General features: G+C 37.2%; 6 protein-coding genes, 1 long non-coding RNA gene and 1 pseudogene across 8 annotated transcripts; 4 read left to right on the top strand and 4 right to left on the bottom strand.

Moving 5' to 3' along the window:
• Positions 1-19,483: 19,483 nt before the first annotated feature.
• LOC125201529 (11S globulin seed storage protein Jug r 4-like) lies at positions 19,484-21,424 on the bottom strand. The gene is made up of 4 exons (XM_048099682.2): positions 21,095-21,424; positions 20,645-20,907; positions 20,101-20,547; positions 19,484-20,005 (listed from the first exon to the last, which is right to left on the bottom strand). The coding sequence occupies exons 1-4, from the start codon at positions 21,375-21,377 to the stop codon at positions 19,625-19,627; spliced, it is 1,374 nt and encodes a 457-aa protein (XP_047955639.1). The 5' UTR covers positions 21,378-21,424; the 3' UTR covers positions 19,484-19,624.
• A 3,420-nt stretch (positions 21,425-24,844) lies between these two features.
• LOC125201925 (11S globulin seed storage protein Jug r 4-like) lies at positions 24,845-26,775 on the top strand (annotated as a pseudogene). The gene is made up of 4 exons (XR_016135410.1): positions 24,845-25,137; positions 25,362-25,625; positions 25,723-26,169; positions 26,258-26,775. The product of XR_016135410.1 is annotated as an 11S globulin seed storage protein Jug r 4-like (transcript).
• A 3,728-nt stretch (positions 26,776-30,503) lies between these two features.
• LOC125202169 (patellin-4-like) lies at positions 30,504-33,039 on the bottom strand. Its single transcript, XM_048100529.2, has 4 exons — positions 32,259-33,039; positions 31,862-31,986; positions 31,632-31,770; positions 30,504-31,121 (listed from the first exon to the last, which is right to left on the bottom strand). Exons 1-4 carry the CDS (start codon positions 32,934-32,936, stop codon positions 30,864-30,866), a joined length of 1,200 nt encoding a protein of 399 aa, XP_047956486.1. The 5' UTR covers positions 32,937-33,039; the 3' UTR covers positions 30,504-30,863.
• Positions 33,040-36,328: 3,289 nt separating this feature from the next.
• LOC125202335 (uncharacterized) lies at positions 36,329-37,620 on the top strand. The gene is made up of 2 exons (XR_016136039.1): positions 36,329-36,441; positions 37,149-37,620. It is a non-coding gene; the product is annotated as an uncharacterized LOC125202335 (long non-coding RNA).
• A 3,146-nt stretch (positions 37,621-40,766) lies between these two features.
• On the top strand, positions 40,767-45,720 carry LOC125200765 (mitochondrial ATP-independent inner membrane protease subunit 2-like). The gene is made up of 5 exons (XM_048098526.2): positions 40,767-40,926; positions 43,308-43,480; positions 44,112-44,295; positions 45,174-45,280; positions 45,373-45,720. Exons 1-5 carry the CDS (start codon positions 40,855-40,857, stop codon positions 45,452-45,454), a joined length of 618 nt encoding a protein of 205 aa, XP_047954483.1. The 5' UTR covers positions 40,767-40,854; the 3' UTR covers positions 45,455-45,720.
• A 1,123-nt stretch (positions 45,721-46,843) lies between these two features.
• LOC125200764 (rho-N domain-containing protein 1, chloroplastic-like) lies at positions 46,844-49,691 on the top strand. Its single transcript, XM_048098524.2, has 2 exons — positions 46,844-47,018; positions 48,344-49,691. The coding sequence occupies exons 1-2, from the start codon at positions 46,979-46,981 to the stop codon at positions 49,426-49,428; spliced, it is 1,125 nt and encodes a 374-aa protein (XP_047954481.1). The 5' UTR covers positions 46,844-46,978; the 3' UTR covers positions 49,429-49,691.
• A 795-nt stretch (positions 49,692-50,486) lies between these two features.
• On the bottom strand, positions 50,487-55,518 carry LOC125200829 (uncharacterized). Its single transcript, XM_048098615.2, has 3 exons — positions 52,856-55,518; positions 51,288-51,463; positions 50,487-51,208 (listed from the first exon to the last, which is right to left on the bottom strand). Exons 1-3 carry the CDS (start codon positions 55,254-55,256, stop codon positions 50,708-50,710), a joined length of 3,078 nt encoding a protein of 1,025 aa, XP_047954572.1. The 5' UTR covers positions 55,257-55,518; the 3' UTR covers positions 50,487-50,707.
• Positions 55,519-57,190: 1,672 nt separating this feature from the next.
• LOC148932640 (uncharacterized) lies at positions 57,191-62,494 on the bottom strand. Its single transcript, XM_089065191.1, has 5 exons — positions 62,436-62,494; positions 58,754-60,347; positions 57,728-58,657; positions 57,412-57,639; positions 57,191-57,322 (listed from the first exon to the last, which is right to left on the bottom strand). Exons 1-5 carry the CDS (start codon positions 62,492-62,494, stop codon positions 57,191-57,193), a joined length of 2,943 nt encoding a protein of 980 aa, XP_088921317.1.
• Positions 62,495-71,035: the final 8,541 nt, after the last annotated feature.

Below are 71,035 nucleotides of genomic sequence, written 5' to 3'. Positions count from 1 at the left end.
GCCCCCTCACCCCCATTCACTCTCTCAATTTTCTTCCACTTTATTCCATAAATCCTTCATCTTTTAAGAAGAAATCGAAGTTTAATCCGAGGATATTGAAGAACCAAGTCTCTACTTTATTTCTACCGATTGATTTTCTCTAAAAAGGTATTTTTGCTTAAGAGTTATGTTGTTCTTCTTCTACCCCTTCTTTTCTTTTTCTTCCAACCGATTTAATCGGTGTTCTTGAACCTTCATGCATATTAATTGAGTGAAAAAGGGATAAGAAGGGATATGGGAACATGTGTGTGTGTGTGTGCCGAGAGTGTGAGGTGTGTGCCGTGTGTGTGTGTTGTGCGTGTGGGTGTGTGTGTTGAAGTGTGTGTTGTGTAGTGTGTGCTTGATGGCTAAATACTTTTGTATGACATATGATGATAGATCTAGGGTTGAGATGCTAAGAAATATATGTATGCTAAGCGTGACTTGAAATTAGTAAATTATGATGAGTGTGACTTGAAATTTATAAGTTATGAAGATTAAGGTGAATCGATGGGAAAGAGGGAAGTAACGAGACATGCATAAGTTAAGAGTTATAGTTGAACCTAATTTGTGAATATGTGCCTATGTGAATTTAAAGGTGAAACCTCGGTTGCGAAGCCAGATAACGGAAAAGCGAAACTACTTGAAAACTAAGCAGTCGAGGTGGGCTTTACTCTTAAAAACTCTCTTTTATTTTGTAAAAAATGTTGATTGGTGTTATAAGGGTGGTTTAAATGTTATGCCATGCCTATGTTTGTTTTATTGTGAGATTGTGTGCCTGATGCCTAGTTTGTGAGTTCGCTCCATTGGACTATAGGGCTATGGATATGATATACGAATTCGGGTCTGAGTATGGGCCGCAAACCCTACCAGGCTGTGTACACGAGGGGATCGGGAGCCGTCCTAGCTAGTCGGCCGGTCTCGTGGGCGAAAAGCGTGGCCACGCTTTCGTCGCACCATGGAAAGATTGTGATATGTGATTGTGGAATTTGATGAGAAAATGGGGAGTTATTTTGACTGGCCAGTCTATGGAAATTATTTTGTGATACTCGTGATATTTCTCTTAACTGCTTAAAACTCGAGTTCACTTGGTAAGGGTGGCATAACTTTTGAATAAAATGTTTTGGCAACGAGCTCACTGAGTATTTCAAAATACTCAGCCCTGCATGTGTTTTTCCTATGTGCAGGTTGAATGATGACGAGCGGTGGCGGGTGTTGAGCAGCTCAATTAATTAATGGATATGTTGAACTCTAAGTGTAGTTGTGTCTCCATACATAGCTATGCTTTTTCTCTTGGTCGTTTTCCGCTAAGTTCTAATACTCTGATATTGATTTGGTTGATTGGCACTCTTCTTCGTTTTTGAGGCCTTATACATTTCTCGTGACGTTATCTTGAAACCTATGTCATTCTCTTAAGTTTTGATCGTCATTTATAAAACTCCCTTTCGTTTACCTATTTAAGTTTCTAGGTTAAGTTGTTGCATTAAATACTCCGATATTTCCTTCGTTTCCTTTGGTTGGTACTCTTTGAATGAAACCCTAGCCTATGTATTGATTGCTTGGAGTCGGTTTTGGGTAACAGCCGCCGCATTTATTGTACCCTAGGAGGGCGGGCTGTTACACAGTTAGTACAACGAGTATGAAGCATGACTACATTTTTTCCAGGTCTAGGAATCCGTTCTATTTTAGAAGTCAGTTTTTTTTAGGATTTTGTGTTTAGTATAAACTGGTAAAAAAATAATAGCAAGATTCCCATAGTAAGAGCGATCGAAGAAAAGATGCATGTCAATTTTGAGACCACTTTCCTTAGTAAATCGAAATCAGTTTGGACGAAGTAAGGAAGATAGAAAAGGCCTTAGTTTAAACTATTTGTGAAGCCCTCCAAAAAGGTGGGTTAAAAGCCTAAAGTAGAACACTTTCTTTTGCCACTCGATGCTTAGGGAAAATGACATAAGGAGTAAGGACTAAAGGAAGTAGGCGAAACCAGTTGAGCTTAAATTCTTTCGAATCTAATACACCCGCCTCATTGTAAGGGCACTGATAAGGCTAATTTCATGCATTGGTTATGGGAAAAATTCTGTGATTTCCTGGGTCTAACAAAGTTTTATAAGCCAGGTGTATAGAGAAAATGCCAACCCGAGGAAGAAAGAAAGGATTACCTGGAGAAAGAAGCTGGCTGGAAAAGCGAGCAGAAAAAGGGAGCAGAAAAAGGGAAGAGTATACTAGACGAAGGAGCATCCGCAAGGAGGGAAAAATGGTAAACACCAGGAAGAGTCTAGAAGCTCCGCCCCTTATAAATAAGAGCACGCATTCAACATGAAAAGAGACCTTCTGCATCATCAGCTCTTAGCGTAGCTTTTCCAATATCTCTTCACACACTTTTAAGGGAATCATCTTTGGGGTTCACGTTTCAGTTCCTTCGTTGTGCAACACCGTCTCGACGAAGATACAATCCTTTATTTGTTTTTGTTTGTGTTTCGGATTTCCCGAGTCTTCGCTGTTCGAAGCTCGGTCATGTTTTGCTACTTTCTCGTTGGATATTGCGTATTTTGCTATGGAATTTTCTACCTTGGTTTCGGTTATGTTATTGTTGCATTATCTGTTTGTTTTTGGTGGATATTGTTGATTAATCTGAGGTGGAGTTTGAATTGCATGGAGATTTGTAGTTGATCGGCTGAATCTGGTTGAATCTGCGAAGATCGGAGATGGAAATTGTGTTGGATTGTTGTGGATGGCTTGGATCCGGAGTGGATGAAGCATCCAGCGTATAGATCTGTTCATGTTTGCATGGTTGTGACATTTAAATTCTGTTTACTTGTTTACCTCGTTTAGTGATCGTACATCTGTTTTAGTTTCAGTAGTTAATTGTGTTAATCGGTTTAATTTTGTTTTCCCTGCTTCCGATCCTTGTTTTGCTCTGTTTTTCATCTGTTATTTCGTGATAAAAGTCAGAGAAGATGATGTCGCTGTTAGTTAGTCCTTTGGTTGGTTAATCTGCAGCTTTTTCCGTCGTACTATGCCGTTTAGGGAAATGGTCCCCACATGCTGAGTTTTCTTGTGTCTAGGTTAGTTTAGGAAGTCGTTTACCACGTCCTGTAGTAATTTCAAGCTCATTCGATCACCATGCATGTTCTGATATCTCTGCCTAGATCTAGCTGTTAGGATAGGACGTCTCATTTCCAGAGTCTAAGAATTAAATCTCAACCCCGAGAAAATTGCGTGGCAGCAGCCAAAAATAGTTTCCAAGTCTTTCAGCATGTTTACTTACGCATCTGTCTACGTGGATTCGATCCCTGCTTCCCTGTACTAATCATTTTAGCATAACGGGTTGAGGGTTTTGAAAGGAGAAGGAAGTGATTATGTGCCCAACGACAGGTAACCCGAGATTCTCTGAGTTTCTAGACCCAGTGTCTAGTGGATTCTCTGGATCGGGGAAGTTCCATTTTACACAGTAACACACAACACTCACACTTCGCAACCTTTCAAATGGCGTCGTTGCCCGGTCTAAGTGTGAGAAGTTTGTTTATTTTTATTTTTTTGTTTTTTTTAAGTATGTTGTTTTCTGTGTTTTATTTTGATTGTGCGCACCAACTCCCTTATTTCCCCTCTTCACTAGGATAGCTTGGAGACAAGCTGGAGTGAAGTAGGAGGAGGCAGGAGAGTTAGTGCAGTTTGTGCTCAGCATGTGTAAGAGTTAGCAGGTCTAGGAGTTAGTTTTTTTAGGATTTATGTGTTTAGCATGAACTGGTGATAATAGTAAGGCAAGATTCCCTTAGTAAGAGTAATTGAGAATAAGATGCACTACAACTTTGAGCCCTCTTTCTTTTAAAAGCTAAAATCGGTTTGGAAGAAGCAATAACGATAGAAGGTGCCTTAGCTAACCTAGCTGTGAAGCCCCACTACATAAGTGAGTTATAAGCCTTAACATTGAGTGCTAACATGTTTAAAAGGGGCTGCCACCTGATGCTTATGGAGAAGAATTTAGAAAGGAGAAATAAAATTTAAAAACAAAAATATCAAACATCTGGAGTTATAAGTTGGACGAAGTCCAGAGGAAGGAAATAAAAAGAGAAGAAAAAAAATATTCGGGAGGTATAAGTGATGCACTTTTTATTAGCACTAAAAATACCTGCAAGTATACAGGGTAGATCTAGTATAACTAAAGGTCAGTACCGGGATATCGAACACGGGGAATATAATTGCAACTGGCTATCATGTACTAAGCGTCAAATACTATCTAGAGAAACAAAAGTTTTGGGTTTTAAACTAAACAAAATTAAATAAAGTAAAACGATAAGGGCAAAGAAGATAGAATTAGGCAAATAGAGGAATTTCAAGGATAATGATTTCATTGACTCTTTTAGTTATTCTAATTAGTTTTACGTTCATCCGACTCAAGATTTACCACGATCTCTCCCTATCATGCATCAATACTCATGTCACAATTATTGTATGAACATATCAGATAAACCAATCAAAGCTATCACTGATCAAAGATTGACAATAATCAAGGTAACGGCCAATTAGTCAAACAAAAGTTCAAGAAAAATCAAGTGGAAACGAGTTCTGAACATTAAACATAAAAAGAACTACATAAAAGTCAATTACTATCAAACCACAAAATTCTATTGTTTAGTAATCCATAGAGAGATGAACTAAAACAATAATTAAAGAACGAGACATGAAATAAACAAACAAAACCCAAGGATGAATCTTGAAGTCTTTATGCTCCTCTTGCCTTGCTTCAATCTCCAAGAATGATGGAAGAATTAGGTTATGGAGTAGAGAAGGAGGATGGAGGGGGAGCCATGAAGGCTACCCTTTTGTGGGCTAGGAAGGGTTGAATTCTTTGAATGAGGTTATGGGGTATATATAGGCTTTAGAAGGATTTAAATTTGGTAATAGTGTCCTCCAAGCATTAGGAAATATGTAATTTTCGTTCCCCGTAGTAGAAGGAAAAGATTTGGCTTCACAAGGTAAGATCTTCTTTCCTTCAATTTTCCGCCTATACTGCAGCTGACAGCTTTGCGCGACTTTGGTATAACGGCCATAACACTCTCCACAGAACTCCGATTGAGTTGATTCTTGAACCATATTGAAGCTCCTTTCAAGATGAAGAGAATGGTGTGTAGAACTCACCGATCGGACTTCAGGATCGCCGGAAAATTGAGTTGTAAGACAGCTGTCGTGCGCCGCGTTTTTGTGGCGAGCCGCCGCACCTTGGCCGGCGATCGCCGCGCGCAGTCCAGTAGCTTCTAACTCCTTGTGGCGGTCGCCACGCACTACCCGGCGGTCGTCGGGCGTGTCTTTGTCTCCACTAAGCACCGGCGGTCGCCGGACGCCACTTGAAGCTCTACAGATTTCCTACTTCGCGTTTTAACTCTCTTTTTTGGCTCAAATATGCACATTTCTCACAAAACATGTCAAAATACCAAAATAGATAAAATATGCAAATAATGGACATGTGATGCAACTTTGATATTAAAAAGGGACCACAAAATGGCCTTAAAATAGTGCAAAATGCAAGCGTATCATACCCCCAAACTTGAATATTTGTTTGTGCTCAAACAAAACAAGAAAGAAACATAAAATAGACGCACGGAATGCACAAGGACTAGACATCATAATTTCCTCAAAAGATGAAAGAATATATTAAGCATGTATTAACGCAATCAAATCAAACAAGGCTTATTAGTGCACTTTCATTACTAACTCGTGGAACCCCTTGAAATCAAGCACTCACATGTGGCAAACTTCCAAAGATGGGAAGTGTTCTCTCACTCTCAAAGTGTATAAGGGTAATGTGTATATAAGCACTCAAATCATGCATCATGCAAAGTTTACCATAGGCTTGCTCAAAGTCTAATCCCTCCTCTACTAGATGTGATTAAGAATCAAAAGTCCGAAAGGTCTTTATCTTTGGTTGTAATGTAGGCTCTTTGGTAGGTGAGGAATATTTGACTAAAAAGTAACTAAACCCAATAATAGCAAAAGTGATCAATTTCTACCACATCAAACTTAGCACCCAACCAACAATTCAAATCTCAGTAAAGTTAGACTTTGTCTATATTTCTTCTCAATTCCCAAATTCCTTTGATTTTTCTTTCTTCTCACAACCTTTCTTTTTTCTTTTTCTTTTATTTTTCTTTTTCTTTTCTTTTCTTTTCTTTTCATAAGCATCCTTTCTAAGATCAAGCACATATTTAGAATTTTCACTATTTCACAACTTGTACTTTTCTACATTTAAGCACACTACTTTTTATACTTTTCCTCCTTATCTCTCCAATTCCTTTACAAGATAAGATAGCAAAAACTAACTAACCCAAGGAATTGTTCCCCATTATGTTGGCTTCTAAAGAATAGGCTTAAAGGCTCAAAATTGGCTCCAAAGGGAAAAAATTTAAAATTTGAGAGGGTCGAAAATTTGGATAAATGTAGGCTAAAGAAAAGATGGTCAATCATCCTTCTAAATCAACTTAAACACTATGTAAACTTAGGCAAGACTAGGAGGAAGTTCTAGAAACATATACATGAATGCAGATAAATCACACAAGAATGAAATAAAGGATCAAATCCTCACAAGGTATAAAGCATGATTCAAGGCGAACTAGCAATTCACTAATATGCACCTTTTCACCAAGCCATCAAATCAAAATGTTAAGCCACACTTAAACATAGATGGAATGTATTACCATTGGCAACTCAATCTAAAGTGTGTCCTTAAGCATGCGTGTTTCTAAGTTCTTCATGTTAAGTTCACGACATGGATTCAAGAAAACATTTTTAGAACACAAGATTCTCCTACGGGATTTTTGAAAAACAACATCAAAAACAAGCTAAAAACCTAAAACAAAAACCTAAACTCACGGTCCACCACTTCATCCCCCCAAACTTATTTACAACAGAAGTGTAAAATAAGTTTGTAGAGTCGGTAGGGACGTGAGTGAACTACTAAAAAGAAAACATACCTTGAAAAATCTTGCGTAGAGGCTTGACGAGGCGAAAATCCGAAAAAATTTCAAAAAAATCACGCTGGAAAGTGTTCCCAGGTGGCGGGCTGCCGCGGCCTGTCCGGCGGTCGCCGCACGATCTCAGATTGTTCCAGCGAGCAGGTGGCAGACCGCCGCAACACATGTGGCGGTCGCCACAGAAGGGTCAGAACCTGCGAAAATTTTTCAAAAATACGAAAACTAAACAAAAACCAAAAAGTACTAAAAAAACTGGAAATAAATGGTTGGGCAAGCGCTTATTTTTCGTCTTTAGCTTGACGTTCTTTGAAACTCATGAAATCCCCCATCTTAGGACTTCCTTTGGGATGCCTTTGTACCTACAAATTCGCAATGTGAATATAGAATGAAGAAAATTGTAGTACGATACAACACATAGTATTTGGAAATCCCCCAAACTTGAACCAAATCAAGGTGTAAACATAATCACATGCAAGACCAAGTAATCCACCTTGATTCAAAAATTATCCCCCATCAAGATCTCTATCCCCCACTATTTTGCAAGAATTTTCAACAATAGACCAAGAACATGCAAAACAATATAAGCTCAAGAATATACACAAGTCATGCAAGATAAAATAGCTTCACAATGCTATGAACATGAACTATGCATATCAACAATCAAATCAACGGGGAATTCAAATTTCATCCACAAGAAGAAGCTAATACAAGTACACCCAACAATGATCAATTCCAATAAATACAACTCACAAATTCACCAACAAAGTATCAAAAGTATATCATCCCCCATCAAACTCCATGGTAAACTACCAAAATATATATACCAACAACAAAGTCATCCAATGAAAGTATTCAAGATCAAAGTTGACGTACATTGCGTTGGTTGACAATTGAGCACAAGAACATGGTAGGATCCAAAAGAATTTAATTGAGTGATGTGAATTTGGAGTGTGGATGTGTGAATAATGTGGAGAAATAGAATGTAAAGAGAGGGGAGAAAGTGGAGGTTAGAAAGAAAAATAATGAAAGAAGGAAGGAAGAAACATACCTTATGTGAAAATCTCGCGTCAAACACGCTGTGGCGGTCGCTGACTGCAGTTCAGCGGACCGCCGTGGATGGTCTGTCCTTACTGTTCTTCTTTCGGCGGGCCGCCTGCTCCAGATTATTTTTTTTTTTTTTCTTTTTTAAAAAAAAACTACTAGCTTTAGTTCCACGGAGGAAAACTTCAGCTCTACGGAAGAAAAAAAATAAAAACATACTAAACTAGAAAATTAGCAAAAACAAGAAAGCAATCAACATGGAACTTTATATCTCACCCACGCTCTACGGAGCTTATCAAGTGTTGCAGCAGAAGATTTTGCAAACACAGAATTTGACAAAGGATACATACACAGATTGTACCTCTGATGATTTCTCGATTTGGGTTTTTTAGCATTGCTTCCACTTTCCCTCCATGCATGACTTAATTGTGGATCTTCATCGAAATTAATTTCGTCAGCAATACAAGGAATTAAAATCAAAGAGAGAGAAGGTTTGAAAGATTTCACCAATTTGTCGAGCATATGAGAACTTAATTCAAGTATGGAATCATGCTTCTTCTCCCACTTTTCCCATGTTTCCATTGAAGTTGTCAAAGCTTCCATAGCAGTGTCTAATTTGTGTTTGCTTTCAGACACCTCCTCTACACGTTTCTTACTTCTTTCTAAAAGTCCACTCATCAAGTCTTCAAAGCTCTCGTACTCCCATGACTCTGCCCATATCAGAAGTATACTAAAACTGGTCAAAGCCATTGATGCGCTCCTTGCTTTTCCTCAAGTACCTAAAAAAATCAAAAGAAAAATAAAATTAAATAATATTATACTCTAAATTAGTATAATCAACCTTTCAACAATATCAGCTTAAAGCAAAAATATTCTCCGGCAACGGCGCCAAAAACTTGATGCACTTTTTATTAGCACTAAAAATACCTACAAGTATGATACGCCCGGATTTTGCACTGTTTTAAGGCCATTATTTGGTCCGTTTTTGTTATCAAAAATCACTCTACATGTCCATTATTTGCATATTCTATACATTTTGGTATTTTGACGTGTTTTGTGAGAAATGTGCATATTTGAGCCGAAAAGGGGAGTAAAAACGCATAGTCTGGAAATCTGGAGTCAGACGACGACCAGCGACCGCCGCGAAGTTGTACGGCGACCGCCGGCGCCCGGCGGTCAGAGCTATGTGGCGGCCCGCCTCGGAAATTTACGCTAGGAGAAGAGTCTCGCCCGGCGACCGCCGGAGGACATGTGGCGGTCCGCCACCGAAGGGTCAGAGTCTCTGGACTCCAACGCGGCGACCGCCGGCCAAGGTGCGGCGGCCCGCCGGAGAAAGGCGGCGAATCCGACCAGCCCTAGATTTGCTCCAAGATTTACCAAACTTTGAAGATCTTTTCCTTCTATGATGAGGAATAATCTTCCCCTATAAATAGGACCTCAAGCTTCATCAAAAAGAGTTTTTTTGACACACAACAAGAACACATTCATAGAGATCAAAAGCTAGAGTACTTCAATTGTGCAAGGAGTTGGAGAAGGATTTCAAGAACATCAAGAACGACAAGGATTCAACCTACGGGTTTTATTTGCTTTAGTTTTATGTTCAAATTGCTTTCCCTTCAATCTATGTTTTTAGTTTATTCAGTCATGTGTAACTAAACTCATAGGATTCTAGGGATGTGTTAGTAGCAACTTTGGTTATACAATTTCGTTTTCTATTTAATATCCGTTTTGTTTTTACTTTGTTTCTTCCCTAAGTTAATCATGATTCTTCATAATTGAGTGACACAATTATATATGATTCAATACAACTTGCTTCATAACTGTGACAGAGTTCTAGCGAGTTAGATCCACTTAGTAGACACTACAGTTAGCTTCCTTTAAAACGGCACTGTTAATTGAGAGTGAGGACTTTTCAAGGGTCTTAGGAGCTTTTTGGAGTTACGTGTTAGGATTGACAACCCTAATGTTAGTAATCAACGTTTGTATCGCATGAGCATAAGCTAGGTGACTCGTCCTTTCAAAGTATTAACTGTGCTAGGGTATTGTAGTTTGGAATTTGTATAACCATAAAAGCGAAAGCACATCCCTGGAATTCCCCTTATCTCTATACTTTTCTCTCCGTGATTTGCTTGCATTTAGTTGTTTACTGTTTTTAATATTTACTGTTTTCAAAAGTTTCCAAAAAATTCTTGTTTCTCCAGATAGTAATTGAGTTCTAGTAGAAGATAGACACTTTGTGTACATCTTCCCCGTGTTCGATACCCGGTACTAACCTTTTGCTATACTATACCTACTCTGTATACTTGCAGGTATTTATAGTGCAAATAAAAAGTGCATCAAAGTATACTGGGTAGATCTAGTATAGCTAAAGGTCAGTACCGGGATATCGAACATGGGGAATATAATTGCAACTGGCTATCATGTACTAAGCGTCAAATACTATCTAGAGAAACAAAAGTTTTGGGTTTTAAACTAAACAAAATTAAATAAAGTAAAATGATAAGGGCAAAGAAGATAGAATTAGGCAAATAGAGGAATTTCAAGGATAATGATTTCATTGACTCTTTTAGTTATTCTAATTAGTTTTACATTCATCCGACTCAAGTTTTACCACGATCTCTCCCTATCATGCATCAATACTCATGTCACAATTATTGTATGAACATATAAGATAAACCAATCAAAGCTATCACCGATCAAAGATTGACAATAATCAAGGTAACGGCCAATTAGTCGAACAAAAGTTCAAGAAAAATCAAGTGGAAACGAGTTCTGAACATTAAACATAAAAAGAACTACATAAAAGTCAATTACTATCGAACCACAAAATTCTATTGTTTAGCAATCCATAGACAGATGAACTAAAACAATAATTAGAGAACGAGACATGGAATAAACAAATAAAACCCAAGGATGAATCTTGAAGTCTTCATGCTCCTCTTGCCTTGCTTCAATCTCCAAGAATGACGGAAGAATTAGGTTATGGAGTAGAGAAGGAGGATGGAGGGGGAGCCATGAAGGCTCCCCTTTTGTGGGCTATGGAAGGGTTGAATTCTATGAATGAGGTTATGGGGTATATATAGGCTTTAGAAGGATTTAAATTTAGTAATAAGTGTCCTCCAAACATTAGGAAATATGTAATTTTCATTCCCCATAGTAGAAGGAAAAGATTTGGCTTCACAAGGTAAGATCTTCTTTCCTTCTTCAATTTTCGCCTAAACTGCAGCTGGCAGCTTTGCGCGGCTTTGATAGAACGGCCATAACTCTCTCCACAAAACTCTGATTGAGTTTATTCTTGAACCATATTGAATCTCTTTTCAAGACGAACAGAATGGTGTGTAGAACACTCCGATCGGACTTCAGGATCGCCGGAAAATTGAGTTTAGAGACAGCTGTCGTGCGCCGCGTTTTTGTGGCGGGCCGCCGCCCGCAGTCCAGTAGCTTCTAACTCCTTGTGGCGGTCGCCGGGTGTGTCTTTGTCTCCGCTAAGCGCCGGCGGTCGCCGGAAGTGTTGCGGCGGTCGCCGGACGCCACCTGAAGCTCTCCAGATTTCCTACTTCGCGTTTTAACTCTCTTTTTTAGCTCAAATATGCACATTTCTCACAAAACATGTCAAAATACCAAAATAGATAAAATATGAAAATAATGAACATGTAATGCAACTTTGATATTAAAAACGGACCACAAAATGGCCTTAAAATAGTGCAAAATGCGAGCGTATCAATAAGTTGGACGAAGTCCAGGAAAATAAGGAGGTATAAGCTGGACGAAGTACAGGAAAAATGAGGAGGTATAAGCTGGACGAAGTCAAGGGGAAAAAGAAAGAAAAAAATATGAAATGAGGATAGAAGGAGAAATTTTCATAACCTGGGGCATTAGTGGCAAGAAATAACTAAGAGTGATCGATCCTAACATCCCGGGTGAGGAATGAGTGATCGAGCGAATCCAACAGTTAGTAAGCTGTAGGCTATCTGGACGAGCTGACAAACCGACTAGGTAGATGAAGGGAAGGGGAGGATTTGGAGTGTGTAGACTATTTGATTGACCTTTAACTTGTGGGGACGACTGCTTAAAAGTTTGAACTAGTTTGAAGAGTGTACTAGACGAAGGAGCATCCGCAAGGACGGCAAAATGGGAAACACCAGGAAGAGTCTAGAAGCTCCGCCCGTTATAAATAAGAGCACGCATTCAACATGAAAAGGGACCTTCTGCATCATCAGCTCTTAGATTAGCTTTTCCAATTTCTCTTCACACACACTTTTACGGGAATCATCTTTGGGGTTCACGTTTCAGTTCCGTCGTTGTGTAACACCGTCTCCACGGGAGGCGAAGATACAATCCTTTATTTGTTTTTTTTTTGTGTTTCAGATTTCCCGAGTCTTCGTTGTTCGAAGCTCGGTCGTGTTTTGCTACTTTCTCGTTGGATATTGCGTATTTTTCTATGGAATTTGCTACCTTGGTTTCGGTTATGTTATTGTTGCATTATCTGTTTTTTTTTTTGGATATTGTTGATTAATCTGAGGTGGAGTTTGAATTGCATGGAGATTTGTAGTTGATCGGCTGAATCTGGTTGAATCTGCGAAGATCGGAGATGGAAATTGTGTTGGATTGTTGTGGATGGCTTGGATCCGGAGTGGACGAAGCATCCAACGTATAGATCTGTTCATGTTTGCATGGTTGTGACATTTAAATTCTGTTTACTTGTTTACCTCGTTTAGTGATCGTACATCTATTTTAGTTTCACTGGTTAATTGTGTTAATCGGTTTAATTTTGTTTTCCCTGCTTCCGATCCTTGGTTTGCTCAGTTTTTCATCTGTTATTTCGTGATAAAAGTTAGAGAAGATGATGTCGCTGTTAGTTAGTCCTTCAGTTGGTTAATCTGCAGCTTTTTCCACCGTACTATGCCGTTTAGGGAAATGGTCACCACATGCTGAGTTTTCATGTGTCTAGGTTAGTTTAGGAAGCCGTTTATCACGTCTAGTAGCAATTTCAAGCTCATTCGATCACCATTATGCATGTTCTGATATCTCTGCCTAGATCTAGCTGTTAGGATAGGACGTCTCATTTCCAGAGTCTAGGAATTAAATCTCTACCCCGAGAAAATTGCGTGGCAGCAGCCAAAAATAGTTTCCAAGTCTTTCAGCATGTTTACTTACGCATCTGTTTATGTGGATTCGATCCCTGCTTCCCTGTACTAATCATTTTAGCATAGCGGGTTGAGGGTTTTGAAAGGAGAAGGAAGTGATTGTGTGCCCAACGACAGGTAACCCGAGATTCTCTTAGTTCCTAGACCCAGTGTCTAGTGGATTCTCTGGATCGGGGAAGTTCCATTTTACACAGTAACACACAACACTCACACTTCGCAACCTTTCAAGCACCCAGTAGTTGACCAACTTGAGCCTAAGGCAAGTTGACCCTTCTGTTGATACCTCATCCTTCATTTCATGTGAAGAAGAGGGCGGAGTGGGGGTAACTCACCAAATGGGGTAGGAAGATAGGTTGAGAAACAAGGGAAAAGATAGTTAGAAAACGGGTAGGAAATTCTGTAACCTAACCCGGTAAAAAATAAAGAGAAAAAGATGGTTAGAAAATGAGCAGGAAAATCTGTAACCTGGCCCAAGAAAAAAATTGAGAAAGCAAAGGGCAGAAAAATATTATAACCTGACCTAGGAAAATTATAAAAAAAAGAGAGAGAGAAGAAAAAGTTAGAAAAAAATATGAAGAAAAAAAAAGTCTCCTAACCCAGCAAACGACAGTTAGAAAATAAGGCCAAAATGGCCAAGGAACAGCTTCAATTTTGGGAATACAACATTGTAAATGGGAAGGTTGTTTCAACTTTTGTCCCTAAATTCACATGTCCTTCGCATATTTGTCTTGCATATATATACTTTTGAACTTAGGCCCTGTAGGATTCTCACCTATGCACATTACAATCCCCTAGCCCCGTTACAACCCTATGAAAGAGCTTAAGGAGCTTTTCTATGTCAGAAGAACAGAAGGCATTAGTGGTATGGCAAAAGTCCTAACGTTTCTGGTGAGGAGCGAGTGACTGAGCGAATCCAACAACTTAGTGAAAATAGAGGTCATCTAGAAAAACTGACAATCTAGGTAGACGGAGGGGGGGAGGGGGGGGGGGGAATCTGAGACTGTAGACAACTGGAGAGACCTTAAGCTTGTGGGGACGACTACTTAAAAAATAAACCAATTTATACATATGTATTCTTCTGTGTTTTTCTCTTTTATGTGTCTGTGTGTTAAGTCTTTTTGTGTCTAGGTCTAGAACTTTATTGTTTTTCTTAAGTCTAGTAAAATAATAACCATGCTCGAAAATTGTCTTATTTCTTTATTTTGTCTTTCTTACTTGAGGACAAGTATGGTTTAAGTGTGAGGAGTTTGATAAGGCGAATTTCATGCATCGGTTATGGGGGTAAATTCAGTTATTTCCAGGGTCTAACACATGTTTTAAGTCAGGTTGTGTAGAGAAACCGTCGGGCCTAAGGAAAATAAGGAGAATGTTTGCCAGGCGGAGGAAAGAAACGTAAGACAGATTGTGGGAAGTAATATGCGTATAAGATAAAAATGATTGTGGGAAGTAATATGCGTATAAGATAAAAATGAGCGTGAAAAAATAATAATTGGCTAATTGAATAAATTGAGTGACTATATGGAATTACATATTTTGTAAGTACGTAAATGTAGAATTGTGGTGCAATGTGATAGTATTGATATGAGAAATTATTTGAGAAATATGGTATAAATATTTGTTTTGATGATGAAAGACGTGTATGCCATGTATATGTGTTTGTAGCTGGATAAGAATGGCATATGTGTTCTATCATGATTGAGGTTAAGAGACATAATGTAAAATGATTCAATGAGATAAAAATAAGTAATTAAAATATTTGTTAGTAAACCATTGACTTTTCTAAAAAGATTGAATTCTGTAGAGTGGGTATTGCTACTGATCTGTCAAGCTCACCCCTCCCTCTTCTTCCACCCTACAGGTTAAGTAATATAGTTTGTATTAGAGAAGTGTAGCGGCTGCATCCTAGACGAATCATTAGTCTATTGTGGAAGTTTAGAAAATGGTGGCATGTTCTGTTTAAAGTTTTTGATAGTCTTTTTCCGCTGCAAAGTTTGATACTTATTTCTTTTCCGTGTAACGTAATTTATTTATATATGAAAACAAAAGCATGAGTGACGGCGATACCAGATAGTGACATTACTTATTCGGTGGATTTACCGATCGAGTAAGGGGTGTTACAATAGAGTTTTTAGTCAAATAGTTATATCCTCGATTAATTAATCGAGCTGTTGATTTTGTTGAACAATTTTTTCTTCCCATTCATTGTCTTCAAGGAGATTATAAGTATCAGAATTAGAACTTGATGACATTTTTTTGGGAGAGCTGGCAATAATTGTGAGGATTTGTCTATACTTTTCGTGAAGAATCTAGGTAAATATATAGTACTATAGAAGTTATTTGTTGAGCATAGGATTCCACCACTGTCATTTGTGAGCACATGGAAATGACATAGGATTCCACCACCACTTGTGATAAAAAAAAAAAGAATGACTTTTTATTTGTTTTTCTTTGATTTTGGTGATCACATGGGATGTAACATCCCGGAATTTAGAACCCTAATTTAAAGCCCTAGAATTTATTATTTGATGACGTGGAGTCGTGAATGCATTTATTTCATGGGATGCCTTGGCCAAGTCGAGCCTAGGGTTTTTGTTGAAAGTTTGAAAAGTCAAACTATTTGATTTAATGATGTGGCATGTGATATATATTAAGTTATGAGATTATGTGGCAATTTAATTGTTTATGGGTGAGTGAGAATATTAGAGGAAAATTTCCATAAATACTTGTCACCCTAATTCTTGTAATTTTCGAACCCTAGCCCCTTGGAGAAGGAATTTCTATTTTTCCGGAATTTATCTAATCCTTGGGATATTTATCCAAATTAATTCCAAGAGCCAATTATTTCCTTGTTTAGAGATGGAAAAATCGAGCCCCCTTATCTTTCTAGTGATTTTCGAAAATCACTATTTTTGGGAAGGAAGGAATTATTTTATTTTATTTGACTCCCTACTTGATTTCCTTCCATACCTAGAATTTAAATATTCTACCAAATCTTTCCATACTTCAAGAGATCTTGCCTTACCTTATTTTAGTCAATATTCAAAAATCCATGCCTTATTTAAATGGGCAGAGGGGACGCCTATTTCTACTCCAAATTGGGAGAATTCTTATTTTTATTTTGCTCCATGATATTTTATTCTATATGGAAAAATACCAAAACAAAGTCTTGGCTATTTTGAGATCCTAATTTTCGAAAACTAGAGGGATTTGCCCTAGGATCTATTTTTGTTAATTCTTCTTCCCTACTTCACAATATTATTTTATTTTTATTTAATTGGGAGAATGAGATCTTACCAAATATTCTATTCTAATTACCTAAAGATCTTGTTGAGCACTATAAATAAGAGAAACATCAACCCTAGCCCCCAAAATTTTCGGCCCCCACCCTCCCACACACTCTCTCAATTTTTCTTCTACATTACTCCATTAATCCTTCATCCTTTGAGAAGAAATTGAAGTTTAATCCAAGAACTCTGAAGAATCAAGGCTAATACTTGTTTTCTACCGATTGTTTTTCGCTAAAAAGGTATTTTGTTTAAGAGTTATGTTTGTTCTTCTTCTACCTCTTCTTTTTCTTCTTCTAACTGATTAATCGGTCTTCTTGAACCCTCATGCATCTTGGTTGAGTGAAAGAGGGATAAAAAGGGATGTGGGGACATGTGTATGTGTGTGTGCCGTGTGTGTGTGTGTGGCGTGTGTGTGTGTGTGCCGTATGTGTGTGTGTGTTGATGTGTTGTGTAGTGTGTGTTTGATGGTTAAGTCTTCGTGTGCGATAAACATGATTTTGATTAATTAGTAATGATAAGATAAATAGTTGGGAAGAGGGAAAAGTAATGAGACATGCATGAGTAAGAGTAGTATTGAACCTAATTTGTGATATGTGCCTATGTGATTAAAAGGTGAAACTTTGGTTGCGAAGCCGGATAACGGAAAAGCGAATCTACTTGAAAATTAAGCAGTCGAGGTGGGCTTTACTCTAAAAACTCTCTTTTATTTTATCAAAATGTTGTTCGGGGTTATAAGGGTGGTTTAACTGTTATGTCATGCCTATGTTTGTTTAAATGTGATTGTTGGATATGCTTATACGAATTCGGGTCTGAGTATGGGCCGCAAGCCCTACCAGGCTGTGTACACAATGGGATCGAGAGCCGTCCTTGCTAGTCGGCCGGTCTCATGGGCGAAAAGTGTGGCCACACTTTCGTCGCACCATGGAATGATTGTTAATTGATGAGAAAATGGGAGGTTATTTTGACTGGCCAGTCTATGAAAATATATTTTGTGATACTCGTGATATCCCTTTTATAACTGCTTAAAACTCGAGTTCACTTGGTAAGGGTGGCATAACTTATAAAATGTTTTGGCAACGAGCTCACTGAGTATTTCAAAATACTCAGCCCTGCATGTGTTTTCCTTATGTGCAGGTTGAATGACGACGAGTGGTGGCGGGTGTTGAGCAGATTAATGAATTAAAAAGGATATGTTGAACTTCAAGCGTAGTTGTGTCTTCATACATAGCTATACTTTCTCTTGGTCGTTTTCCGCTGAATTTTTTGATACACTCTAGAATTTCTTTTTTTTGGAATATTTGCATCTTGCCTTCGGTTTGAAGCCTTAGTCTTTCCTTGTGATTTTGACTTGGAGATGATGTCGTACTCTCGAGATTTTTGATCGTGATTTATGATACTTTTCTTTCCTCTAATCATCTAGGTTAAGTTGTTGCATTTAATACTCTAATATCTCTTTCAATTCTTTTGGTCAATACTCTTTAAATGAAACCCTAGTCTATGTTTACTTCTTTAGAGTTGGTTTTGGGTAGCAGTCGCCGCATTTATTGTACCCTAGGAGGGCGAGCTGTTACATGGGATGTCACTGGATTCCACCACCACATATGATAAAGAATGACTTGCCATTTAGTCATTTTTTTTTCGCAATCACTAGTGATGTCATTGGATTCCACCACCACTTGTGATAAAGAATGACTTGTCATCTAGTCATTCTTTGATTTTCGTAATTACATGAGATGTCATTGGATTCCTCCACCACTACTGGTGATAAAGAATGACCTATCATCTAGTCATTTTTTATTTTCGTGATAAATAAGTTGATTTTTGTGATTACATGGGATGGGATGACATCAGTAATATATTATAGTTAATTAAGTTTCCTTTGTTAAATGATTTTTAATTAAATTTAAAATACTAATTTAATTATATTAAAAAATAATTTTATAAACTAAAAAGGAAGTGGAGCGAGGAAAAGTATAAAATTTAATCAGGAAAAGTATAAAATTTTATAAACTTTGATAACTTGAAAATTCTGAATCTCTTATTCGTGTCAAACATTGGCCGTAGGGCAAAAGCCGATAAACATTAGCATTATTGCTCTTTTACTAATAATTTCGAAATAAGAATTTCAAATAAAAAGTAAAGAAATTTTTCTCTGGCACTTAATTTACATTTATTCATGGAGACACACCTAATTTTATCAAGGGATATTGGCACCTAATATTATGGAAGTTTCAAAAAGTCTGATTTTTTCCACGAACTTTGAAATTGACAAATAATATCACGAACTTTACTCTGAGTTTGTTATTCCCAACAATGAAAAAATTCTGGCTATATTAATAGATTGAAGAACAATTTTGGAGGGTGTGCTTCAAGAAAAACTATCTTCAAAGATTGAAAAACTTGAAGCTCTAGAAGTTGTCGTCGAGAAATTACAAAAAAAAATCATAAAATGAAATTATTTGCCTTAATTTTTTCATTGGTGAAAAATAACAAACTCAGAGTAAAGTTCATGATATTATTTGTCAATTTCAAAGTTTTATAGGAAAAATCTAACTTTTTGAAAGTTTCATGATATTAGATGCCAATATCCATTTTATCAATCATGCGTGTATTTCAGCCACTGGTACATAGTTGATTGCATAAATTTTAAAAAGAAATTCAACAGTTTCATTTTTAGGCAACAAAGCCAACAATCAAGTGGTACTTTTTAGATTGAAGAATAAAGAATTGTATTGTAATACATGGTAGTGACATCCAATGTGTGTGTGCCTTTTGTTTGGTTTCACAATCAGTTTCGACCATCAACAAATAATGTTATATTTGTTTCCAAAAAGAAGGATAGGTTGAAAATTCAAATGTAATGCACTAAGACTAATTTTATGTTCATTTCTATATATATGAAACTGAAAACTATATGAAAAACTAAAAAAAAAAAAATTGAAGTAACGGAAGTGACACGCGAAGTGTAGTTTGTTGTAAGAAGTAAATATAAAAATGAAGTGTAGGGAGTGGGACAACTAAATTAGTTTGATAATCTGAAAAATGTTATTAATCTCTTATTGTTGGCATCAAACCATGGCAAGTAGTAGGATACATTATTATTGCTCTGATTGAGACTGAGACTTAATTTACATTTATTTATGGAGACACACATTTGATTTGATCAAGCAGAAGCAGAGTGTGGTGCGTTAAAAATGAGGGTCTCCTGGCGCGAAAACTTGATCCTCTGTGCCTCCTCCGTCGATACTTGGTATGCGTTAGCAACGACATCGACGGGCAGTCCCCTCATGGCCGATGTGCGTCCGCTCAAGGTGTTGATGGCAGCATTTTCGTTGGTGTTGAATGCAACCCACTCGAATCCCTGCTCTGCAGCCTTCTTGACGATGGCGAAGTTTTGGGGCACGACGAGCACCTGGCCCTCTCTGAGCTGGCCGTCGAACACAGCCTGGCCGCGATGGTTAACTATTTGCACCCGTGAGGCGCCTCGGGTGGCATAGATGAGGGTGTGGGCGTTGGTGTACCAGTGAGGTGAGATTATAGCATTCTATATACAAATGGCAATAATAGTAATATTAATTAGTAAGTAGGTTGGAATTATTAGTAGTAACCAATTAATAATAATAGTGCAATTATTATTACCCTGTGGAGGACTCCTCTGGCGGCGCTGAGTTGAAGGAAGCTGAGGATGGGAAGGTTGAAGCTGTTGAGGGTGGAGAATCTTCCGGCGCGTGGGTTGTAGAAGTCAGCGCGTGGATCTCTGTCGAGATTCTCTTTGACTCTGGCGCTGCAGAAGGTCTCCTCGAGGCCGTTGTGTTGACGTTCTTGTTCTTGGCGGCTACGGTGGGGCTGGATCAATTGAATGCTCTTCTCTGCCCTTATAATGTGGCCTCTTCCGTCGTTTTGACCCCTCAGCTTTCTGGCGGTCTCTACATCAACGTTGAATGCGTCTGCCAACAACTCGTCGTCTAAACCGCTGATGACATTTCCCAATTCGGATTGGGCTTCTTGGCCGCGCTTGCTTCCGCGCAGTCTCCTGTATTGCTCCTCCTCTTGCTCATTGCCCGGGTTTCCAGCCAGGAAGAAGGACTACAAAATTTGGATAATTAGTTGGATGAAATTGGAATAAAGCATTTACTAGTAATTTATATGAGTATGTATTAGACTATTAGTAGTACCCACATACCCTTGGGTCTTGGTCGAGTTGATTGGCATAGTTGGAGTTGTGGTGGAAAACAACGACAACAAGCTCTTGATCGCCGTCGTTGTAAACCCAGTGAGCATCACCGGCCCTGATGGCGATGACGTCTCCCTTCTGGAATTCATCAACCTTCTGATGTTTGTCGTCTCTAAATCTCTGGCTTCTTTCCTCCCGGGAAAATTGTTGCTGTTGGCCTGATTCGAATGTTTCGGCGCAGCCAGAGGTCAGAACTCCATAAGTTCCCCTGCCTGCAAAATAATTGCATAATTTGCAGAGTCCATGAAATTCACTCACATAATATTTTAAAGCTAATATATAAAAATAGGATCCACGTTCCATTAATTTTTTTTGAACACACTTTCAATAGCTTTTCTTAAAGCTGAGCTAAGTAAACTTAGGACACTTAATCGTGGATAGATGGAGCAATTAACTGACCTTGGACGACGTAGACGAGAACAGGGGTGTTGTGGTAGACAGGCAGAAGGAGGCCTCTCTGCTGAATGATGTGGCGGCGGATGGAGACGCCGGCACATCTAAACTCGTTGTTGTGGTTATCCCAGAACTCGGTCTGTCCGCCCTCCGATCTGACGGTGTAGGACGGCTCCCGAGCGTCAATGTTGCTGAGCTGGCATTCTCCCTGCTGCTCTCTAATGGCGTAACCAAATCCAAACCCTAGAAGCACGAGAAAGCTTAGAAGAGAGAGCGAGAGCTTGGCCATGGTTGTGCTGTGTTTCTTGTATGCTGCTGAGTGCTGATGAGAATTGGCGAAGCGGAAGCGTCGGTATTTATAGACCATTTTGCATGTACATTGCATGGCTTCCACCTATTGATTTTGTTAGACTGCAATGCTACAAAATACATATCACATGATGACAAACTTCCCCTCTCACTTATCCATCATATGCACTTGGATGTAAACAAGGTCACATACTTCTACCCTCTTCTATTTCTATTCATCTCATATTTCAATTATTCTATTTTTCTCACTCGCCTATATCTTTATGGATACAATTCGTAAATTTTCTAGTGTTCCACCATATTTCATCAACTATTCTCAAAATAAAAAATACCAATTTGTTTATGTTTCAAATTATGTGTCCAACAATGTATAATCAGTAAGTATATAGTTGTAATGTATTTTTCATGTGTCACACACACGCCTCCTATTCTAGATAAGAAGATGATCATAAATCGTAAATAAACAACTCATTTATTTATTACTACATGCATGATTGTATCATGTCAATTACATTAATTATGTGATAAACAATTTGCTACATCTTTAACGATTCAAATTTGCTGATTGTACAAGAGTTACCACATTATACACATTTTAACTAATTAATAATGACTTATTTTAATTAGGTTAAATCGACCGCTTCATTATTTAATTTGTTGAATGGTATTGAAACTTCAAATATAATTTTGCTTTTATCAAGATTGGGAAATTATTATTGAATATTGAGAGAACTTGCTTGACCTTCATTTCTACTTCGTATCCAACTTGAGAGTATTTGGAACATTCAAAAATATACTGATTAATGATAAGTTATGTTATGAACACAAAAAATATTTGAACTTCCTTTCATAATTAACAAGCGAACATCGTCTTGTGCATGATACGATAATATCATATGACTATTCAAATTGCCGAGGTACGGTTTCTTTGTTTATGGCTTTGGAGGTTTTGCAAAAACTTTCTTATGGAGGTCACTATCGGAAGGGACTCGTTCGAAAAGGGGTACTGTTTTGAACGTGGCTTCTACTAGTATAGCTATGATATTACTATGTGGTGGCAGAACAACTCCTCGCTTTAAGATTTGTATACTTCCTCCATCCACTACCTATTTGTCATAATACTCATATAATCTAGAACAAAGCTTAAGGGGCACACTTGCATGCGGCCGCCGCATAAATGCTATACGCTCAACTAGAGATGCCCACGGTTCCGGAACCGGCGGTTACAGTTTGGAACTGTCGGTTCCGGTTTTGGAAATTGCCAAACCGGGACCGAATCTCGAGGGTGTTTCGCGGTTACGGTTCCGGTTTCAAAACTGCCGGTTTCGGTTTCAGTTCCGAACCAACGGTTTTCCGGCGGTTTTCACGGTTTCGAACCGCCGTTTTTTACGTTTTTTGCGATTCCGAACCGCCCTCTTTTCTACAATAATTGTCACTCTTTTCCATTTCGGTTCGTCCCACAATAATTGTCACACTTCATTTTTATCATAAATTGTAAGCAGGTCTCACATTCCACTAACTCACTTCACTCACATTTTATTATAAAACCAATACAAAAAGTGGATCCCACATTCCAGTAACTTTTTCAACTAACTTTTCTTTACATTTCTTAAAACGCATGTCCATAATAAGAGTGACAATTATTGTGAGACGGATGGAGTATTATGTAAATCAGGCTCTTTTTAAAAACAAGTTGTCATCATTTTGGTCGCGAGGGAACAACCAGTTCGTGACAACTAGCATGAAATTTAAAATAAGTAAATGATTAGAAAAAAGTTAATTTGAACTTTAAATATTTTTCCCTTCGTCCCACAAGAATATACACTTTCCAATTTTGGAAACTCTTTTCTTTCTAATAAGATGAGACCCATCCCCTACTAACAATACTTTAATTACTTTTTCTCTCAACCTCTCTCTTTACCAATTTTGCATTAAAACTTGTGTCAAACCCAAAATGCAAACTCTAAATATTTGTACAGACTCCAAACTATGATCTGGAGCCTAGTCCGTTAAAAAATGTCAACAAATTACAAAATAACAACAACAGAAAAATATCAACACAGTGTCAACGGTTGACATCATATTGACATTGTGTTGATATTGTGTTGACATTGCATTGACATTGTGTTGACATCAAAATCATGAAATTTTACACTGTGTTGACATTTGTGTTGACGTTGTGTTGACACTGTATTGAAAAGTTTGGAGTTTGCATTTTATAACTACCCTACAACTATATATGTAGATAACTTTACATATTGGTGTATTAAAAATAATGGAGAAAATTATTTACGAAACAATTTGTGATAAATCCATCAAATTGTCAAACATTATAAAATTTCTATTTTCATTTGGCATTAACTCACTGCAAAAAAAAAAACTCGCTATTTAGTGACGGATTATTGCGTACTAATTCACAAATTTTGCGTCGCTGGATAGGGTTAGTGATAGATTAATGTCGGATAGAGCCGTGACTAAAAAGCTTGTCACTAAAAATTTTAGTGACGGAAAAATCCCGTCACTAAACTTAGTAACCCACTCGAGCACCACTTAAATTACTAACCCACCCGACTGAAAACAAAAGGAATCTGCGTTGGTATGTTCGTATTAGTGACGGACTAATCTGTCACTAATTGTGTCAGACGTTTCTCGTCACTTATCTATCACTAGTTAATGAGGGATCAATCGTCGTCATTAATTTCCTTACTAATTAGCATTTTTTTGAAATGACTCGGCGTATTTACATACGTAGAAATATGAAATCTAAATAATGTTCTATTAATTTTTTTTAATGGTCTATAGGGTTAAGAAATCACTCTATTGGGTGTTTCACTAAAAATCTATAAATAATTGTAGAGTTAGTGTAATATGTGGTCCTACTTATAAATTTAGTTTTATAATAAAATATAAGGGAGAATGAGTTAGTGGAATGTGAGGCCCACTACCAAAAATAGTAAAATGTAAAATGTGATAAATTATGTGGGACGACGAAAATGAATATATGTGATAAATTTTCAAGGAAGGAGGGAGTAGTATCCATGTAAAATTGGGTACATAAAGAGAAAAGTTTTAATGATTAGACATTTTTGGGCACATAATTTCATGACATAAACAAAACAAATTGCTAGTAGTATTTTTTTATTTTTAGAAGAGTTAGATGAAATATGAGATACGGAACACTAGAAAAAACGTAGTAAGAATATTATCCATAAAGGTGAGTGAAATTGAAATATGAGTTGAATAGAGATAGAAGAGGGTAGACGTATGTGACCTTGTTTGCATCCAGATACAAATGATGGATAAGTGAGAGGTGAAGTTTGTCATTATTAGAGAATGGTTTGTAGCAGAAAATCATAGGTGTAAGCCATGCAACCATGCAATTTACATGCAAAATGGTCAATAAATACCGACGCTTCCGCTTCGCCACTTCTCATCATCAGCATACAACACAGCCATGGCCAAGCTCTCGCTCTCTCTTCTAAGCTTTCTTGTGCTTCTAGGGTTTGGATTTGGTTACGCCATTAGAGAGCAGCAGCTGGGAGAATGCCAGCTCAGCAACATTGATGCTCGGGAGCCGTCCTACCGCGTGCAATCGGAGGGCGGACAGACCGAGTTCTGGGATAACCAGAACAATGAGTTTAGATGTGCCGGCGTCTCCATCCGCCGCCACATCATTCAGCAGAGAGGCCTCCTTCTGCCTGTCTACCACAACGCCCCTGTTCTCGTCTACGTCGTCCAAGGTCAGTTAATTGCTCCATCTATCCACGATTAAGTGTCCTTAGTTTACTTAGCTCAGCTTTAAGAAAAGCTATTGAAAGTGTGTTAAAAGCTCAGCTTTAAGAAAAGCTATTGAAAGTGTGTTAAAAAATATTAATGGAATGTGGATCCTATTTTTATATATTAGCTTTAAAATATTATGTGAGTGAATTTCATGGACTCTGCAAATTATGCAATTATTTTGCAGGCAGGGGAACTTATGGAGTTCTGACCTCTGGCTGCGCCGAAACATTCGAATCAGGCCAACAGCAACAATTTTCCCGGGAGGAAAGAAGCCAGAGATTTAGAGACGACAAAACATCAGAAGGTTGAGGAATTCCAGAAGGGAGACGTCATCGCCATCAGGGCCGGTGATGCTCACTGGGTTTACAACGACGGCGATCAAGAGCTTGTTGTTGTTGTTTTCCACCACAACTCCAACTATGCCAACCAACTCGACCAAAACCCAAGGGTATGTGGGTACTACTAATAGTCTAATACATACTCATATAAATTACTAGTAAATGCTTTATTCCAATTTCATCCAACTAATTATCCAAATTTTGTAGTCCTTCTTCCTGGCTGGAAACCCGGGCAATGAGCAAGAGGAGGAGCAATACAGGAGACTGCGCGGAAGCAAGCGCGGCCAAGAAGCCCAATCCGAATTGGGAAATGTCTTCAGCGGTTTAGACGACGAGTTGTTGGCAGAGGCATTCAACGTTGATGTAGAGACCGCCAGAAAGCTGAGGGGCCAAAACGACGAAAGAGGCCACATTATAAGGGCAGAGAAGAGCATCCAATTGATCCAGCCCCACCACAGCCGCCAAGAACAAGAACGTCAACACAACGGCCTCGAGGAGACCTTCTGCAGTGCCAGAGTCAAGGAGAATCTGGACAGAGCTTCACGCGCCGACTTCTACAACCCACGCGCCGGAAGATTCTCCACCCTCAACAGCTTCAACCTTCCCGTCCTCAGCTTCCTTCAACTCAGCGCCGCCAAAGGAGTCCTCCACAGGGTAATAATTACTTACAATATTATTATTAATTGGTTACTAATAATTCCAACTTACTAATTAATACTATTGTTATCATTGTACTGTATAGAATGCTATATTCTCACCTCACTGGTACACCAACGCCCACACACTAATCTATGCCACCCGCGGCGCCTCACGGGTCCAGATAGTCAACCATCGCGGCCAGGCTGTGTTCGACGGCCAGTTCAGAGAGGGCCAGGTGCTCGTCGTACCCCAAAACTTTGCAGTCGTCAAGAAGGCCGCAGAACAGGGATTCGAGTGGGTTGCATTCAACACCAACGAAAATGCCGCCATCAACACCTTGAGCGGCCGCACCTCGGCCATCAGGGGACTGCCCGTCGATGTCGTTGCTAACGCATACCAAGTATCGAGGGAGGAGGCACAGAGGATCAAGTTTTCGCGCCAGGAGACCCTCATTTTTAACGCACCCCTCTCTGCTTCTGCTTGATCAAATAAAAATGTGTGTCTCCATAAATAAATGTAAATTAAGTCTCTCAGTCTCAATCAGAGCAATAATAATGTATCCTACTACTTGCTAATGTTTGATACCAACAATAAGAGATTAATGGAGTAACATTTTTCAAATTATCAAAATCTGTCCCACTCCCTACAACTTATTTTTCAAATTATCAAAAACAATACAAGTACTTCTACAACACAATGCTCCTCTATAACCATTCGACCGTTGTGAACAAAGGCATGTGTCACTTTATTTTACTTTTTGAACAAAAATGAATAATTGAATTTCCTTTTAAGACATGTGCAATCAGCTCATATATTGTTAAGGTCTTTCTCCTTAACGCTGATCGACGATGACCTCGGCGATCGATGTTCTCTCCGGCATCCAATCTTAGGATCGGCGGAGACCAGATTTAGTTGTGCGCGGAAAACTTTTCCGTCGGGCAACACAAAGTCTTGGGTTTGCAAGATAAGTAATGAGAAGTTTTGGGAAAATATTATTTCATTAATTGATTGAATGATGCAAATAATAACACTCTATCCCTATTTATAATACTAGTACCCTAACTTATTGAATAAGAAAACAAAGATATGGAAAAGATATGGTGAAATAAAAGATAACTAAATAATTGAGATTTCCTAAGATATGGGATCGTATCAACTCCCTCACGGTTAAAATTCGTCTTGTCCTCAAGGTGGAAACCACGAAGCAACGACGATCGTTGAAAGCAAAAGCTTGGGCGAGGCGTCTCCTCCTGGATCAAACACACACCGAGCAACTGAGTGTTTCCCTTCATCACCTCCATCAAAAATCAACCAAAGCGACCTAATGTGGCCGGCAACATTCCATGCCAAAATGAAAAGCATGTCTACACCTACAATAATGCTCAAACATAGCGTGTCATTGCGCGGAGGGATCAACCTTGCATCGGTGTCGAGCGATGTTGATCGATGATTCATACTTGGAACATCATCGACATTCAAATCCAGATAAACACAAGCAATTACGGGCAAACGGGTGTATGCACCATCTCCTTTCTTGCCCCAACAATTTCCAACAACATTCATTGAGTGAGGCGACGACCTTCTTCACTTCATTAGTGGAATCGTCCTCTTCTACATCATCTAACAATGCCACTTCCCGATGTGTTGGAACAATAAGATCACCAAGACTCACATCATATACCCTGACGAGCACTTGCAACAGCATATTGTCGGTCTTGACGATCTCTTCCAGGGACTCGTCGATTGGAACATCAACATCAAGATTAGTGCCCCCATTGTGATCGGCGTTGTTGGGAACATCCTCAACTAGAATTTCGTCATCAATATTCTCCTCAAACCACGCATTCAACTGGGCGAGAAGGTTGGCTTGCTCCAATCTATAAACACGCAATTTCTCGTTGTAATCACTTACTGTAGGTGTAGGTAGTTGGGTTGGCCAAGGCGAACAAACCTTGAGAATGGGAATATTGGGCAGACCACGCTGCTGCCCCGAATCAATAAACCTGCTGGAATGTTGAGGCGGGTGCGTGAAGCCAGACCGTGGCAGGGCAACGGCGGGCAACGGAACTGTGCGATGACTCAGCGGTCGGTCAGACTGCATAGGCTGCAAGGTCTGCGGGCAGTGATAGTCGGTCGGATCCCAACGACTAGGCGGACCCAGTGGTGGCTGATCATAATTCAAATATCCTCGCGATGCACGGCGAGGCGGTGGTTTCCAACAAGAGGGCTGCCACGACTGTGGTGGGTCATAGGGCTCGAAACTCGGCAGTGGTTGATTACCCGTCGGCGTGCGATGGTTATGTTTTGCACGCCAATTGTGTGGCGGCTGATCATAGGGTAGAAAACCCTGTGGATTGCGGCTGTCCGGAGGGTCCCAACAGGTTGCACGTCGTGACTGGACCGGCTGGTAGGGACGCAACGGCTGGGCAGGCTGAGGGAGTTTGTATTGACGACGACGATAGTTGACGTAGTCGTATGACATGATGGTGGTCTGACTTCTACACGGCGCGTGGGAATCCTTCCCGTCGGGCGTTGCAGAAGTAGAGTTGTCCAGAGCCTAGAGCTCGGCGGATAGGCGGGACTCGACAACCAAAGCAGTTGTTGTGCGCGGAATGTTTTCCGTCGGGCAGCGATGTAGCTTCGGTTCGAGATGGTGGGAGGGTGAGATCACAGTTAAAGCACCAGTTGTTAAGGTCTTTCTCCTTAACGCTGATCGACGACGACCTCGGCGATCGATGTTCTCTCGGGCATCCAATCTTAGGATCGGCAGAGACCAGATTCGGTTGTGCGCGGAAGACTTTTCCATCGGGCAACACAAAGTCTTGGGTTTGCAAGATAAGTAACGAGAAGTTTTGGGCAAATATTATTTCATTCACTGATTGAATGATGCAAATAATAACAATCTATCCCTATTTATAATACTAGAATGTTATACCCTAACTTATTGAATAAGAAAACAAAGATACGAAAAAGATATGATAAAATAAAAGATAACTGGATAATTGAGATTTCCTATAAGATATGGGATTGTATCATATATACACACTTCTTTCTACTTGATAAAATTAAATGTGCCTCTCCATAATTAAATGTAAATTAAGTGCGAAGAAAAATTTCTCTACTTTTTTTATTTTTAATTCTTATTTCGAAATTATTACTAAGATTCCTTGATATATGTAATTCCTTGATTCCCGCCTATCAACTTTGATTTTGATTTCTTTCCTTCCAAACATATTGGACCTCATATTCTCACAATTAAATACTAATGGAACTTATATGAAGAGTATTGATCTGCTGGGCGACGCTGCGTGCGCGCCCTGTGAGCGATTAGTGACGTGGCGGAGTCATAATTAGTTTTCTCTCCTCCTCTTAAATTCCCTCTCTCCTCTCTCCCCCGTCTCCACTTCTATCCTCCTCATTTTCTATCTGCCATCAATTTTCTCATTCCCCTTCTTTTAAACGGAATAGCTTCCGCTTTACTGTCTCTATCCCCCTTTATCACTATGATTCCAGCAAATCTAAGCACTCAATGTTTTTCTCAAAATCTATTAATTTCGGCAATCCCAATTTTTTCATTCAACCGACTTCTCAATCATCTCATCCCCATCTGTAATTTTGCACCATGCCTTCGTTCTCTTTCTCACCAAATTCTCCAACCATATCAAGGAGCTTTTCACCATTGAATCAATACTTCAAACTATTTAATGTATCCAAATTGTTTCTTCAATTCCCGTGGACTTAATTTTGCATCTGTCAGAATTTATGCACTTAATGTTTTCATCAAAATGGGTTTCTTTAAATTTTCTTTCACTACAACACAAAAATTAGATTTTGCAATTACGTCCACTATAATAATAATCCTTTGTCTGTCTAAACTAAAGACTGAGAAATTGTTTTCCATGTTCCAAAAAAAAAATTTGCAGATACAAAAAGTAAGTTGTGGGAAGGAATAGGGGAATAGGGAAGATGATGATAAAATCTTGCAAGGACAACAAAGTATATCAAGTGAAGAAATTTTTACATGGCTCTAAAATTTCATAACAAAATTGATGGCAGATTGAAAATGAGAATGGACAGAGGAGAGGAGGAGAGAAGAAGAGACGAGGGAGAGAGAAGAAACAAGGAGAGAGGAGAGAGGAAGAGAGGGAATTTAAGAGGAAGAGAGAAAACTAATTATAACTCCGCCACGTCACTAATCGCTCATAGGGCGCGCACATAGCGTCGCTCAGCAGATCAATACTCCTTAATCATATATTCCTATCGATAATATTATTATAGGAAACTATGGGAAATCTATGATGTGAAAATACATGTGTAAAAATAAAATTTGTTATAAATATTACCTCAAGTTCAAAACAACGAATATTTTTGCCAAAAATGTTAGCAAGTGTTGCAAGAAAATCATTCGATTCTACACATTTACTCTATGTTATTAGATGGTGCAAGTTGCCATCCAATAAGCAAAAATCAAACATGTCGAGATTTACCGGCAACACACCTCTAGCTAGTAGCCGCGGATATCTCGCATTACAAAACCCCAAAAACAGGAAAAAAAAAAAAAAAAAGAACAAAAGAAAAAAAAAAGAACAAGGATAGAAAATCAACTACAATTAGCAAAACAGTATCTGATGTTTTTATTACCGCATGCAGATAGAATTGCTTTGTTTAGCCTTAAACCTAAGTAATGTAATTTGGTAGAAATGGTGAGTTCAATTGTGGATCCTATAGATCATGCTTGCCTTGGTCTTGTACCTATAGAAAGCCTTCTTCCTTGTGAATGAATGATTCACTATGCTTATCACAATCTTCCCTGCCTCTCTTATGTAGAACGAGTTTCTCATTCCCTCTCCCATCCTCTTCTCCTGCAGCAAGATCTTGTACGAGCAATCGTCTTCTGGCACGAACTCTTCTCTATATGCCACGTCGTATCCAATCACAGTTATATCCCAGGTTACAGTCACCCCGGCCTGATACAATCATCAGTATGTATGTGTGAGGGTTCGTTGTGCACACCTAATAAACTCACATTAGTACGATATTGTTCACTTAGGGACATGCCTCACAGTTTTGTTCTTGGGACACTTCCCAATATGCCTCGTACTCACTACAAAAAAATGTCAGTTTACCGACGGAATTACCGACGGAAAATTTTCGCTACGAATTACCGACGGAACATTCCGCGGTGAAAATATTTCCTTTTTTAATTAATGTAATTTCCGTCGGTAAAAAAAATTTTACCGACGGAATTACCGACGAAAATACATTAATTAAAAAAAGGAAAAATTCACCTGCAGAAATTTCCGTCGGTAATTTGTAGCGAAAATTTTCGTCGGTAATTCGTAGCGAAAATTTTCCGTCGGTAATACCGTCGGTAAATTGACATTTTTTTGTAGTGACTAATAGGCCTCATATTTATTGCTTGCATAATTTCTAATTCCGTGATATGGGATGATTTGAACCCTAACAATATATATTACCTCGACGGGTATTTGTATGAGGTCAGTGCCATTTGCTCTGATATAAGCTTCGAGAACTTTGTCTTCGGTTGTGAATTCTGTGTCGTTTTCTCTCCTCAGCCCGCCGTATTGAACCAGTATGTTCTCTATGGTGGCGTACCTGCATTTTGGATGGATCAAGCAAGAGTCAATCTATTTGTATTTTTTTGAGGGCGGAATTTGTAAATAATACTAACGGTTTGATTTAGTACTTGAGAAGTGTCTCTGTAACTCTTGATTGCTTCACAAATATGAACTTGTTCTTGCTCCTCTTCGTCAGCAACCGCAGCTTCAAAGCGTTCAGCGTCAGAAACCACGACGGCACATTTATGATCAGCTGCATATATCCACGACCGCATCATATATATAGATAGGGTTGTGATCAAATGCTAACTAATTTCCAATCCAGAACCCATAACTTTTTTTCAGTTTTGTAGTACATTAAAATCATGAACACATAGATTATAAGTACATCAATACAAGGCTAGCTGTTATTTACTTATGTCTTTGTGTTGATATTTGAATTTACATGTTGTATTGATAATTTTGAAAGTTCTGCGTTCCGATTAGAAATTAGTTTTATTTTAACGAGACCCTGTATGAACTGACATGCTTGTGGATGATGCCGGGATAATGATCGTGGAGCAACGCGATCATCTTCTTCCCAATGAGCTTCATCTCCTTGGTGGTGGGGCCTCCCGCATGCCTCATATCAACGATCTGCACGATAGAGTCGGCCCCACCAGGCCGGAAAGTGAGACGGCGGATCCCTTTCTCGAGGCAGAGCAGCCTCCACCTGAGATACTCATTGCAGCTCTGCTGCCCCATGCTCACCAGGTTCCTCTGATACTCCCTCCCCAAGACGCTGTAGCAGAGGGGCCGCCCCTCCTTGTCCGCGCCGCTCGCGAACCACGCGTTGTCCCGCGGCGGCGCCAGCTCCTCGTCGGCCGGCCGGAAGTCTGCGCGCCACCTCAGCGTCCTGTGCAGCGCGGTGAAGGCCTCGTGCACCTTGTAGCGCTTGGCCTTGAGGAACTTGCTGAGGACGGCGGCGTCGGCCGCCTCCTCGTGCAGCAGCGCCACGCCCCACAGGTGGGCCCTGTCGTCTTCGTCGTCGTCATTGGTCGTGAAGAGGTAGTTTCCTTTGATGGCTTCCTCGACACGGAAGCGGAACTCGGCGAGGGATTTTCCCCGGGAGCAGGCGTCGAGGAAGTGGTCGTCCACTTCGTCGTCGTCGTCGCTCTCGGGGTCGATTGTGGGAATGTGGACGAGCTTTCCCTCGATGATCATTTTTGTTTAGATTGGTGTTGGTCTGTCTGTCTTCCGAGCTCCGGCCGGCAATGATTCACCAGCCGATGAAGGAAGACTTTTTTGTTATGTTATGTTATGTTAGGTTATGCACCTTTCTCTCTCCTTCCTCTCTTCTTGTTTTGTCTTATGAGAGACAAGTGAAATGGTGGAGTTTCTGTTGGTGGTTTGGCGCCAATTGTGGGTTGTGTGAGATGAGTTTATTAGTGTGAATAAATTGTGGTTATGAAATTGGGAGGATTTTTTTATTCCTAAGCCATCCTCATGTGTAGGTCTACTTTTGTCACCATCAAAGTTATAATTGACGGTATATGTATATCGTCGCATAAAAACTAAAATAAAAAGATATATTCTCTCGGATCAATATTAATTGTCTCATATTTGATCAGGGTGGATTTTAAGAAATTATTTCACTTTGTTAAAAATATTAGAAGAAAAAAATTAGTGTAATGTAGGTATTACTTTCATATAATATTTCATCTGTCCCACTTTAGCAGTCTTGGTATGGATATTTAATACTCCCTCCGTCCCAGAGAAATTGGCACACTTTCCTTTTTAGTTTGTCCCACCAAAGATGTTACATTTCCCTTTCTGGAAAAAGTTCTCTCTCACATGAATATAAAAATTATATTTTCTCTCTCCATTTAACACACAAAACAAAACCTCCTAAAATCCCGTGCCATTTTCAAAGTATGTCAACTTCTCTGGGACGGAGGGAGTAGTAAATGGTAATAGGCTCACATTTCACTAACTTAATTACACTCACATTTTATTATTAAACTAATGTATAAAAATGGGTATCACATTCTACTATCATTTTTCACCAACTTTCCTTTAAATTTTTAAAACTCGTAAACAATTTAACCCGGACTGCTAAAGGGGTACGTGTTGGGGTTTGGTGCCCCTTGCACAGCGGAAGTCATGCATTCACAAATAAATCAGATCTACGGATCTATTTGACCGATTATGGGATTAATTATCTACATATTAAACAATCAATTGCATACAAGAACGCACATAAAACATGCTTAAGGAATTAAAACCCTAATTCATGATATTCTACGGTTTAGGATTACCGAACAGATTCTCCAAAGAATCGACGATTGCTTGCGCCTTCTCCACGTGATGTTCTTCGTACTCAACCACGAACCTTCTAATCTGTATCCCGAACTCAGATAATGACCTTTGGGTGGGCAAAACTTGTCAAAATCGAAAAGGGCTTGATTAGAAAGAAAACAAAACTGCTTTTTCGTCCACTCCAAGAGGGGGAATCATTAATTAATTGATTTAATCTCCTTTCTAATCTCCTTTTATATTGAGTTATGATGGGCCAGATTAGGAATCCATAGAGGTCGGACTTGGGCCAAACCTGTTGGACTTTTACTAATTAAATTGAGCCCCAATTTAATTCAAATCCAGCAGAATATTATTATCATCCACTATAGTATAATAATATTGACTGCCCATCCAATCTCAAATTACGAGTAATCTGGGCTTTACCTCTTTAATTAATTATTTCTCGTATTTAAGATGTAAATATCCATTAATTAATTTAAGTCTACTATTTGACTTTAATTAATTAAATCTTTTTCCAAGAGTTGTCTAGTTCAAAATCTTTATTTATTATTCTGGAATAAATTCCAACCGGTCGGGTTTCTGAATAATAAAACCTTTTCCGAACACCTCTTGAGGATATTATTAAACTGGACTCACCCAGCACACGATTCATTGTAATAACAATACTAGCACCTCTAGACATTGATCACTACTACCCAAGATATCAGGATTCTTGGATTGCGGAAAATCTGCATCATTTGATAAATCAAAGTAGTGCATAATCAATATCGTATGCTCAATGTTATATCAACAATGATTAAGAAATAACAATCACCGAGACCTCGTCTTTCAGTAAATAGCAAGAAAGACTTATCTCAACTGTTAGATCCTTCAGTGCTATACCAAACCAGTGTTGTTTATTTCCTAAGGTAAGGAAACATGCGGACTGACACTGCAACCTTTCACGATAGGTAGCCAAAGCCTATCTAGGTTGTGAAATTCTATTTCTCTTCTACAAAGGACCGACTGTGTCACCTTCTGTTAACATTGTTCACGACCAGTCTACTATGCAGAAGAATCAGACTTATTTGCTTCTTATACATTTAAATATTTGATAAACATCTTATAAATGCACAAGCAAACATCAATGCGATAAAATTACTTCTTCTCGCCTTGGGTTAAAAGTGGATTGTAGAATATATTGAATACAAGCAATTCTATTTGTGCAACATGCTCGAAATATGCTTTTCAGTATACCAATCCTAACAGTACGGATATTAATTTTATAACAATTGTAAGTGGAAAGTGTTAATGGAATATGTCCAAATATGTCATACTTCCTAATTTTTATGGATACAACTGACATGAAGCGATTACTTTTCAGTCTTCTCATAATTAGAAAATAAAATGTGGATGCAACTAAGTTGTACAACTTCACTTTCAGCATCGCGTGTCTAATGGTCTTAGACAAAATATGTCATGTTAGCTAATCTTTTAACTCACATGAAGCAATTATTTTTCAGTCTTTTCATAATTAAATTGTTGCGGCTTCACTTTCAACACTGCGTCTCTAATGGCCTTAGACCAAATATGTCATACCTCCTTATCATTTATGGATACAACTTACATGAATCGATTAATTTCAGTCTTCTCAATTAGAAAATAATATGTGGATGCAATCAAATTGTAGCGTTTCTCTTTCAACACTGCATCTCCAATGGTTTTAGACCAAATTTGTCATACTCCCTTCGTCCACAAAAAATAATCTCATTTTATCATTATGGGATGCATACAAAAAATAGTCTCATTTCTAAAAATAGAATATTTCTCTCTCACACTTTACTCACATTCTCTACTCTCCCATATTTTACCAAATTTTTTTTCATATCTCTCTTACTATACCTACTTTTTCTCTCATCTCTCTTACTTTACAAATTTTTCATTTAAACGTGACGTCCACAAATGTGACTATTTTTTTTGGACAGAGAGAGTATTTCATAATCTTTATTGTAACATCCAAACTTTTTCTATATTTTTCAATGCTCTCAAAATGATGTTGTTTGCGTAGACGAATTTTTTTTAGGGCTCAAGTTCTTTTTCTCCTTTAAAGGACTCAGATTTCGCGACTATTGTGAAAGATGCAAATGGAGTTAAAATGTAGGATATGCTTGAGTAATGACAAATGAAATTTCGATTTTATTTCGTGGATTAACACGTCTTGGATGTCATCTAGTACTAGACAAAGGACATGAAACCAACTTGTTTTGGCCCTAATAAATCTTTACAAAACAAGCTGTGGGCCAAAAATAAATATTAAGAACTTCTGTTTTTAGCCCAAGAGAAAAAATATGTGAGCCGAATAAGTTCTCCTCCGGATCAACGCAGCGACTCTTCCCATTCTGAACGTGGTTTCATTTATCTTTTGATATCGGTAAATATCGTATCTTTAAGTTGTTGAACTACTAAGATTGTATACTCTGATTTAAATGGTTTAATTTCAAAGGTTGATTAATGTTTCAAGCCGTTGATTGTTCCCCCTTTTCTTTCTCGCTTCTTAAAATCCCCCACCAGTAATGGTTCAATCGAACTTTCCATCATTGGAAAGTGCAATCGTGACATTTATGGATACAACTCATGAAGCGATTAATTTTCAGTTTTTTTCATAATTAGAAAATAGCACATTGGCTATACATATAATTCAGGGTACGGCAACAAAATTAGGGTGTTGATAAATGAAAAGGGAATGGTTATTCTTGGAATTAGAGTATAAAATATGTCCATTGGCGGGCTATTTATACACAGCACAGGAAAAATTAGGAAAATGGAAAGGGAAAGGGGAGGGTTGATATATATGTAGATGTTCAAAAGAAAAGGAGTTGGTTTTAATCTATACTGATCTAAAGTGACAGTTTGGTGAAAAGACATTTTTGTCCTTTTTAGAGTGAAAATGTAGAGCTATTTTGTTTATCCTTTTAGTCATTTTTTGAGAAATGACAACCATTGAAAAAAAAAAGGCAACTCCTATTGAGTAACAATGGCTTCTCAAATAAGATTAAACAGTTATATATACCCACACAACTAACTGAATCTGCATTTTAGTAAACTTAATTATCTGACTTTTTGATTTTTTGATGGCAGTCGGCGACAGCTCCAAGCCTCCACCGATGGATGACGAGGGTAGCAGGCTGAGGTTGTTGGGCGGTGACGGTCCGATCCGGGGGCGTGAAGCAGACGGCGTAAAGCTGGCAAGTGAACTGTGAGGCACGGCGGTGGAGCAGCGGGACACGGCGGAAGAAGCGGCGAGGCGGGTGTGGTCGTGGCGGCTCCGAGTTGAGAGAGAAGAAGAGAGAGTGGTAGGCGGCGGCGTCTGGTGGGTGTGGTGGCGTGGAAAGGCTAATTCCGCCGATTGAGATAGAGGAGGGGGAAGAGAGGGTGAGGCGCCGAGTGAGAGAGAGGGAGGCGGCTTTTTGTCTTGTATGGAGTATTACTATATTAGTTAATGTCTATTGTGTGTATATTATTTGGGCCTTTAATTTATTATTATGTAATTTTAAAATACTTATTAGTTTATGTAGCATTATATAGTTTGGACCTTTAATTTGTTGGATTCTATAGTTTGAAAAAATTTATTATATTTTGAAAAGAGTTCTAAATTGGGCGTCACTTTAGGATTGGGAGATTTACAAATTTATGTAGTCCATATTTGGGCTGTATTTAGGTATAATACTAGATACTATTAAAATTAATATTTTTTTTAATTAATCAATTTAATTTCATGGATAATAAGACAATGAGAGTCTCCATGGAGTACTGTGCTTTTGTCCTAGAAACTTGAGTATATTATTGGTAGTAACAACAAAAGTTTGTATTTTACCCATAAAATAGAGTTTTAAAATATCAACAAGATTGGCCAAAAATATTAACAAGATAGGAGTATAATTTAGATTTCAAATAGTGGTATTATAAAACTATGTAATCAATTTATAGCAGTACATATTTCTTGATTAAATACAGTTTTTAATTTGAATTTTTTGTTTCTTGGACTTTGTATAATATATATATATTTTTTAATTATTTTTTCAATAAGTAATTAAATCTAAATAAGTAATTAAGCCTATGCGCTAGTTTCTCTATGTTAGATCGTACACTTGGTGTTACTTCTACTTCTCTTGAATTGTTTTTTATTTACTCATATTTTTATTCTTTTTGAGAAGTAAATTATATTGAATTCAGAATGTAGCTAAACCAAGTAATTATGAAACTATAATAAACAATGATATAAAGTGAAACTAAATTAATATCATTATCAAACAAAGAACAATATTGCATAACATTAATTGTTGTTGTGTATAGTAATACAATTTTATACATAATATATTAGTTTAATTAAATATGTTGAAATTACTTATAAATATATTTATATTCAAGATATATACTTAATAATTATATTTATATTTAAATTACTAGAATTACACATAGTTATAATTGAGTTGATTTTGTTAATCGAAACTTGTGAACTATTTATTCCATCAAATAGTTTGCTTTTATTTATTCTTTTGTAAATAGTAGTAGTACATTTTTCTTTATTTGTATGTCTTATTCTATTTATTTCATATTACACTCATATCAAATATTAAAATAGTATACAATCATCTGCTAAAATATGAAATGTTTCATTGAGAGTGGGTGAGAGAACTACAATTGTACAAATATTCTTTTGTTGTTGTTTATAATATTACAAATACTTATTTTTATACTTATTTACTCTATATTCTTTATTTTAAATTAATATATCGTCATTATTTAAAAAATCTTTTGTCAATCTTTTGTCACGTGCATAGCACAGGTGTTAACACTAGTATCTACAAAAATCGACAACATGTGCACAAGCTATCACCATATACAAAATCAAAACTAAAACTGTCATAATCCTAAATCAAAAGCAACTCAAATTCAGCATTAAAGCAACAACAGTACAAAACTCTGATCACGATATAAAATCTTATCCATACCTTATCAAGTTTCTCAAAGGTATCAGTAAACCAGTGCATAGCGCCCTAACTGGTTGATTTTGGAGCCTTATTGTGAATGACCTTAGTTCCCAAAATATAATCTGCAAATGCTGTATAAAAATGGATAATAAATTGAACTAATACTACTCCCTTCGAACGTGAAACAATGTCACATTTTTACTATTTTGGGATGTCTATGATTTAAAATCTTATTTGTTTTTTTTCATTTCAGATAAGGGGATCTACCATTCACCTAACCCATTACACTTACATTCTATTATAAAACCAATATATAAAAGTAGAGTCCGCATTTCATTATCTCATTTTTCTATATTTTTTCATAAAGTCAACAGTTTCTTAAAACTTATATCGAGTCAAAATGAGACTATGAATGGCGGACGAAGGAAGCGTAAAAAAATAGCACATTATATTATAAAGCCAAATCCAATATTGGTTTGTTGGGGAATAGAAAACAGAAAGTTAGTTGATTGGAGAATAGAAAGAGGATACAAATTTTAGAATAAAATACTAAAGAAATTAAATTAAACTATAAATGATATTTCCTCTGTTTGGGAACTTCGATCTAAAGTGAATTAATTTTTTTTTTACAAAGTAGTATAAGATAAATTTTCTTTTATTTTATTTTTATTCCTTCTTTTCTCATATAATTTATTCTCTCTTTTATCGTAAATTAGTTGAGTTGTAATATTCTTTTTTTAGATAGTCTCATGATAGTTGAGTAGTACTCCCTCCGTCTCAGTTTAAGAGTAAGATTTAGTTATGGCACGAGTTTTAAGAAATTGTTAGATTCTGTAATACTTGAAGTGAGGTAGTGGAAAGTGAGACCCTTTTGACTTTTTGTTTGTTTAGAATTTTGTGTTTTTTTATTTTTATATAAATAATGACATTTGAGTGTAAATTTGATGAATAATGAGGATAAATATTATATACAAATATGATAGATTCTAAATGTGACTCTTAAACTGAGAAGGATTTAAATGACAAAATGTAACTCTTAAATTAAGACGGAGAGAGTACTTATTTTTTTTATCAAACTTTATTTTATCCTCTACTTAATTAACTCTCTTAGTATTCATAGTCTCTTTATAATTAATCTCTAAATATTTAGTTTTTAATTTATATGTTGAAAAGAAATATCCTAACTAAAATGGGCCAAAGGAGTACAATTGAATTAAAAAAAGTTTGAAGGAGATGGATGTCGTCAATTGTAGTTGTTAAAATAAAATTGTGGGTAATTACAATCTACATACAAAATGTTTCACCAATGTTTCAATTGAGTACAAAATGTTTTAAGTTAACAAATATCATACAAAAAGTTTGATTAGTGTTATGAATTAGTACATTCCATCTAAAAATCACTAGCACTATTACTTTTTCTTATTTTTCTTCAAAATTGTACCCTAAAAAATTAGATATTATTTCTCTAAATAATACCTTATGCATTGCCATATGGGCATTTTCTTAAACAATGAATTCACATTTAACTTTCGGCTAATATTTGAAGCTAATTTTAGAGTCGAAATGATGAAAAATAAGAAAAAGTAATAATGTTAGTAATTTTTAGACGGAATGTATTAATTTGCAACACTAATCAAACTTTTTGTATGATATTTGTTAACTTAAACTATGTTGTACTTAATTGAAATATTGGTGAAACATTTTGCATGTAAAGTGTAATTACCCTTAAAATTGTGTGATAAACCTTTCATACACGCAGCGATTTTATCACATCAAAAATCCTCACACTATAAATTGTTTAAATTAGAAGAAAAGAAGTAAAGAGGGTTTAAGGGAAATTGCAGGCTTGAGAAATGGTTGGGGTATCAACATGGCTCCGCTACATTGGAACCAAATTTGATTATTCTGTCTCCGTCGCGCGGATGGTAAGCGTCTTTTTTCTGTTTGCGGATTTCTTGATTTCTCAAATTGATTCCTTTTTTCCCTTTTGGTTCGAGTGAAAACCCCTAATTTTGTATCGGGAAGGTTTTGTGGCTTTGGTTGGTGTATCCGATTTTACTCGAGGAGGCTCTAGATTCTTTGTTTTTTTCTGGATTTTGGAATGCAAGCATCGTTCACTCAGAATTTCTTGAAGAACAATTACGGATGGAAATTGGAAGTGCATTATCTTAAAAGATACTATATTCCACCTTTCTCCATCATTGTGCCCCTAAATTAGACTATTAAGTTTAGATGTGAAGAAAGGTTTATTTTTGACAATAATTGCTTGTTGAAACTTGAAATTTTCCGTTTTAGGATTCACTTGGTGGATTTTCATTGATTTTTTTATACTTTTGGGTCGATGTAATTCGTTACTATACTTTGCCATACTATCTTATAGTGGTTTTCAATAAGGTTTGTGGATTGTGTACTTCAATATAATGCGCTATATCAGTATTCGTGTTGGACACCTTAGTTCTGAGTCGAAATGTTTATCTTATTAAGGGATTTGTGAACATAGAGAGACGAAAAGGACAGTAATCAAATGGTTGAATCACACCATGAAATATGTGGCCATGGGGAGTTGAGGGGTTTGTTGGATTTAAATGTTAGTACATATTATAAGAATAAATATGGACTGTTCTTTGCATTCATATTGACATCTAAAGACGACTTAAGGATCTATTGTCTTCATCGTTGCACAACTTCAGATGTAAAACTTCCATTTGACCTTCTCATGTACAGCAATATCTTTGGTATTTCCATTCCTATTGTTTCACATTTCAGCACCAAATATCCTCCAGTTACATTGTCTGCTAGCTTGGAAGATTGTATAATATGATTTAGAATAAATGGGATGGATCATGGATCAGCTTATATGAGGATAAATTTATGGGTGTTGTAGCTTAGTATTAGGGATGTCAATCGGGCCAGCCCACCGGGTTTCGGGCCAACCCTATTCGGGTTGCGGGTCAATCGGGTGCGGGCTAATCGGGCTGTAATTTATTCGGGTTACAAAAGTTCAACCCTAACCCTAAAAGCTCGGGTTTCGGGCTAGCCCAACGGGCTAATCAGGTTGCTACCGATAAAATTAACATGCGTTCAATCCTATAAATAATAGTGAAAATTAGTTATATTTATAGAATGTAAAATATTTAATTATGATAAATTTGATATATATGCTTAAACTCAAACATAAACATGATCAAATACTAATATTTGAGATTTATGTACAATAAAACATAAACATCAAGAAATTTTAAAGCATGTTTTAGAAATTTAAATATATTTTTTAGTGAATTTGAAGTTTCTAATTTATATATCTATTATTATGTTAATAAAAATTTAACATATAATTTATATATTTAATATATAAAAATAAAAGTTATTGCTTAGTAATCTATATTATAAAATAATCAATGAAGTGTCGAATTATAGTCAAACAAATAGAACGATAGAAATTTTATCGGGTTTTCGGGCCAGCCCATCGGGTTTTCGGGTCTGGCCCTAACGGGTTGCGGGTTAATCGGGTGCGGGCTAATCGGGCTGTAATTTTATCGGGCTAGAAATTTTCAGCCCTAACCCTGAAAATTTGGCGGGCTATTCGGGCCGGCCCACGGGTTGCGGGCTACATTGACATCCCTACTTAGTATGTATGACACCTTGCGGAAGTATGCTTATAGGTGGTACCGGTTAGATACCTTCAACATTGCGTGTTTGCCTCTGATGTAAAAACTTTTGTGCTGCAATCAGGATTGTCTAAAGAAACTTCAGTGGATGATTTAATTTTTGCAATTGTATTGAAATTTCATGTAACAAGTTTGTGTATTGAGTGACAGCATGCATTTAGGAGGTCATTTCTGTATTTATTTAGTTATTGTTATGCTTCTGCGATGTGCTGTTTGTTTTAGACACATAATGTGCCTAAGGATCTTTTTTTTTAGTCAGTCTTGTCTGTGGTTTGTAAAGTTGTTCGTATGGGCTACGCAAACTCTAATTTTGCATATCTATTGTTAAATCTACCAATCTCGTTGAAACACATTAGTCATCAAATAAAAAGGGTCTTACATACTGTAACCTTTGTTAGGACTTTTCTGTGGCGTCAAGATGCATTTTTTCTGAATTCAATAATTTAAGACTTGTGGCATTGTTTCTACAGTTCTACTTGATTTTTTTGTGTGAGAGGGTTTTTGTTACTGTTTATGTCAACTTGCCTGGGTATATTATGCCACTTTTTACATGATACCATTATTCGTTACATTGTCCACGATTGTACTGGATGTACAGGGATCATGTTCAGTTACTGAGAATATTATATTTCATGCAGTCCTATCTACAAGGTCAAATTGCTGATAAACAAATACTCGATACCATATGGAAAAACTTTTCCAATGGAAGGTTGACATTCTTGCATTGGAATAAAGGAGAAGAGATGGACCCAGTAATTGGGACTCAGGGTGGAACTCTTCTTGTTCGGAAACTTCCAGCTCCAAATCCTATGTATGGTTTTCCACAAGAAAAATATATCTGATGGTATCAATTTAAATGCTAGTTAGGTCTATGCTTTTTATATCAATTGACCGTTGGTAATGTATCTTGTCTTTTTCGATATTCTTTTCCCGTTATATGATCTGATGATTGTATGTCCTTTGGGTTCTGGACATTTCATTTTTCTTCTCCTCTATAAACTTTTGCATGAAATCAGGGAATTGACAAGCTTTCATTTCTGAACTGTGGATCATTGTCCTTTCTTCTCTTCTTTTTTCTTTAAAGAGGATCAATCAATAATGGTTCCCCATCTACCCCCACAGATAAGCTTATTAAACCCTGATATAGGATACCCTTCATTAAAGTAACTTTGTATTAGTCAATCCACTGTAAACTTTACACAATGAATGTATGCTCAGCTTGAAAACTAAGTAGCAAACACGGTTGCATCTTGCAAGCATCACAAATTTAAGTTCTTCCATCTAAGCTCATTATAGTTTGGTGTTCCGAACCATTGCCAAATCATGACCTGATTGTGTTTTTTAATATTTGAATTTAGCATCTGGTTATTCTTTGCATGACATCTCCGATTCTGTTGTTGCTTGTGTCTTTCAAAAGCTGATCTATTCTCTCTTTGTTCTAGGAGCGTGCATGTTGGAGATGTGGTGGTAATGAAGGATCCTGAAGACTCGGCCAATTATCTCATAAGGAGGTTAGCTGCAGTCGAAGGATATGAAATGGCATCTAAAGATGCAGATGATGAACCTTTTGTCCTTGATAAAGATCAATGTTGGGTGTTAGCTGACAATGATAAATTGAAGCCAAAGGTATACTTCTCTATGCTTTAAATCGGTATATCTTCTTTAATATGCTTAACATGCCTAAAGGGAGGGTATGAATTACTTGCTACATTTCTCAGCTGGGATGCTCTACAGATAGAATAGTATCATATCATTGTTATGGAACTTGTAACAACAACACAAAATTCCATGCATGATTTACCCTACTCCCATTGTGAGATATTTGAATATTTCTTGAATAAAATTCTTTTCTTTAGTACTCCCTCAGTCCCCATGAAGGAGTGTAACTTTTTGCCATTTCGGTACTCCAACAAAAGTGCACACATTCCACTTTTGGACACTACCCCACCACAAAGTTCCACATATTGCTATACAATGAAAGTATGTTCCTTTTCTCTAGCTGCATGCTCAATATGGAATCTATGCCAAATAGTATTATTTTTAGTTAAACTGTCTTCCCATTCTTATTTTATAGATATGTTTTGTCAGATAAATGTACTATCTAGTTGCAGTTCAAAGTGGTTGGTTATGCATTTTAGTAAAAGTAGTTCGAATATTTTCTATGCTTGTGTAAGTATGAATTTCGTCATGAGATTTTCTTGAATGAACATAGATCACCACCACTTATGTGGTTGTGTGTCATTTGATTGATTGAAGGTTTTCTTTTTTTGTCAACTGTGAAAGCAACGAAACTCAGAGCTCAGTGAATTTGCATACTCTATTCTATCTACATCAGTAATATTATCTAGCTTTGTTTTTCCACCTTAGTGTTTTAAGTTCAATTTTGCCATCTTCATGTAGATTAATTTGTTTGGATAATCCATATTTATTGTGGTTCTGTTTTCATGTATAAAAAAGGCAGCATGGTTGATTAATATTTTATACACTGATTGTTCATATGACAGGAAGCCTATGATAGTCGTATTTTTGGTCCGGTTACCATGTCCAACATAGTTGGTCGGGCCATATATTGTCTAAGGAATGCAGTGGATCATGGGCCTGTCAAGAATAGGTAATGTGTTTACAGCTGTTGTGCTACACGGCTGGTACTGAAAGTCCAGTTGTAATTGTATAATGGGAGATAATCCACCCTTTTTTTTACAGTGAATATAGCACGACAACGGATTCGCCTGTTCTAGAAGTGGAACTAGATGTTGATGAGATGCTTAAGAACCATAAAGCATAGAAACCCTGCAGAAAAGTTGTGCTATGCTCTTTCTTCGTTCAACATGTTGTACGATGCTTGAGTAAGGAGCACGAAAGCATCTTCATTCAAGTTGTGAAAGAAATGCTGCTAATCAATAGAGTGATGGTAGTTAGTTTGCCAAATACATATTGAGTATTTGTTGCTATGAGATTATTGTTTTAATTTTGTAGCAGCTTTCAACTTTGGTTCCGTCATTGCCACTGCTCTTCATATTTCAATAATTTGGATTGCTTTTTGTCCAATAATTTTCTGGTCTCTGCTCAGGTTATCATATTATAAGTATTTTTTTTTAATATTAACTGTCAAATTTAACACAATCTTTCATATCTAATTTGATTAAGTGACCCAAAGCGTGCAATGATTTTGGGGTTACCGAATTTAAACATGCCACCTTCTGAGATAACGATCAAATTTAATAAGACCTAACCCGAATTCGATACGATAAGGAAACTCTTAATTTGAATGCAAAATTCGACATGCTACATTTAAATCCAACTTGTGCACGAAACAAACCAATTAGCAATACGGTATAATATAAGTTGACATGACATGTTAACAATCCAATAACGACCCGAACTTGATTTACATGATTAAAACATGCATTACACTATAAACCTAATTTACACGACAAATCTTGATTTACACAAACATAGAGAATAAAACTAATATTTTACATATTTTAAAAAATAATAAAAAATAATTAAAATAATAATATTGTGTAGTACCCCCCTCCCCTCTCTCATAAAAATATATGCACTTTCCATTTTCGTATGTCCCCCAAAAATATGTGCATTCCATTTTAGAAAGTTATATCAATTTAATAATGTAGGTCTCACTATCCACTAACACTACTTTAACTATCATTCTCTTCATCTCTCTTACTTTATCATACCATTCTCCTCATTTCTCTTACTTTACCAATTTTGTCTTAATTCTCGTATCATACCCATTGTCTATATTTTTGTGGGACGGATGGAATATCTTTTTGTTATGGATCATTACAATCCAACTTAACCCAAAATTATTGGATTCCTAACGAGTCAATCTAATCGAGACACGAATCCAATAAGGCATAATTCAAACCCATTAATTTCAGTGTTTGTGTCAGATTTTCGTGTCTTATCGAACATTGTCAGTCTTACCTCTAATGCACAAATTAAGGGTGTCAATGTTATCATAATAATTTCACAAATTGAGGGTGTTATTGTTATAAGAATAATTTTTCAACAAAAAAATTGCAACGTTAGATAAAAAAAGTATAGTATTCCATATTTGTAATTATAAATTTTTGTGATTTTTGTGTATTTTTTTTTTCTAGTAGTGATGTTTTACAAAATAGAAGATGGGTTGGGTTTAAATTTAATCGAGGTATAATTCCGCTACGCCCAAATATCCATTCATCTTCAGCCAATTGCCGGCGAAGTATAAAACCTCAGCGTCACCGTCGATTATGTTCAAAACCCCATTTCAATTCAACGTTTTGCACCGAAGCTGTTTACAACAATGTCGCGCTCTATTAATTTCATCTCCAAAACCATTCCTGGTAACTATGTTTTATGGCTTTATGCATATATACCGTGTGCTCTAATGCTTTGGTGAAGAGTTAGTGTTTTGCTGAATTTTGCCCTTGGTTGCGGATAATTTTGCGTTTTAAGCTTGTTTGGGAGACTCCTACCATCTGTTTGCTGAAATGCGTTGTTGCATAATTTAATTTATTAATTTTTGGTTCCATGTTTGTTCAGAATCGTAGAGCTGGAACATTTTGTTAGGTTTGTGGCTTGCACTCAAGTTGGAATTTGCTGATTGAAGTTTCTGGGTAGTTGTTTATGTATGAATGATACCATAAGAAGCATATCTTGAGATTAAGATTAATTGCTAAGCATAACTTGTTAGGTAATCCTGTTGGCATTGTGCTCGAAGATTAGGAAGCAATACAAGTGTATGTTGTCTTGAATCTTGATTGATGATGTATTTTGATTTAAATGCTATAGAACAAAAGGACTTGAAAACCTTTCATCTGGCCTATGCTCTATTTGTTGAGAACAATATGATAGCAGCTTTCTTTTGCCTTTTTCTTTTCCCTTTTAAAATACAGACAAATGTGAAATTTATGAAATTGAGATGAAATATCTGAATTATGACCTATTGCAGAAAACAGGAATATAATATTTATCCTAAAACGGAGAGGAGGATGAGGAAATAATAATTTAAGCCATCCAAGCAGTGGTTCTATTTGCTAACCTATTTATGTTATAACTCAACTGCACTAATTTTGCTTATGGAAGTTTCTTGTTCCTGCAATTATGGTCCCTCTCTGATAGCTAAGGCCCTCTCTGATAGCCAAAATGTACTCTCCACAACAGTCCTTGGCTTCATAATTTTCTTCCAACTGCCATGTGAATACACCAATGGTTTATGAACAATTTCTTTGATTCTTAACTCGGTTATTCTCCATTATGCAAATATCTACACCGATTCTCCACAAAAGGAAACTGGTTTCTCCAATTTCCAAACACTGGTTCTGTTTTACTAGTAAATAAAAGGAAACTGTTTTATTTTAAGCTTCTTGGGCTATTATTAGCCTTATATGTTTAAAATATAGCTTCTCAGTTTATCTTTTCACTTTAGTCTCGTGTGCAAGAATTGGTTATAACTTTTGTATGCTCTGGTGATTCTTTGGATGAGGAATTCTTGATGAGCTTATCTTCTAGTTGACACTGTTTAAAACTGGCAAAAGACTTACTAATGTTTCTAATCACCGCCCACTACCAAATTCTGGATAATCAACATTGCCAATTTATTGTCATGATTTTTTCCACCATCCAGAATAATACTTATTTTTGACATCCTTCCCTAATCTCATTGCAGGATATGGTCCATCTGATAGCAGTCCTCTTCCCTGCTCTGGAATTTCTGGGAAAGCACTGTCCTTATCACCTAGATCTTGTCGTGAACACAAGCTCGTTTCAGATGTCAAGTTTTTTCCTTTGAGATGTGTTTCTAGGTACACATCTTCTGTGTGTAATGCAAGTTCTAGCAACTATAGGAGAAACCCGGATTTCCCAAATAATCAAAGAAGGCATGGATACTCCCGCAATAGGAATAGGCAAAATGAAACAAGAGAAGAGTGTGATGACCATGAAGAATTCGAAACTCTCTCTTCCAAAAATGGACCACTTCTTTCTGCATCCAACAATAAATATCAGGCAACTGCAACTACTGGTCCTAGAGAAAAGGAAATTGTTGAATTATTCCGTAAGGTGCAGGCCCAACTACGTGAAAGAGCAGCAATGAAGGAAGGAAAGAAAATTGAGGAGTCTCAAACAAAAAGCAAAGAGAGTGAAACTGTTGATTCTCTACTCAAGCTTTTGAGGAAACACTCAGTTCAGCAAGGGAAGAAGAGCAACACCACCGCCAATGGCAGGGACTTCATCCTGGATCAGGATGAACAGACTGGCCCATCTACAGAGGAAGGAAGCACAAGCATCTCATACTCAAACTCCAGCAGTAGTGTGAATCATGAGGCGCAAGAATCCCCAATCCCACGTCTCACCCGACCAAAGTCAAACTTCCGGAAAAGATCTCCAGTCCCTGAAATCAAATTCCAACCTGTTTATGCCGAAGACTCTGTCTCGGAGGACAATGTGGACACTGAAAGAGAGTGGAGTCATGCGGAACCAGAGGCCCAAGACGACATCCAGGTTGTTGAATATGATTCCGAATCTGAAGTCGAGCCTTTCACTTCAGAAATAGATGCTTTTGATGAAAATTCAGGGATTGTTGAGACGGAGCATGAAGATGTAGCAAAAGAAGATGACGCGGACGAGGCCATCAGTTTGAACGGAATGAAGCTGACTGAATTGAGAGCCCTTGCCAAGTCGCGTGGCATGAAAAGATTCTCAAAGTTGAAAAAGAGTGAACTGATTGAGTTGCTGAGTGGTGAATCAGTATGATTACTGATCACGTAAAGACACGATGGAGATTTTGTTTTGCTCTCTCCTCTCTTGTTAGGTGTGCTTTCTTGTTGTAAGATCTCTTTGTTCACTTGGTACTTTGCTTAAGTTGGACCTGCCTATCTTCACTGTTTGATTCATAATAGGGCCAGACTTGTTAATGTTCAAAGAACATATGTACTCATCAAAACCAGAGTCATGGTCTTCTGTGAACTCAGTTATGATTAATTATTCGCTTGAGTACAGCTCAAAATAAATTTAAAGCCTTGCATTATTATAATTTTATGTATTGTGTGACATGAGACACCCGGAGAAAACACATTGACAAACCTTCGAATCATTAAAAGGGAAAATATATAATATGGAACATCAGAAGTTGAGTTACGTATTAATAATCCAATAGGTTAGCAAAGGGGCGGGGTCTAGGTCCGGTAGTGGGCCGCTGGTACCTCCGTCCCTGGCTAGAAAACAGCTGCTCGATTGTCTTCTCGGTGAATGTAGATGAAGGGCACCTACAGATGCTCGAGGATAAGGCGGATGTATGTCAAGGTGTGACTTAAAAGGGCAGCGCCATGCTTCCCAGTTGTTATAAGAGAGACCGCAATCACGACGTCCATCACGATCCAAACATGTTGGGAGTGTTGTAGAAGATTTGATAGTAATTAGATAATGATAGGATTGACAAGATGAATGTTTACCCAACTTTAACGAATTCAAGAAAGTGAGTTGGTAAAATGAGTGTGTGGCATGTTTGGTAGGAGTGATAACTCATCTAGGGATGAAAATCCATGAACAAAAATGACATTAATACTCCATTCGTCCCATTCAAGATGGCCACTAGTCTTGCGATTCTTGAGTGGCACAGAATTTTAGGAAGTATTGTTTGATGGAATAAAATAAAGAGGAAAAGGGTAGTAAAATGTTTTAATGAAAGAGGAAGTTATTTCCAAAATTGGCAAGTGACCAAAAAAAGAAAGGTGATCATCTTTCAAAGTGCGTGGAAAAACCAGAATAGCATCAAAATTTGGTAAAAAACAAAAAAACATAATACCTTCAAATTGTGAATATAAGCGCCAACATCTCTTAAATAAAAGTTTGAAACAAAAACATACATCGCATAGTGGTTGCTAATGCCAGAAAAGTCATCCTAGTAAGATTAGAGATGTCGCCACCCACTTTTGCCCAACTAATTTACAACATCAAGTTAAAAGGATTGATGGAATGAGGTAGTAAACTCACCCATCAACAAAAATAGACAATGCTAATTTTCCATCAGGTATTAACATTGGTTAGCAACCTTCCCTATATGTGAGCCACCCTCTCTCACCCAGGTATTCGCCCGAGGTCTTTTGCGAGGACCGTCTGACTGGGGGAACGGATCCAAGTTTACAAAATCCCAAGGATATGCAGGAGCAGCATGACATGTTTTCATTTGGCTTGACTGATGTTGAGGAGGCTGTCTCCAGTCAGCGGAAGAGCAATTATTCGAACCACGGTTAGGCGTCATTTGAGGATTTGAGAAGGCAACAGATTTGTTGGCTTCCCGGCAACGTTTTCGTCGTGCCCACTTACTCGTCTCCTGGGATCCATTGCATCTCCCATGTTTTTCAATATTAGCCGAGGGTGATGGAATCCTCCGTCTCAAGCCAGCTTGATATGCTTCTAATTGCTTTATTCTTGCTGTGAAGGTGATTGGGGAGTAGTCAGATTCAAGCCCATACTTGACAATATGTTCAATTCCAAGACGCAGAGCAGCAATCTCAGCTGCATTCGCCTTCTCCTGATATCAAATGCATGATAATCTATGAGTCATCAACTATCTATTTATAGCGACGAGAAAAGGTTTAGTGAGTAGTAACCTGTGCTGCAGAAGAGTTATGTTCCCTTCTACATAGTGCATTTGCTGACTTCTTGCAATGTGATGCATAATAATTGAGGATCTCTGACTGTGAAAACATGTCCTGAAGCTGATATTCATAAATGTATGTGCTTGCAAGAAGAAAGTGCTTCTCATTCATTAATACCTTGATATAACCTGATACAAGAAAGAAATGCTCTTCAGCAAATGAAATGATATGCTAATGCAAGAAGATATCTTACTATGTACCAGGAACACAAACTACAAATACATACGTAGAATCATGAGTATCCATAGAGATTCAACTCAATACAGCAAGGGAAATTATTTATTAATAAAATTAATTAGTAACGGGACTAAATGGGCAAGTCCAACAAGGTTAGTCCGAATCCAGATCATGAAACATGGCTAGAATTACTATGTTTTAAAATGCACTCAAAACCTACTTAGAAGTCATAGTTTGTTATGAACTTCTCCCACATTGGTTGTGTAAAGCTACTAGTATGGTGTTTATAGACCAAATGAGCTTTCTCTCTTGATAGACTAATCTTTTAAGACGAGTTCTCTTATTTGGTCTATAACATTGATGCTCTTGTTGAGAGGCCCAATGCCTCAAAGTAGTGGCCTGAACCCGTCATATATGTTTGAGAACTCATAGTAGTAGCCCACGGAGTCAAAGGAACCGGTTGTAAAAACGCGGTCATTGACCATTAAGGGAGTTCAACTGTTACGGACTCCAGTGTCCCACAACATGTGGCAAACCCAAAGCTAGACCCACCATCTATTTGTCGCCCCTTGGCCCACATCTTCGATGGAAATCCATCTAGGCACCATTTCCGCAAGGCATCCAGATCAAATAGACCGGACAAAATTGATAAGCATATCAGTTGCGGAGCCCTAACTTAATCCAAAATCATGATCCTTAAAGTAAAGGGTGCCATTTATATGCTAATCAACACTCACGTGGAATCGATGTGCCTATCTAATATACATGTTTTTTATCCTATCAGGGGTGTTTTTAATTTTTTGTTTTGATCTCCACAAAAAACCTTCATCAATGTCACATTCCCCATCTACAATATAGTCATCCACGATTAATATTGGTCATTGTGGTTCCTTCTAGTTGTGCTAGCTATGTAGTAGTATGTTTTACTTCTACCTATCTTCTACTTGCTATTTCTTGACAAACCATTGCTCCATCTCTTTCACCTCCCACATATTCCATAAGACCTCCCCCCTCCTTTTGAATGCCCTCTATACTTTGTTGCTCCATGACACATGGTTGGACTAAAAGCACCAAAACTTGGTGCAATATCATCTGTCATTTATATAAGTTCAAGTCATCTTTCACCATATAAAATGTTCATTTATTTTGTATACTTTTCATCTAAATGATGTTTTAGTCACTATACTTAGTATGTAAGGATGACAGAGTTATTCACATTGTGCAAAAGGTGTTATAGTAAAAGATGAAATATTGGAAATAAACGAAAGAGAGAAAACATTTCAAGTGCATATACTGGTCATAGTTATGTAGAGATGTGCACAAGAAAGGAGAAGAGAAAATACCAGGAACTCTATCGGCGAGACCCAAGGTGCGACACAAGTTAGGAGTATGTTTATGTTTTTCAGCCAACTTCAGAAATCTTAATAGCTCACTTCTGTCAAAAGAAGAGGATATACCATATACTGCCAAGAGATGCAAGAATGCTAATGCCTCTGTCGGACGTTCAGCCCAAATACTTGTTTCCGACTTCCATAAACTAGCAAGTTTAGTTGCTGCTTGTTTAACACAAGGCTGAATCTTAGGTGACAGTTTGGCTAATTGATCTAACAAAAGAATTGTGGCTCTCCTCTCCATATCAAGCGTCCCCAAACGGATTTCCTCAAACCCTTGCAGTGCTTCTATAACTAGTTTTGCTGGATCAGAAGATATTGATAGGATTTTATAACAGTTATGACCCATTAATTCCAAGTCTTTCTCTGGAAACCTAATCAATGCTACTAAATGGTTCTTCTGCAGTGCAAGTTTTGAGTCTACTTGTTCATTTTGTTTAGTAGTTAAACAAACATCAATTACCATTTTTTCTTTTGATCCTTGTTCTTTAAAATGAACACCATTTAGCTTTTCCTTCAAGTCTACTTCTCTCGGCTTGCAAACATGTTGCTCTTTATCTGCAACTAGCCCAGCATCAGTCCCTACAGATTGTTGATGGGGCTGATCTAGCTTGCTTAATGCAAGATTTTCCTTTGCACAAGATTGTGTGGTGGATTCTCTTATACAACTCAAACTCTTTTCCGCAGAATCGAGCTCTTTATCGACATGTTCCTTTTTACAAGAAACCAAATTCACTTGCTGCAATTCATGTTCTTGCTTCTTTTCTTCAGGCTTATTTTGAAGCTTCGACTTCTGCTGCTCAGTTGATTTTTCTCTTCTCAACTCAGCCTCGTTCGTCCTCACATAACCAAGTTGTCCCTTTCCCAACTCCAGCTTTTTTGTTTTATCATCTTCTTGAGACAAATTAAGCTCTTTCTCAATGCTCTCAAGCTCTTTGAACCTTTTCTCCAATGATTCTCGAATTAGCTCAGCTTCATTCAAACTCGCAGTGAGAGATTCATGGCCCGCCTCTTCCCTTGACTCAAGCTCCTTAAACTTCTCAGCCATAATCATCTTCATGTCACCTAGCATTTTCACTCCTAACTCCAACCTCTCGATAAGCGCATACCCCAGCTTCTGCTTCTCATTAATTTTCTCATTTGCTAACCTAACCTCCTTAACCAACTCCGCCTTCTCCTTCTCCAAAATCTCCTCTTTCAAAGCCAGATCTCCCAATTTCACATCACAGAATGCATCAAATTCCTTCTCCCTCTTCTCAAATTCCCCTAATTGCCTCTCGAGGTCTCTTTCCCTCTTGTCAATCTCCTTCAACCTCTCACACTCCTTCGCCCGCTGACCATCAACCTCAGCCTGCGACCTCTCAATAAACTCATACTCCAACTTCTGTTTCTCATTTGCTAACCTAACCTCCTCAACCAACTCTGCTTTCTCCTTCCCCAAAATCTCCTCTTTCAAAGCCAGATCTCTCGATTTCCCATCACAGAACGCATCAAATTCCTTCTCCCTCTTCTCAAACTCCCCTAATCGTTTCTCCAATTCTCTTTCCCTCTTGTCAATCTCCTTCAACCTCTCGCACTCCTTCACCCGCAGACCATCCACCTCAGCCTGCGACGCCTCCAATTGCTGGATATGCACATTAACCAACCCCAGCTGGTCATCCAACTTCTGCTCCCTCAACCTCAGCTCCTCCTCCCTCAACTTCAACGCCTTCCTTTTTCCTTCATGCAAACAGTCCAATTCTCTCTTCTTCTCCGCCATCTGCATCTCAAACGACTTGCTAAGAGACCTCAGCTCTTCCTCCCTCAACTTCAACGCCTCCATTTTCCCTTCGTGTAAACAATTCTTGTCCGCCATCTGCATCTCAAACAACACGCTACGCGACCTCAACTCCTCCTCCCTCAACTTCAATGCCTCCATTTTGCCTTCGTGTAAACAATTCAATTCTCTCTTCTTCTCGGCTATCTGCTTCTCAAACGACTCACTAAGCGACCTCATCTCCTCCTCCCTCAACTTCAACGCCTCCATTTTCCCTTCGTGCAAACAATTCAACTCTCTCTTCTTCTCCGCCATCTGCATCTCAAACGACTTGCCAAGCGACCTCAACTCCTCCTCCCTCAACTTCAACGCCTCCATTTTCCCTTCGTTTAAACAATCCAATTCTCTCTTCTTCTCCGCCATCTGTATCTCAAACGACTCGCTAAGCGATCTCAAATTCTCCTCCCGAGATTCAATGTCCGAGAAGCAATCGACTAAACCCTTAACCACACTATCGCCTATTACTTTCCACTCCTGCAACCTATCAATAATTGCGCTGGGATCCCCAACGCCTCTTGGCGGCGGAACGAATTCCATTATGCAGCCAACACACACACAATTCTAATGCTAATTGCTATGTATAACTAAGAAGACAGTCTTAGATTATGTATGCACACAAACACCAATTCATATACATACAATAATCAAAGATATGCATAAACATGCAGGAGGAGAAAATTTCACCTGCAATTTCGGAGTGAAAACCTTGGCGAGGAAGAGTGGTTTTTGAAGCGGCGGAACTCGGCAGTTATCGGAACCGATTTGACATATATATAATGGAGATGAAAACTGAAGGAAATAAATTATGCCAAATATAAAATTATAGCTGTATGTTTGTGTACCTATTTATGTGGGATATGCTAATATTAATTGATCTCAATAAAGAAGATTTACACCAAAATAATGATATTGCCTTAAACTAGGAAAGCCTATTTTACCGCTGGCCGTTTCAGATTCCAAGTCAGATTTTTACTATAAATAATTAATTCATTATATAGAGTTCGTTGAGGTTTTCTTATATTAAAAATAATATATTCATATTTTTCTATTTTATTTGTCTGCCATAGTTATTCTTTGTGTATTTATAAGGCAAAACACATCCATAGGTCCTTGTACTTTGATTATTTATTTCATTAGGTCCTTATACAATTTTTTCGTTTTACTAAGTCCCTGTACTTTTATATTTGATATATTCCGATCCTTATTTAACGGCACCGTTAACTATTCCGTTATAAAATGACACATCATATATCAATTATTTAAATATATTCCACGTCATATCCTAGTTGGAAAAAACCATAAAGATAAAAAAAAATGGAAACTTTATTTAAAAATTCAAATTGCATTTTCCAGATTTATATCACTGCAACCAACCTACAACTAACCTACGATTATCATTTATCAATCTTCTTCAATGATTTTTAGCCCATATAATCAAACAAAAATTTCTTCTTCTTTCTGCGTGTTGAAGACAAGCAAGAACAATGCCCCAAAAAATACACGCACAAGATAAAGTAGGTGAATTGCTAGAAGCTCAATATTTCTTTCATTTTGTTGTGCCATTTTTGGTTTCTGAAGAAGACGAGGAAGAAGCCTTGTAATTGCAGAATTCTGGCGAAGAATTGATTGCAGATTGCAATCACCAATCAGAATGCACTCAACGTGTTCGATGAAATTTCTAAATGAGATTTGGGATACTGTTCCTACTTCTAAATGAGATTGAGGGCGTCATTCTAGATTCCACTACAAAAGTTTCAAATTTGTGAAAGCATTCCAATAGGTTTGATCCTTTAAACTTTTCTCTTAATATAGTTATTAACAAGTATTCCAATATGTTTGATTCAACCACTAGAATGTTTAGTTCGTTGACAAGTTCATTGATTCCAATAGGTTTGATTCAACTACTAGAATGTTTAGTTCATTGACAAGTATTAGCAATGATATAAGAAATCTACAGGCTAAACCTTCTTTTCTTCTCCCCACTTGCAACTTGAACAATTTTACTAACAAGGTATACTGCAATAATTCAATAATCTCATCAAACAACCTATAAACAATGATAACAGTTGATTTTCCTCTCATAAGAAACTAAGTGGTTATACACATGTTACATTCAAAATCTTACTCTAAAAATAGATGATGATCATGCAATTAATTCCCAAGAAATGAAAATACTCCATATAATCTGCTATCACTAGAACACTTTAAACTATCTGAAAATTCATTTATACTTTAGTAGGAATAGAAAAAAAAAGATTCATATAATTCATTAAGAAAAAATGCAATCTTACTAAGTTCAAAAGCAATATATTTTGTTTAGCAATGAGAACAATTGTCTAATCTATTATTCATAAGCTAAATTCAAGATCCACATCATTTCCTCTCCTTTGCTTGAGTTGTAAATGTAGTTATTTTGCGTTGTGCCTCAACTTGCAGTTGTCTTGTTGTCATCGATGTATTTCCTTTCCATTTTAAACCTGAAGTTGTCTGGTTCTTGCTGCCTCGAACATCTTTATTTGCATCTTCAGATGGTCGTGAATACATGGTCGTGAATACATTGTTTCTTGATGTGTCTTCACATATTTATTAGACCTTATTCCTGGCTGATCAAAGCAATCCAACAATGTAATTATTTCGAAATATTAAGCATGAGGTAACTTAAACTGAATATAAATAGTATTATAATGCTTACATTAAGAACTGTATGACCAGTATTCTCATTGATATATAATCCATAACCAGTTGGATGATTTGTCGAACCTTTCGTCATCCTTGATTTTGTGGGTCTGCTTCTTTTACCTAGTTGGACTGAACCATTATGCCTTTTTGATGATTGCCCATCCCTCATTTCACTTCTGCTTTGAGAGAGTGACTTATTTGTTGCATATTGCTCTAGACTTGTAACATTATCTTCTCCGGGCTACATTAAAATTAACAAGAAAAGCATTGTTAAAAAACCACAATTTTATGAGAGCACTTTTTTGTAAAAAGGGGTTAGGTAAGAGTACCATATTCATCTTTTGAGGACATCTTCTAATATTATGTCCAGGCTGCTTACATATTTTGCAAGTCATGATTCTTCCTTTTCTGGATAGTTTGCCTGCCTTCTGAATCTCATTTTTATCTTTCTTTCTTTTGACTTTAGGCCTCCCTGGTAACTTCCTGTGAACCGGTGGTGCAATTTCTTCTTTACCAGTTTCAGCCCACAAGATCTTTCCTCTCACGGGTTGTATCATGAACTGATAGGCCTTCAAATATGTAGATTCCACATACCAATGAGCAACGAAATTTTCTGGCTCCAACCCTTCACTGTGCAGGACACAAACTGCATGTTGGCATGGGATACCAGTAAGTTCCCACTCTCTACATGTACAACTTGACGACTTCAAATTAACAATATGCCTGTTATCTTGGTCATATACATTAGAAACCTCATATCCTTCATCCCCATTCCAAATCATTTGCCACTTAAATGAGAACTCTTTGTTTCTTTCTAATTTTTGCATAGGTCTTGGTCCAACAGCACATATCCAAGTTGAACAAAACTTCCTTTTAGCATATAATCTTCTCATTACTTGAACTCTTATATCTTCCAACATAGAAATAATTGGCTTACACCTTGCATCTAGTATCCAACCATTGAATGTTTCAGCCATATTATTATCCACAGAATCGCACTTCGGAGTTGTCCTAAAGTATGCTTTTGAAAAGGATTCAACATTGTATCGCATAAAATCTTCCAAAATCCCATTTCCCAATAGATTCATTTCTCTTAACTTTGACTTGAAATCATTTTCAAAAGTACTCCTAGCACACTTCCAAAATGCTATCTTTCTCTCTTCACCTTTCCATTTTTTTGCCCAAGCTGCGTAGACGTGTCTAGCACACATTCTATGTTCAACTTCTGGCAAGTGCTCATTAATTGCACTGTCCAAGCCCTACAGTAGAAAAATATAGAATGAAAATTAATGTACATGTAAAAAAAGTCCAATATGAGAACATTGATTTGTTTTATACCAATATAATACACTTACTTTTTGCATGTCAGATATGATGGTTAGTTCTGCTCCATCTCCAATAGCCAAATCATACTTCAATAAATTCAAGAACCAACCCCAATTCTCTTTATTTTCAACAGATACGACTGCCCATGCAATTGGAAACATTTGATTGTTTCCATCTCGTCCAACAGCACATAAAAGTTGTCCTTTACATACACCCTTCAAAAAACAACCATCTAATCCTATTATATTCCTACATCCTTCTGTCCAACCTTTCTTACATGCAGCAAAACATACATAAAAACATCTAAAATGGTTGATATCTCCACCTTCATCTTTTGAAGCCTTGACCACACAAGTTGTACCAGGATTACTAGAATTTATTTCTTGGACATAATCATGCAATCTCTTATATTCCTCGGTATAAGATCCTAATAAATCTGCAATCACCCTCTTTCTGATATTCCGAGCTTGAGTCAAGCTAATTTTAAGCTTCAGCTCAGTTTTGCATAGATTCTTTAAGTCTCTATACTTAATAAAAGGTGTAGCCAATAATCTATCCTTCAAGAGTTTAGACAAAGACTTGCTAGTAGCCATGGGATTGGTGTTTTTCCTGTAACACTTATGGTTAGGCACATAAGTTTTCACTTCAAAGTCATTATTGTGACTGTTTTTAGATGCCAAAAATTTCCAAGGGCATTTTTCCATGCATTCAGCCCTAACTCTGACTTGATCGTTTTTAATAAAACGAATTTGTAAACCCTTCATTATAGCATACTTTGCAAGTGCATCTCGACACTCTTGAACATTTTGGAATATCATGCCACAACAAAATACTGGTATTGTTGCCATCGGATCAAAGCGTACCATTTCACTTGGTTTTCTAAGAGCATGGTCTCCACACTCTTCATCTGACTCACTATAATAGCTACAACAATCATCACTGTCATAATAAAAACTCCCGTCAGAATCATTACCATCTTCTAATCCATTATCCTCCTCTTCTTGAGCATCATCTTCTAGGCCATCATCCTCTTGGGAATCATATATAATGTCATATGCATATGCATCCAACTCATCATCACACCGAGTATTATCTTTACCATTAAATGTGTTCTTCTCCTTGAAAGATCTTATGTTTTTCCTTGACATTTGTACTTCTTCATCATCATCATCAGTCAAGAATACTATATCCTTGTTGAGATTATCAAAAGTTTGTTGTAGAAGATCATCTTCCGAGTCATTATCATCTGACAAATCAACACCTTGATTGACCTCCAAACTTCCCCCATCAATTACTTCTGTTTGCTTAGAAAGTGTGACTTGTTTAGCTAGATTCTTATGGTTGACATAAAATTCTAACTTTGCCCTGTCGCATAACTCACTGACAATGCTCAAAATGGCCTGGTCATCTTTTACTACTACAAAATTACCTTGTTTGTGATAATATAACCCATCAATTGACTCCAATTCATATTGCAGGTCTTCTTTAACATAAGATATAATCTCTGGATATGAGATCTTATCAATGTCCAAGGCATCACACACTTGAGTAACTTTTCCACCAACATAGCGACGTCTACTATCATCAACAAATCTACCCCCATGATGTATAGACAATATAAATGTTATTTCAGACATTCTGCATAAGCACAACGATGGTAAACTGTAATATTTATGACTATAAATGTGATATTTGCTGGTTTCAAATTATACATTTATGTACTAAAAAAATCTGGAATTAATGTATCTAATTTCTCTGTGTATAACATCTTCTAAGATAACAAGTATTAATAGTGTTTATGCAAAATAAATCTTAAGCCTAAAGCAGTTGTCAAATTATAAATAAACCTGGTCAAATTAACTGTGGAATAATCTTTATGAAGTGCATACTCCACAAATCAATATTGGAACTATAATTTTATTGCAAACATTCTCAGCAGGCACACAAAAGTATTTGTGTTGCTTAAATTTACATATTCTCAACCAAATTTCATTGTATGCATAGTGCTGAAGAATAAAAAATCAAGGACTACTTTAGATGACGTACCTGGAAATCTCTACGCCCACGATGATAGCAATTTCAAAGCTTATTGAATATTGGGAACAAGAACTTTCATAGGAGAAATACTTATGACGGCTATTAAGGAATTTATTTAAAGGAGGCTCACGTAGGGTAGGGTATAATATGTTTAATTATCAAATGCGGATTTCATTAAATAAGATATGATGTGGAGTTTATTTTAATAATAATTGGTGAAGTTGAATACATAAGATATGATGTGGAGTTTATTTTAATAATAATTGATGAAGTGGAATATATTTAACGGCTAAGCTAACGGATTGAATATAATCAGTTAAAAATGATCTATTGATATCAAATATAAAAGTACAAGGACTTAGTAAAACGAAAAAATTGTATAAGGACCTAGTGAAATAAACAATCAAAGTACAAGGACCTATGGATGTGTTTTGCCTATTTATAATAGCTTTCCTTTTAGTATATGGTATGTTCTATTTTTCACTAGTACTTAATAGTTTAATTATTTTCCTCTGTCTATACTTCATGAATTTTAGCATCGTTCACTACTAAAATAATTCTTTTTCTGGATAAAAGTAATATTGATATATAGTGTTAATTTACTTTAAAATCATGAAGTTTAGTACTAGTATAACTCTAGTATGTGTTGTGTTTTTCAAAATTTAAATGATATGATGATTATTTTAGCACAAAAGGGACGTAGTTGGCGCTTACATATAATTTTTTTGTTATATGAATGAATAATGGCTCAAACGTGTATTAATGTGAAGACGCTAATAACTAAACAACGCCATTTTGAGGCTACAAAACTAAAAAATAAAAATAAAATATTGGTCTGATAAGATAATAGATTTTAAAATATCATAATTTATCATTTAAATTTTAATAAAAATTCTGCACAAACCAAAATAAACTAAATAATCATTAGTACTTACTTGGTCCTTAAGAAAATGTTGAAACGCTACTTAGTAGGTTAACACTTAAACATAGAGAAAATTATAGCTGAATAATACTAATGCTGACAAAATAATTGAAGTAATAACTAATAATAAAGACAAATAGAAATATATTGAAATGTAATAATGATTAATTGTAAAAAGGAGTATTTAACACGTTAAGGATCCGTTCACTTACCTTCATTAGAAAATGAACAGATAAATAACTTGGTCTTAAATGGAATGGTATGGCTCACATATTCCAATTTTATTTCGCATGTTCACTGATCACGATATTAAACTACAATTGCATTTTCCATGATTTTTTATTTTCTTAAAAAGTCCCCCACTTCGGTGGTTTACCTAAATTACCCTCCAAAATTCCCAAATCATTTTAGTAGCGGGAAAGCAAAAAAATAGGCGCCACTTTGGAATTTTTCAGCAGCCCCCATTCTACAAAAAGAGAGTTTTCGCGGAATGATTATCAGGGTATTGTGCACAAAGATGCAGCGAGGAGGAAGTGAGAATGTGCCCTAGCGATTTTGGGGGAAACGAAAGTTGAGAGGGGGGAATGAAAAACCAATTTGGGTGAAATGAAGCTGAGGGGTAAAAACGTAATCTTACATCTATTTCTAGTCGCATGTTTCAATGACGGTAAGAGGGCGAAATTGAAGAGTAAATTGAGAGGGTGTTCGGTTTGCAAGATTGTATTTTGGATTAAATTTGTAGTGTGTTTGATTCATGAGATTCAATCTCATAATTCAATCCTAGATGGATAATCATAGGATCTTTAGTCATGGCTAACCCCATATGACTAAAATAATCTCACAACTCAATCCTAGATTGTATTTTGATATTATTTTATCTAGTAAAACGAACACCACCTGAGTGTATTATTTGATCTCTTTTGAGCTTTACTAAAAAGGCAGTGCTCAAATAAATAAATAAATATTACTCCTATATATAATTTAATACTCTCTCCGTCCCGCTTTAGGAGTTCCGGTTGATCAATTTCGGTCGTCCCGCTTTAGAAGTCTCGGTTGGGATAAACTAATTAAAATGCCTACAAAGTAAGTAAATGAGTGTTAAAAGTGGGTCATAACATCCACTACAACATTTATTTATTACACACTCAAACACTTTCTTAACACATGTGTCTGACTCAGCCGGGACTCCTAAAACGGGACAGAGTGAGTAATCAAATATGAAAACTTAATAATCAAATAGAGAGGTTATTTTTTGACCGATTTAGTTCATAACATATAAATTTATTTTTAAATTATTTTAATTCATACAAAGTCATACCTCTCGTATGAACTATAACGATCTTAAGTGATCTAATTAATAGCTAAAAATAACCTCCATATTTATAATCTCATTCTTTAGTGATTGAAATTTGATCTCTAGTTATATATTAGAATTTTGTAATACATTAAAATTTGTCAATATGGTACTTGAAATTTTCTAGCTAACAATATCAAATTATCAATATGAATTTGTATTGCATGTTTGAATATTATGCAGTGTTGTTTTTATGTAACACCCCGTTTTTTTTTTCTACATTTTAATTGAGCTTGAAAGGATGTCGATTTTCAAGTCGAAGTTTTGCCCTTTTTATCGTACAATCTTAGCTTCTTTTCGAGGCTTGAAAGAGTTTGGACTTTCGTGGTCAAGAAGAATTTTAATTTTCGTTTGAGCTAATTTATTTGAGAAATCTTCTTTTCATCAAATCAATTCTTTTGGATTGAGCCCAACCTTTTTGAGAAACCCAAATCAGCATGGTATTTCATGCGAGCCCAATTCCTTGTTTTCTTTTCGAAACCCAAGTTTTGGAGGAGACCAAGTCAGCAATCTTTTCCATCAATTTTATAGCCAAATTGCCCACTTCTTTTTCGGTTACAACATTTGAGGAGAAAGAAATCAGTTTTCAACTAGGAGCAAATCTCGGCCAATATCAACCAGATTTTCTACACAATGTATACATGTATTTGCCCACAACTCCACGATGCCATATCCTTCCATCGGTTTCAAAGCTTTCAACGGATTCCACAATGTGAATGTGACAGAGAGTGAAGAGAGAAAAAGAGAGGGACAGTTTCTCGATTTAAGAATGACACAAAGGGAGGAGAGATCAGCGGGGCTGAGAAGCAAGGCGGCAGCGAGGCGCGACGTCCTGGATCAGCGGCTAAGACGAACAGTGACGGCGCTGTAATGGAGGAGATAGGCCGAAAGTGCAGCGGCAGCAATCCCAGCTGTGGCGACGGCGGCTGAATTGCGGTGAAAGCGAAGAACGGGTGGCAGCGGCGGTGCCGAGGCCTGCCGGAGAGAAGGAGTTATTGAGCGAGAGAGCGAGAAGAGAGTGAGACGGAGATGGAGGGTGGCTGGCGCTCACCGGCAACGGGCGACTTCGAGCACGCATCAACGCCGGAGGCGAGATCAATTGGAGACGCTGACAGCAGTCAGAAACGAAGCCGGCGGCTGGGAGATTTACTCTGTCATCGGCATGAAAAGTGAGACAGAGGAAAGGAAGAGACTTCTCTGATATTTAGAGATCAATCGGGAAGTGAAAAGAGAGGAGACGACGCTGGTGCAGAAGAGTTGCATGAGAGAGGAAGTGATGAAATTCCGAGGCGAGAGAGAAGAGAAGAGAGGTCACTGGTGTATGCGGGAATTCTCTGAAACTGGAACAAATTATGAGAGAAAGAGAGATATTGTGAGTTAGGGTTTGCATTAGATTTTGATATTTTGAAGAAAGATGGAGAGGGAGAAGAGTGCCCATTTGAGTAAGAGGGAGAACACGAGAGCAATGCGATGGTGGGTTTATGGTTATGTTTAGGGAGCTGAAAATTGTCAGTTGGAGTATTAAGTGAGGATGTTAAGGACGTTGGCCTCATGTGAAAATTAGATGGGAATCTTTGGGCCAACTAAATTGAAGTTTGGGATGGAATAGCTAATGTTTGGGCTGCTGTATCATTTCTTTGATTGGGCCACTGCTGGAGGAATTATATTTGTGGGCTGCGGCCTAATTATTTGGTGTTGAGGGACATAAATGGGATCGAAAGCGCGAATGGCCAGCCGACGTCGCTGCGACGTCTCTGGTGACCTCAAAATAAATGAAAGAGAAGGATGAATATGATGTGCTAGAGTCACCGAAAATTTTATAAGTTCCTAAGAGAGATTTAAGGGTAAGATTTATACATGCATGCTTTGTTTGAGCTAAATTTATTTTTCTTAAAGTCTAATTTTTAGCATATTATGTTCTTTCGAAAAGGGGATGATTTCGCATGCTATTTGAGAACGGATAGAAAGACAAGTTGAGGATTTTAAGCGAACGAGGTGGGCTTTCTTTTTAAATAAGGACTATGTCTTAAGTATGTTTATTTTTAAATGGTGCAAAATATGTTTGTCATGCCATATTTTTGTGTTGATGTGGGACCTATCTGAAGTGGCTTTTGCCATGTATGGTTAATCGAATTCGGGTCTGACTAGGGAGTGAATCCCTACTCAGGCTGGTGTACACCCAGTAGATCGTGCGCAATCTCTTTGAGTTGGCCGGTCTAGTGACTTGGAATGTGGCCACATTCCTTGTCATGTAGTTCAGATATGGTATGGTGATGTTGATGATGTTGAGGTTGATGGTGATGGTGATGTTGGTGAAATGTTTTAGTGACTCGGGCCCTTTCAAAGTTAAAACCCCGAGGTCACTCGTTAATGGCATGATAAATAATTTTTATAAAAAATATTTTCGGCATGAGTCCACTGAGTGCATCAAGTACTCAACCCTGCATTTGTTTTAAAAAATGTGCAGGTTGAGCGGTGACGAGCGTGGTGGGTGTTGAGCATAAAAGTGAAGAATGTTTATCAAATGTTCAGAATATGTTGTGTCTTCATACATAGCAGTATTCTACTCTCGAAATGCTTCCGCTGAGTTGTTGTCTTTCTTTTGAGTTCTTGTATTGTTGAGATAGTTTTATTTGGAGTTGTTGATTGTTGAAATGATACTCTGATTTTATTCGAGCTATTCCCATTTATTTCGAGCTATGGTCGAGTTTCGTTATTTTTCCCTTTCTTCACCGCTTCTTTAATCCACCCCTGGTCGCGATTCACCGTGGTTTCTATCCTTAGAAAATGCGGTCGTGACATTTTATAAGTTAACAAAGAGAGAATAAAGTAAGAAAGAGAAAAAAGTAAAGATGACGTTGCTTTTCAAATCCATTTTTTTATTCCATTTATGAGCTTACCAAAATACCTGTCACATTATTACTTAGTTTCAGTTGAAGTAGAGAAAGTGGGAAGGAAATGAAAGTGAGAGGGGTAGAAGTGGAAGAGCACCATCCATTTCTTAGTGCAGAACCATTCATTTCTTAGTGCAGAACTCGAAGCATTTTCATAAACTACTAAAAGCGGTAGAAATGACTTTTCACTATTATCGTGTGGAATAGTGCAGGGCAAGCATTGATCAGAGGGCCTGCAAAAATTAATACTTGCACGTTGAACGCCTATAAATGTGTGAAAAGAACCCCAAATCTCGCCATTTCTATTGCCCGAATAGGCCCCAACCCCAAGTGCATTTGAATGCTAACTCACAAGTCTCAAACAGCCAGCGCACCAACTCAAGGGAGCTCCATTCTTATTCTTTAATTATGGTAAAACTTTGCATAGTAATGAATAGTAGTGAATAGTAGTTTGCTCATAATAAAATGACGAATGAATAGGTCGTGACTATTCATAGATGGTTAGAAATGGTGAACGAATATAGGCTGTGACTATTCAGGAACATTAAACTATTGAGTGGAAACACCATAGATCTTTTCGCAATGTTTCAAATTTCAATGATACTTTCTCCGTCCCACGTTATTTGAGACGTTTCTTTTCGGCACGAGTTTTCAAAAAATTGTGTTTAGTGTTTTAAATAAAATAGAGGAGAGAATAAAGGAAAAAAAAGAGAGAGTAAAGTAAGAGCATGCCAATCGGTGCTCTTGTGCAAGGACGGCTTCCGTGCCGTCGGCAAGAGCAGATCCCTGCTCGTCGCTGTGCTCTTGCCAACGGCACGGCCCTGCTCGATGCATATGTCCGTGCCAACGGCAAGAGCACGAGCAACCGATGTGGCATGCTCTGGTTGTCCGTTGATTTATTTTATTATTATTTTTTTAAATTTGAAAAATATCTGAAAATTTCAGATTTAATAAAAAAAATATTTTTCCACTTCCTAATAAAATATATCCTTTTTTTTCACACTTTTAATTTATTTTTTCATTATTTTTATACCAAAATTCATACTTTCATCTATAAAAACTCTCATTTCAAACAAAAAAAAATGACACTATACGAAACAACTCTCTCAATCTCAATTTTTAGGATTTTTTTTAAATTTTTAGGATTTTAATTATGTAATTTTTAAGATTTTTATTATGTAACTTTTAATTTTTTAGTAATTTGTAATAGTATTTCTATTATTATTAATGCATTTAATATTGTGGAAATGTTTTTAGTAATTGAAGTATTTAAATTAAATAATAGAATGGGGGACCCTTGAGCATGCTCTTGCGGAAAAATATGGATGTGGGTAGGGATGTCAATGTAGCCCGTAATCCGTGGGCCGACCCGAATAGCCCGCCAAATTTATAGGGTTAGTGTTGAAAATTTTTAGTCCGATAAAATTACGGCCTGATTAGCCCACGCCCGATTAACCCGCAACACGTTAGGGCCAGACCCGAAAACCCGATGGGCTAGCCCGAAAACCCGATAAAATTTCTATCGTTCTATTTGTTTGACTCTAATTCGACACTTCATTGGTTATTTTACAATGTAGATTACTAAAAAATTAACTTTCAATTTTATATATTAAATGTATGAATTATATGTTAAATTTTTATTTACATAATAATAGATAAATAAATTAGAAACTTCAAATTCACTAGAAAATATATTTAAATTTATAAAACATGCTTTAAAATTTCTTAATGTTTATATTTTATTTTGCATAAATCTCAAATATTAGTATTTCATCATGTTTATGTTTGAGTTTAAGCATATATCTCAAATTTATCATAATTAAATATTTTACATTTTATAAATATAACTAATTTTCATCGTTATTTATTGGATTGATTACATATTAATTTTATCGCTAGCAACCCGATTAACCCGATGGGTTAGCCCGAAACCCGAGCTTTTAGGGTTAGGGATGAACTTTTATAACCCGAAAAAATTGCAACCCGATTAGCCCGCACCCGATTGACCCACAATCCGAATAGAGTTGGCTCGAAACCCGGTGGGCTGGCCCGATTGACATCCCTTGATGTGGGTATTGTACTATTGCCAAAGAACAAGGAGTAAAAAATTTATAAAAGTGGGTCCGGACCTATATCCATACTCTGTGGCAAGAGCATGGATGAGGATGCTCTAAAGGAAAGAATAAAGTAGGTGAGATTAAATATTTTGTTTTTTTAGCCAAGAAAAGAAATGACTCAAGTAACTTGGGATAACTCAAAAAGAAATACGACTTAAGTAACTTGGGACGGAGGGAGTACAAAATGTTAGGTTTGGTATACTGAAAAGCATGTTTCGAACAAGTTTCACTCGAATAGAATCTTGCTTGTATACGTAAAACTCTATAATCCACTTTTAACTCGATTCAGTATTATTCGAGCAGTTTCGCACGAATAGAATCAGTATATTATTACATTGTGTTTGCTTGTGCATTTATAAGATGTTTTATAAACATTTAAATGTATAAGAAGCGAACAAAGTCTAAGTCTTTTGCTTAGTAGACTGGTTGTGGGCGTCGTCCACTTTAAGGTAACACAATCGGTTCTATGCAATGCTTTGCAAAAGAAAAAGAAGAATTTCACAACCCAGATAGGCTTAAACTACCTATCGTGAAAGGTTGCAATGTCAGTCCGATTATTTCTAAGCCTTACTGAAATAAGATGACGTTGGTGTGGTATAGCACTGAATGGATCTAACAGCAAGACGTGTCTTTATGCTATCTACTGAAAGACTAGGTCTTGATAAATAACTATTTCTTAATCTACATACGTTAGCATTGAGCATACGGTATTGATTATGCACTACTTTGACTTATCAAATGGTGCGGGTTTTTTGCAACCCAATAATCCTGATATATTGGGTAGTGGTGATTAATATCTAGCGGTGCTAGGATTGTTATTATGTTGAATCGTGCGCGAGGTGAGTCTCGTTTGACAATGTCCTCAAGTGGACCTCGAACAAGGTTTTATTATTCAGAAAACTGGCCAGTTGGAGTTTTATCGCTCTATGAATAATAATTAAGTGTTTCTTGCTAAGTCCACTCTTGGAATTAATAAGATGTTAATTAATTAAGTCTAGCAGACATTAATTAATTAATGGACATTTATATCTTAAGCGCGAGAAATAAATAATATAAATAACGGAAACCCGGATTACTTGTATTTTCGGATTTGGATGGGGAGTGCAATATTACTTCTGTAGTGGCTGCTCGTAATATTCCAACATAAGCTTGTATTAAATTGTGGGTTCAATTTAATTAGTAAAAAGCTAATTTGGGGAGCCCATATCCAAAACCTTCCATAGATCCCTGACTGGGCCCAATATGAACTTAATATAAATAGGACAATAAAGGAGAGACAGAATCACAATTTTTATTAGATGAAATTTTCGCTCCCCGTCTCTGATTAGTAGAGGAGCTCGAAAATTCTTCAGCTCTCCTCCGTGAGGAATTTCTGTCTTCTTTATTCGAGTCCTAGTATTTTGATAAGATCAGCACACCCTGATATCGAGATACAGTTCAGGAACCAGTCAGAAGATCCGTGGTCTAGTATTGAAGATCATCGTGGAGAAGGTGCAAGCAATCGTCGATTCTTTGGAGAATCAAAATCGGTAACCCTAAACCGTAGGAATCATCTTTAGGATTTATATTTTCTAAGCATGAATTATATGCGTTCTAGCATGCAATTATCTGTTTAACATGTGAATTGATTAATCGCATAATCGGTCAAATAGATCCGTGTCTGATTTATTTGTTTTGTACAAGTCTTCCGCTGTGCAAGGGGCACCTAACCCCAGCAATTGTTATCCGAGCCAATTTTTGGCTCTGATTATGTGGATTAATTTCATGTTATGTGAATTGCTTGAATGCATGAGTCGTGAATCATCAACGACGAGAGCACGAACGGTAAGGACGTGCAGCCGGCGCTTGCGCCGGAGCTGCACGTCGCCGAATGCGCAAGTCTCGACTTTGATAGGAAGATGCACGATCTGCCCAATTTGATCAAATTTGGGATAATTCTATGCGTATGTTGTTATGATGTGTATGTCTTGTTTTGTTCATCCTTCTTGCGTCTGCTGCGTGTGAACATGACATATAGTGATTTCATAGAATCAATCCATGCGCCTATATCTTATTTGATTTCTCTTGTCGGTGTAATTAATTACCTAAATTGAAATCTTGGTATCGCTGCATCCGAAACCTTTACAACAAGAGAAATTGCAGTCCGGTGGCCAAGTACGGCGGTCTGCCATGAGCAGCGCCGGTGGCTACGGAGAGCAGCGGCGACGGAGACGCAGCAGCGCCGTCAGCTCGAGTAGGAGCCCGTCGGCAGATTCCCGGACTCGTGATGCGACGGCAGCGCTGCAGCGTTTTTCAGTGGGAGTCCGACAGAGGCATGATCGGTGCAAGAGCAGCGACGACAACGACGCTGCGGTACCGAGCGGGGTGTCGGAGGCGACGCGGGAGCAGCAACGATGATGTAGCAGCAGCGTCTGTGACGACGCAGCAGCATGACGTCGGACTGCAGCGGCGTTCCTCCGTGAGCAGCCCCAACAGTGGATGGAATTGGTTTTCTTCCTACGCGCGACGACGCTTTGCCTCGTTCCATGACTCCACTTTCCAAATTTGATTAGGATTTCCAAATCCTTGGATTCAATTTTGGAAATAATTCAAGATAAATATGGAAATAAGATTTGAATATATTTTTTTGGATTTTATATATTATATGAGATTTAATTATGAATTAAATCATGGATTAATTAGATTCTTTCCTTATTTAAATGGATTTATATGGATTTTATTCCTAGATGAATCCTAGTTATATTTGGAAAATAATAATATAAGTTTTTATCTATATCCTATAGATTTATGTGGATTTATTCCTAGATGAATCTTAGTTGGATTTAGATAATGATCCTATTATTTTATTCTTATCCTATGAATTTATATGAATTTATTCATAGATAAATTCTAGATGGATTTGGATAGTGATAATATAATACTTTATTTTTATCTTATAGATTTATATGGATTTGTTCCTAGATAAATCTTACATAAATTTGAATAAT

This window comes from Salvia hispanica, chromosome 2, assembly GCF_029641045.1.
Source record: "Salvia hispanica isolate PSC_SH4W2 chromosome 2, Shi_PSC_v1, whole genome shotgun sequence".
NCBI lineage: Eukaryota > Viridiplantae > Streptophyta > Magnoliopsida > Lamiales > Lamiaceae > Salvia > Salvia hispanica.
The sequence above is the reverse complement of the archived record's forward strand: the minus strand, read 5'-3'. Positions and strand labels throughout refer to the sequence as shown.

Coding starts and splice junctions, on each gene's coding strand:
- LOC148932640 (XM_089065191.1), bottom strand. CDS start 62,494: ATGACTAAAGATCCTATGATTATCCATCTAGGATTGAATTATGAGATT. Junction 60,348..62,435: donor TATGAGATTGAATCTCATGA/ATCAAACACACT, acceptor GTCTGAAATAAC/ATTTATATTGTCTATACATC. Junction 57,640..57,727: donor GTCCTCAAAAGATGAATATG/GTACTCTTACCT, acceptor ATTTTAATGTAG/CCCGGAGAAGATAATGTTAC.
- LOC125200829 (XM_048098615.2), bottom strand. CDS start 55,256: ATGGAATTCGTTCCGCCGCCAAGAGGCGTTGGGGATCCCAGCGCAATT. Junction 51,464..52,855: donor TCTCGCCGATAGAGTTCCTG/GTATTTTCTCTT, acceptor TTCTTGTATCAG/GTTATATCAAGGTATTAATG. Junction 51,209..51,287: donor ATAACTCTTCTGCAGCACAG/GTTACTACTCAC, acceptor ATTTGATATCAG/GAGAAGGCGAATGCAGCTGA.
- LOC125200765 (XM_048098526.2), top strand. CDS start 40,855: ATGGTTGGGGTATCAACATGGCTCCGCTACATTGGAACCAAATTTGAT. Junction 40,927..43,307: donor CTGTCTCCGTCGCGCGGATG/GTAAGCGTCTTT, acceptor TATTTCATGCAG/TCCTATCTACAAGGTCAAAT. Junction 43,481..44,111: donor CTTCCAGCTCCAAATCCTAT/GTATGGTTTTCC, acceptor TCTTTGTTCTAG/GAGCGTGCATGTTGGAGATG.
- LOC125202169 (XM_048100529.2), bottom strand. CDS start 32,936: ATGATCATCGAGGGAAAGCTCGTCCACATTCCCACAATCGACCCCGAG. Junction 31,771..31,861: donor GTTACAGAGACACTTCTCAA/GTACTAAATCAA, acceptor TCCAAAATGCAG/GTACGCCACCATAGAGAACA. Junction 31,122..31,631: donor TCATACAAATACCCGTCGAG/GTAATATATATT, acceptor TGATTGTATCAG/GCCGGGGTGACTGTAACCTG.
- LOC125201529 (XM_048099682.2), bottom strand. CDS start 21,377: ATGGCCAAGCTCTCGCTCTCTCTTCTAAGCTTTCTCGTGCTTCTAGGG. Junction 20,908..21,094: donor TCTCGTCTACGTCGTCCAAG/GTCAGTTAATTG, acceptor ATTATTTTGCAG/GCAGGGGAACTTATGGAGTT. Junction 20,548..20,644: donor AACTCGACCAAGACCCAAGG/GTATGTGGGTAC, acceptor CAAATTTTGTAG/TCCTTCTTCCTGGCTGGAAA.
- LOC125200764 (XM_048098524.2), top strand. CDS start 46,979: ATGTCGCGCTCTATTAATTTCATCTCCAAAACCATTCCTG. Junction 47,019..48,343: donor CATCTCCAAAACCATTCCTG/GTAACTATGTTT, acceptor ATCTCATTGCAG/GATATGGTCCATCTGATAGC.